The sequence below is a fragment of the Orbicella franksi genome, chromosome 2, assembly GCF_964199315.1.
Source record: "Orbicella franksi chromosome 2, jaOrbFran1.1, whole genome shotgun sequence".
Taxonomy (NCBI): domain Eukaryota; kingdom Metazoa; phylum Cnidaria; class Anthozoa; order Scleractinia; family Merulinidae; genus Orbicella; species Orbicella franksi.
Window position 1 is genome coordinate 31,602,227 of NC_138146.1, and position 60,357 is coordinate 31,662,583.

Consider the following 60,357-nt stretch of genomic DNA (forward strand, 5'->3'; position numbering starts at 1 on the left):
GTCTAAAACGAAGACCCACTGGTCTAAAACGAAGACCCACTGGTCTAAAACGAAGACCCACCGGTCTAAAACCTTTTTTTCCTCAGGAAAGACTATACACTAGGCTATATTGCTTTCGTTTTTGTAGCGCATAAATTAAAATGTCATCTGAGCGCGCGGCAAACTTGACAGTTGCTTTATCTCATTCGGTACAACGAGTCAAATTGTGTAACGCAATGAAATTCCAACAGTATAGAAATATACACTTTTGACATATATCAAAACCGCAACAGTTCTGTAACTGTTGTTCGTTTTTACACTTGGCCAATATATCATCAATTACAAATATTGGTGACGAAATAAAATCGTCACTAAAACGTATATTTTTATACTGTTGGAATTTAACTGCGTTACACAATTTGACACGTTGTACCGATTGAGATAAAGTACCTATCAAGTTTGTCGCGCGCTCAGATGACATTTTAATTTATGAGCTAAAAAAATGAGAGCAATTTAGCCTACAATCTTGGACAGAATAAAAAGGAACAATTAACCCCCTTCCCCCACAAAGCAATGATGAAGGCGCGAAGGAGCAAAAACGCGCCATTTTGGCATCATTGAAATGGGGGGTGGGGGGGGGGGGGAGGGGAGGGGTGGTCCAGGTGTTCCATTTATTTTGTCCAAGATTGTAGTGTATAGTATTTCCCTGAAGAATGTGAGGGTGCTAACGTAATTTTCCTGGGAAAATCAAATTCTTGTAGCACGTGGGGAATAAATTTGCGAGTCACGTACAGTGGACCTTTGCGCCTTTATATGATAAGTACAGTAAAGCAAAGTAATGAAGTCACCTCATCATAATTTGCTCATATGCATTCGAAAAACAGAATATTGGTGACGACAAATTATACTAAAATCGTCACTAAAACGTATATTTCTATACTGTTGGAATTTCATTGCGTTACACAATTTGACTCGTTGTACCGAATGAGATAAAGCAACTGTCAAGTTTGCCGCGCGCTCAGATGACATTTTAATTTATGCGCTACAAAAACGAAAGCAATATAGCCTAGTGTATAGTCTTTCCTGAAGAAAAAAAGGCTTTAGACCGGTGGGTCTTCGTTTTAGGCCAGTGGGCCTTCGTTTTAGACCGGTGGGTCTTCGTTTTAGACCGGTGGGTCTTCGTTTTAGACCGGTGGGTCTTCGTTTTAGACCAGTGGGTCTTCGTTTTAGACCGGTGGGTCTTCGTTTTAGACCACAGGGTCTTAGGTCTTCGGTCTTCGTTTTTGGGTCTTCGTTTTCGACACATCCCTGACGTCCTGCGTGAAAACGCCTTTAGGGACAATTCGAAAAGGCTCGTGGCTAGATACGTCTTGTCTTAAAAACACAAGCTCCGTCGACGGAGCGCAATAGACCTCTACGATTAAAAAATCGATAAAATTCAATTCCTTTCACTTTTGCGTTCAGCGCGGAAATGGCTGTATTGACCGTGCCCGATGCTCGAACAAGCGAAATTAATGTTTTCCATCTTTAAATCTACGACGATGGAGTCTTACTTCGACAAACGTTGATCTCAACCTTGGAACACACGGGCAGTCTGTCTTATTCTAGATTATAAGGCGTCAACGCACTGTCAACGTTAAATATGGAACGTCGCCAGTAGACAGAGAATACATGTACCATATTAAACACTTACCTTGAGGCAAAAGTGATATAAAAGCGAGCGTGAGTAACAATGCTGCCATTCGTTTGTCGTAGAGTAGTTGAAATTCAACCTGTTTGAATATTATCGATTAAAAAAACTCTAAGATTTGGACGCGAACTTATGACCGAGAGGTGCTCCGCTAAAAGCACTTTCGAAATATGAGAAGTAACACTGCTTTTGAAAAGGTCTTGACCTTGCTTGGGGAGTGATCGTCACACATAACAGTACAGGGTGGTGGGAGGGCACTGGGGCCTACTGGAAACCGGAAAACCGTTCACAATGTCTTTGTAAACCGAGTGACCGCCTCAAAAATCACTCGAAATCGAAAAACCCGTCCACCATAATGACGAAAACTCAAGACAAATCCACCAAGCTTGATACGGCAGCGACAGATGTGTATTTCTCCTATTACCTGATGGATAAAAGCAGTTTCAATTGAAATCTAACGATCGAGGGGAACGTAGTAAGCTAGATGCACTCTTTTTTTATAAGAATATTGTTTTTCCGGCCCAGGCTGAATATTCCTATTTTTCTGCCGATTTTAGGCTGAAAATATTCTTGTAGTACATGTAACTTACTACGTTCCCCTCGACTGTTAGATATTTCCCAAAAAAACGCCAATTTTCCTATAAATTCATATTTGCAAACAAAAACCTTATTTTAGCATGCAATCCAACACTCCTTCTACTTCGAGATGTAGAGACGATGATTACAATCTCAAATTTTCTGATAGAAGAGATTTAGGCCAAATTTGGCTGCAATGCAGACTCGCTCTATGTATCACTTATCAAGAAGTGGTCTCTCGTTGTTACTCTAATTTGCATCATCATGTCTGGCACACCACGTTAACTTACACGGATTGACCGAGCTGATCTAAAAAGACCTAGCAACTAGGCAAGCAAAAAACTAAAACTACAAACCGAATGCTGAAAAAGAACTGATAAACGAAAAACCGCGACAGCGATCAAACCCAAAACCGGATATTTTAAGTGCAAAAAACGAGAACCCGATCTAAACAATGACCGTCAAACTATAAGCTCCAACAACTCCCTACTTTAGAATATTGACAAAATAAACAATACTTTGTGTTTATTATGTGGTTTATTATCTCTAGATTCGTACACCTACGAAAAGTTTATCTGTCAGAACAACAGAGATAGAGTCACGTGTTACGGCGGAAGGAAGATCAAAATAACACGCGCTTACTATGGAAGGAAACAAATGTTTAAATGTGGTGTTGGGGTGAACACAAACTGTGAAGCTGACGGATCCGAAGCTAAGGTAACCTGATCAGTTTTCTACATTTCCCTCGTGTTCTCAAATGCCCGTCGTGTTTTATCACAGTGTAATACATGGCTTAGGCTTCTTTATTTGTTAAATAAATTATTTGTTATTTTGTTCAATTATAAGATAAAGAAAGCTTGTGATGGAAAAGGTAGCTGTGAGCTTCATGCGTCTAATGAGGTTTATGGAAACCCGTGCGCAGTTCTGTCGTCCAAGTACATCCACGTCAAATACAAGTGCTCATCATAAGGTAACATGTTTTCTATTGTAGGAAGTTTATCTAAAATAATACTCAGACTTCGGGTCCCCTTTCTGATTGAGTTTAGCGTCGGAAAAGGGCCTGGAGAGAGTGTGAACTCGTTATGTACCTCAGGACTTTGGAAATGCCCTACCTCCAGTTCCTCCACCCACCTCCCCGGGAATTATATAAGTAAGTAAGTAAGTGAAACGACCTGTAATCGATATTTTAGGAAACTTGTACAACAACTTGCGTAAACGACTCTTATCAAACTATCGTTAATGCAAAATCGGTTAAGCATCATCCACTAGCTGTCTTGACCATCAAGTATATTTCTACAAAAAGAACAGACAAATTAAATAAAATAGTAAAAAATCTCAAAATATCTGGACATACAAATGCATTAACTAAACCTCACTACAAATTTCGACTTAAAGCCTATGCCAGTTAATAAGCTGTCGACGGATTTACTTTAAATTGTTCAAGTTTCCCTGGGAGTTTAGTTTTTTTAGTCACACTTAATATTGGAAAATTGAGGCAGCTTGTTACCATGGGCTAGGGTAGAACCTTCCGTATTTTTCTTCACGTTGCAGCTAGGCCATTTTGCTGATGCAAATATTTCCTAGTTCCATTCCCTTGTGGGGGCAAGAAGTGATCACTCGGCCTAAAATGGCCTGATGAATTCATTAAATAGACCAGATTTTGCCCCCACAAGGGACTGGAGCTAGCATCAGCAAAATGGTGTATTGTTTCTGAACAACCATGTGGCAAACTGCATGCATATCGTCTGCATATTGGAAAATTTGGGAAGGTTTGTTACTCCGGGGAGTTTAGGGTACAACGTTTGTGTTTATCTTCACATTGCATACAACTGCAACAATATTTCCTTAACAATCATATATGAACCCTCCGTCAATCTTGCCTTACCCGGTCCATGAAATAGCAGATTCTACCCTAATCATAGTATTTTTCGCTACCTGAAATATCAACAAGATATAATCTAATACCCATGATAAGCTGAGTCAGATATGTATCTTGAATCACGACCTTACTTACCATTTACTGATATCTGTACGTTCCTCTGCTTCAGTAATAAAAATTGCCGGTGCTGTAAAATCAGATTGATTCGCGGACTTCCTCGTAAAAAACTTAAAGAAAAAAAATGCAGCAGGATAATTTGAATGGAAATTCTAGTCCTCCATTTTGTTACTTAATGTAATTCTTGTTAAATTTTAGACGCACAACTAGTAAAGTGCTTCTGTGCTTGCCAGTTAATGACGATTCTGAAACAAATTCCTTTTGTTGAACCAAACAAGACGGCACTTAAATTAGCTTTTCCTAGACCAATAGTGTAACCGCAACGGACGATTGCGTTTTGTTGCTGTGTTAAGTTCATCCCTGACTCGCTTCTGCCCATTTTATACTCAGTTATGAAGCAAGGCTAACCTTGTAGTTCTGGCTACAAAATTTGCGCCAAAATTGCCCGTGCAAATTAAAATTTGTTCCTCGAACGTCAAGGCGAATACTTTTTTTCGAAAGCCAAAGTCATGGAAGTTACTGCACCTGTTGTCTTTTTAAAAATATCTTTGTTAGCAGAATTATTGATTGCTTTGTGTCGATGGAACCAGAGATCATCCTTCACATACTGGAGTATATCAGAAGATATCTCCCAGTCCGAACATTTCGCGTAACGTATTGACCAATTGCAGAACCGTACAGTGCTCATAATAAAAGAAAATGAACACTTCACTTCCTGTATGTATTCCACATATTTTTGAAAAACAAAATGGTTTACAATATATACCTGTAGGTCAGTTGAAAACAGCAAGGATCCTACACTAGCTCTGTGGCGTGGGCAGTACTTTGCACATTGACACTGCTACAGTTCACTATTGTTAGGACTCATCAATATGTCACAGCAGTAGGCAGAGAATGGGGGAAAGAGCTGATTTTTACCTTCTTGAACTTGTTGCCAATGCTGTTGTCATTGTGGAAAAAAAGGCCCGATTTTTGTTTTTTTCGCGACTGAGACAATGTTCTGTCACTGTGCATCACTCTCTCCCAGTTGTAGTTAATTTCACTTTTCAGATGGGCCTGTGGAATATAGAACAGAAACATCAAGCCAGTATTCGAAGGAATTTGAGAGATCCTAGAAAATGTTTGAAAAATATTCAATAGTATCCGGCGATCTTTGTATATTCTGGAGTAAGTTATTTGGCAAGAGTTTTTTCAACATGGACAGTTCATAGGATAATACAGTGAAACAGTGCTTTTTCGTGGTGTTCCTGAAGCATGCCGCTGTATTGTCTCTTGGATTAACTCTAATGATATCACGACTCACTCTTTTTCTTGAAGTCGATCCGTCGATAATGTGTTGGCCATCATACGTTGATTTTCTAGCCTATAAATTAAAAATAGCTTCGTTTCAATAAAATAAAAGACCACATATGTATTGGAAGAAATATACAACTCAGCAGTTCGGTTGCTAGCCAAGTTTCGTAGAGAATATCCAGTGCAATAAGGAACAGATTTTCGTTGTTTTAAGAGATGGACTTGCCGACAGCCATGCATCATTATATTAGACTTGATTTTACACGATTGGAACATAATTAACTCACTTACTTCCCTTACCATTGTTTGCCACCGTTGTGGCCATTCAAAGGGCCTACGATGTCCACTGCTAGGCCAACCCTGATCATTGTAGTTGTTTAGAGGGCTTAAGTAACTCGGTCTCCTCTGGAAAAAGCAGAAAAACCAAGGTAAAACAATTAGCTCCTACTTAAGCAAGGTTTTAAATTTTGTGGGTGTGATTTAGGAATTTTAACAGAATTGAAGTGTTCAATAACTACATTTTCAACTAAAAGGCTCTAAACACCGCATTTTATGCCACAGTGGACCTAGAAAACAACCTGACTCGGTTGTTTCCAAGAAAAAAAAAGTGATATTGAAAAATTATTTTTGAGAAGCTGTTGCACTGTTTCTTACTTGAATTTTATATCGTATATATAAGTAGCTTGTGGCTGGACTGACTGGGCTCTCGATCGCAATAAAAGAAAACCATAACAGGCAAAGCTGTTTATGAACTTTATCAGGTCAGAGAAAACGGAAAATGGAGAAGTAAACTGTGGTGAAAAAACGAATCTCGATGGGTGGACTTTAATTAATTAAGCTTATAACATCAAGCAAAAATCATGTGTAACTTAAAAAGTACATAAGAAACAATAACATCACATACCGTGTGTATGACTTGACTCCGTTGCTGGTTTTCGCTTTCTCCTTTCCAGCGTGGTACCTCAGACATGTTTGCTAGTGCAATCTTATGCAACTGTTTTGAAAATTGTCAGCTACGTATACCTGGTCGAGCAATTTTGTTGCCACTTGAATTCTTTTTTTTTCAGTCCTTACGCAACAATCATGATCGCGTCACAGTAATTTTGCAGGAAATTGAGGATGATACTTTTAATCTTTTTTTGACGTAATAAAAAATATAGATAGATAGACCGTTAATCGAACATGAATTTGCTTTCAGTTGAAATCGTATAGTTAGTTACAGTACTATAGTAAGAGTTTTTTGTGGAGAATGTGTTATTGCTATATGAAAAAAATACAAATAAATAAATATAAATAAAATTAAAAAAATAAAGAAAATAAAGAAAATAAATAAAGAAATTAAAGAAAAGAAAAGAAAAGAAAAGAAATGAAAAGAAATGAAATGAAATGAAATGAAATAAAATAAAATAACCGGCATATCTAAATGTCCTTTTAGTAATTACTTAACCAAATTGTGCGTCACGGCATGACTACAGGAAATTACAGATTAATTTTCACGTATTAACAAAGACAACCAATAAACCAAAAATACATAAACCGTTTGTTTTCAGCATTATTTTGATTAATTGCTGTTAATTGCGATTGCGTCAGTAAGTAGTGATGAACTACGGCATGTTAGGAGAAATTGCCGAAGAGTTCACTATTATATTATGTAGCATAATGGATGCTGTTTATATGACGTAAACGTTTTTCTCCAAGGAGAGCTACAAAAGGACAACAATGAAAGGAGCATCAATTACGCTTAATTGGATAATTTCATGAAGAAATTGTCATTTACGTCATTTTATTAAGAGAATTCCTACTAAGCAAGATAATAAATTAAAATGTTTCCAGAAGAAGGAACCGTTGTAAAACAAAGGTCTAAAATATAAATAAGTTACGCATGAAACGCCAAGGAAGAGCAGTAAAAAGTATTTGTGCGTTTGTGTTGAGGAAAATCCCTCGTAGAAAGGACGAGAAACAACGTAACAAACTCAACCCACTAGTGACGTTAGTTCCAAGTTCGAACCAAACCAACCGTTACGGCAAATTTTTGTTACGCGTCGTAATTTATAAGTAAGGAGAAGTAATTAACTAAGTAATAATCGACCAATCAGATTGCTCAATTGCCGGTCCAATATTTACATAGTGTTGGACCGGGAATTGTCCCCAATACAGGTTTTCTGACGGTTTTTTACTTGCTTTCCTCAAAATTACAGTTGCAGTGAAAAGATCCTTTCTCTTTGATTTCCAAACATTTTTTTCCTTTTTTTGAAAATTTAACTGCTCATGTGACTAAAGGCTAATCGAATCAGAATTGTGCGCTTGAAGTTTACGGTGTCTGCAATTTTTGGTAGTGCGTTGTCTTTTTTACACATTTTCAGTTCTATAGTAAATCTCCTATTAACCAAGCATGCTCGGGACGGTTGGTGGGACAATATCGCCCTTTGACCTTTTTCTTTTGAACTGCCTTTGAGGGAGACACTGCGAGCTATAATAAATCAGCGCATTGGCCTGTGGTGTATGCAGTTTTAGTACACCATCATTTCTTTTCAGAAATGGGTCAGTAACTTCATCGAATAGAATTATTTGATAGCCTTTGAAATAAGTGCCTCGACCTTTTTGTGTGGCGCTGTTTACAGATTCTTTCACTTACTAGCCACCCGCCGGTTTTCAAAACCCCCACTTTTGGGTAAACATACTGAAACACTTTGTCTTCCTTTGGCGAGCAAGGAGCGAAAAACATCAGGATATGAAACATAAATAAATAAATAAATAAATAAATAAATAAATAAATAAATAAATAAATAAATAAATAAATAAATAAATAAATAAATAAAAAAAAAAAAAAAAAATAACCCCATGCCTTTTTCCCTAGTGCTCTCCCAGTCTCTTTCCATCCAGATGAGTAAATGTGTGGAAAACCTAACAGAACGCTGGGGGCGGGAGGGAGGCCTGTGATGTCTGTGATGAGTTAACATTCCGATCCAAAGCGGGGGGGGGGGGGGGAGAGGGTGTGTAAGGGGGGGTTGGAGTCGCAATACCCCGATTACTTCATGCTAAAGAAGCTTCAAAAGGCTTTACTTCTCTACTACTTTTGACACATTGACACGCCGGAAGAGTTAACGGTTATTACAAGGAAATAGGTAGCTCTTAGCTGACATTCTGTCGGGTACTTAGTACACACCAGAAGACGCCACCGTAGTTTGCTAATATGTGGTGACATCATGTCACTTGATACGTAGGGTACATTTCTTAGCTGTCTGGTACAAAACATAAATGAAATTTTCCCTTTTGGAGGTAGAACGTGAACCAAACCGTCGAATTACCGCATTTTCACTGTTAAATTAGTGCCGCCTCAGAACTCTAATGAAACCGGAACCGAATACAGAGACTATAACAATGTTATTTTGTTTCGCTTCACAGGTGTCCGGAGCTCAAAGTGAGTAACAAGCAATGTTCAAGACTTAATTAAGGCCACAATAAAATGGCGTCATTTCTGTTTCATTCATTTGGTCGACTGAGATTTTTGTGTCGACCCCTTCTTTCTAGCGTCTAGTCAGATCCGGACCTGCTTTAATTTACCCGTACGAAACTTCAACGGCGGTTATCTGACAAACGGCACTGGCATTCCTTGGTAACGGCGTTGTGTGCTACAAAGAACGAGTAGACCATCTAACTTTTGACGGGGGTGGGCGGGGGTCAGTGATTTGGTACAGGCACGTTTTTTCTTCAACCCTTTATGCACCAGGAAATTTTTTTTTCTCGGGGCGTATGCGCGCGTATTGTTTTCTCCGTGTAACGTGCTTTTTTCGGCTCGCTAAACGTGCGTGAATGGTTTTTTTTTTCGGCAGTAGTCGTGTGTACGATCTTTTTTTCGAAATAGACCCCGTCCCCTCAAAAGTCAAATGTCCACCTTTAAAAGGTCAATCAGATCACTTGGACAGCTGTTATCTGGATCATCACGCAACGCTGCTCAAGCGCCAAGCTCCATTCTACCACAGTTTTCCCCAACCTTCTAACCCACTGTTGTTCTTCTGTTTGGCAAATCTCTTAGATTTCCACCTACGATGTTTAAATGCAAGAAAAAAATAAAAAATTAATAGTAATAAAAAAATCTATTATCACTTTCACTTCGACATCCACTTGCAACTGACACTGTAAGTTAGACACGTGACACTGAAAACTTTCCACTTATAGTTTTATTCCTTCATACAGGATGCAAATCGACATTTCATTTATATATTAAACTAAAATTACCCTAATTGTTTAATTTCACCCTTTGTGTGCAAAATCGAAGAAACTAATAAAAGTAGTGCATTGCTGTGAATCACTCAAACTGAATAGGTTAAAGCAGTATCTAGAGGATTGCTCCGAGTCAACGCTGACAGTTACACTGATTTCGTTTCGCAAACGTTTCACACCATGCTCAGTTCTTCCATGATCCCCCCCGAGGATCAAGACAAGATAATCAGTCTTTAGTTAATGCATTTTGACACCACGTAAGTCAAACGCACCGTTCCAAAGCAACAACACAAACAGTAAGTGTTGCACGAATACTCTTTCTCGAAAAATACCGTGACTTTGTTTGGAAATTGTAAAGATGTTGGTGAACGTCCTTTCCGTGGCAATCGGAGAATAACAGAAAAAATGAACTACAATGTACTAGAAAAAAGAAAAAAATACACTGTAAAGATTAAAATAATTACACTGAGAAAAAATGTTATTACTAAAATGGAGATGCAAAACCGAGGCAATGTGACAAGTAAATCCACAGCTAGTATATAACTAAAGTAATACGGCGCTTATTTACCACGGACTGAACTAGCGCGCTAGAGTTTGATGCTAGATACTGGACATGTGTTATCATATATTACAGTAATCACTTGCTCGCAAGAGCTTTGCTCTGTGAACTTTTCATTCTTATTCCTGGTCACATATCTTGGCGACAAGATCCTCGAACACGTTTCCTTCCTCCACTGATGTCCCGTTCTCGAACTTGGCCGGGGTGTCACTTGATCCGTTCACGGGACACCCCTGGGTGTGGTCGGAGGATGTATCTGACTGGCACCTCAGAGTTCGCTTGTATGTGAATCCTCTGGTGCCATCCGGTCCTGTGGGTTTACGAATCACTTCAATTCTGCGGGAAAATGTAGCAGTACTGTCAACACTGAAATTCGCTTTCCATTCAACTTTTTGTAGTATGTAAATACAAAACTAGGAAAACCTACCCGATTAAAAGAATACCTTTATTCATAATCCATCAGATATTTTCGCTCGCGCGCGATTGGTCTAAACGCGTCACGTGACCAAATGTTCCCCAATTTTCAAAACTGCGCGCGTTGCGAAAAAGATTTGAAGAACAATAAACACAATAGCCTCCGGACATTATCTGTTCCTCGAAGCTCATAGTTTTCCTCGAGCTACGCTCTCGGAAAACTATTCGCTTCTCGGAACAGATAATGTCCGCGGACAAATATCCGAGCATATTTTCGCGCCAAATGGAGGCTATTGTTTATTTATGTCCCGTTAATATTACACCGAAGAGCAGTACTACTGTAAAAATTTTACAATAAAATTAGCTCGCTCACCTGGGTCCAGGGCTCTCAACATTCTCAGAAAACGTTCTACGAATGAGCCGCTCTGGTCGCTGAGAATCACTGCACAAACAACAACAGATTAGGTAATTTATTGTTCACTTCACTTTTAAAGTTTTTATTTAATTTCAATCACCACAGCTTCACAATAAATCAGTGTTTAATTGTTTGAATTCTTTGGTTAATAAAGTTCGTTCGTTCGTTTGTTCGCGTGTGCGTTCTTTCCTTCCTTCATACATTGCATAGAAGGATATGCACAAATTCATTTGCAAAAAGAAAATCTAAAAAAAAAAACCTAGCTTATAACAATTCGGATATTTGCACAAATTTGTCACGGCCTAATATTGCAAATCCGTAAATAACATGGTTCGGCCATTTGGTTCAGTGGGTGATTCTGATACAAAAGGATAATTGTAACACAATAAATGGCTTTTCTACTCGGCACCAGTAAAAGCAAGCGATGGGTTTCGTATCAAAAATAACGCCCTTCAACAGGACTGATACCTACCTCAACATGATATTTAGAAGGAGTTTTGTGGCAACTACCGATTAAGCAACAACCATTTAGAATTGCTGCTTGCTATGTTTTGACTAAACTGACGGGATAAAATGTCTTTGAAAAGAGTGCACCGTTCGGGAAAATACGACCACACAACAACAAAGACAAATCAGTGGGAAAATAAAGGCATCTGGGTAAAAGAACTTCAAGGCAAATCTTAAGGTTGTACTGACCAGATCCTTCGTAAGCTACAACCGCTCATTTTACGACTCTTCTGGTTCTGAACCACAACAAATTCCACTTCGTCCCCTGGCTGCACAGTAAGAAAACATTGAGCATTAGAAAAACGTCAACCTGTGTAAGATCTGCTACTAAGTTAATGCTTGCATAAAATACACACGCTTCTTGCTAAAGCAAAGTCCCCAGAGTCAAACACAAATGAATTGTAAACTTGCCTGAAGTTCCACTTCACCTTCCACTTCACTCATGTGGAAAAACAGGTTCTTGCCTTCCTCGTTTTCATAAGCAATGAAGCCAAACTTAGAAAGAGAAACAGGTAGACATTAAAAATCTAACAACATGTACTGCTATACTGAAAAGTCAAGCTAACCTTTTTTTTCTGTTCAAAACATTTTTCTTCGTTAAATTCTCGGTTCTTAGTGATCGAGAGGACAAAAGGTCAACTTTTCCCTTCAGACAGGGCCAACTAAATGAAGTGTATTTCTTTCTCTCCACCTCAGTTTTGTTCCTTTACACTGCCTTACATCAACACCTAACCTCCTAGCCACATTTTTGTAGCAAACAAGCAAGAGTCAACTGACTGATTGACAAAATTTAAAATTCTCAAGACTGACCCACTCTCTGCTGTGTGCCAGGAAGAACAGAGATAAACTCACTACTCACCTGGCCTTTAAGAGATTCAACTCGCGCCCGCACGCGTTGTCGTATGCTGACTACTTTCATGGCTATCTCCTTCCCAGTCTCTTTATTAACACCCACTTGAAAACGGACCTAACGGGCCAAAAAAAATTAGTTCAAAAGACAAATCTGCCGTGCTTTACTATTGTGCGATGGTAGAGGTTGAAAAAGTCACGCAATTTTTCTAGCGTGACGATACAAAGGGTAATCATAAAAATGATGATTTCCTCGATTGCGATTGGTTTAAAAAAAAATTCCTATTTTCCACTAATTCACTTGCCAAGTTGTTATCGTACAGTTGGTTATTGGACAGTTCAATAAGCCAATCACATTCAAAGTTGTAGTTTAAATCAACCAATCACATTCAGAGTTATAGTTACGTGCACGCGCGCGCTTGCTTTTGTGTTTTTGGCGCCTAATTGGCGGTAGGAGGCGCGGTGGCCTTAGAATGTTTACATCTTCTTTGAAGCTATTTTAATACAAATTTTTTCTTTCTTCCGTAACTTGGCTATTCTTCTTTTCTCGGAAATTGTAATTTTTATGATTAAGCTTGTTAAAATGGTTTCTTACAATCAAGAGAAAGTATGCGAAAAATCGTCTCTAATGAAAGCTAATAGGCAAACTATTTGGATGTCAGATACTGGTTGAAAGCTAGGTTTGTCTACGAAGAAGGGGTGCACTTTTGGTCTAGCGGGAAGAAGTTTTTTTTTGCATAGCGTTCGAAATCTGAGAGGGTGTTGAAGCGCGAACAAAGCAAAGTACCTTATCTCCATGCTGAAGGACAGTCTTTTTATCCACAAGACTTGTAATGCCGTACTCAACGGTAAATGACAGCTCTTTATCCGGTTCCTGCTCCACCTCGTTCTCTTCCTCACTGTCTTGGTCTTCACGGGTGATACGCTCAATCAAACCAGCATACTCCACTTGCTGAAAAGTTCAAGGAGGCAGACATGCTTGTTATTCAAAATTTATCCTTTTCCTTTCGATAGCCAACTCAAGTAATGCTGTCTTTTAACCGAAAATTCCCGGATGTACGCCCTGAGCTTATGCAGCTTTGTTTCATTGCTGTCTAATGTATAATTTCTAATTTCAAATTGAAGTTGTAAATATGTTCTTTGAAAAAGTTGGCGAGGAAATAAAGAAAGAGGAGAAAATTTACATCGGGAAGTTTGGAGGGCTTATCACGTGATTTTCCTTACATAACAGTAACAAATTTCCAAAGTAACAGTGTAATCTGTTAAAACACCCTTAAGTTCGCATTGCTCTGCACTCTAAAGTATAGTTTCTAATTTCAAATTGAAGTTACAGAGCTGTTCTATGCGAAAGTCGGCGACTGTTAAAGTCTGAGAGGGAATGTTCTGCTATCTCCTTGGAAGAGACCAAAAACAAGTTCTCACAATGTGAATACCAGCGACCTAATTATGACACTGTGTGAAGAATCTGTACCTGCGGATCAGCACGTCTCAGAGACCTCACTACTTTTCCCAAGTAGGCTTCTGGTAGAATTTGCTCCTGTGTAATGGTGCCCTGGGGTAGTTTGACCAGCATCTCTGCACTAACTTTACCATTCTTACATCTGAGATTGTACTCCATTTCATCTCCAAGAACAAGCTCATTAGGTTCACCATCATATTCACTGATGAACGTGTAAATGCGTCAATCAATCAATCAATCAATCAATCAATCAATCAATCAATCAATCAATCAATCAATCAATCAATCAATCAATCAGTCAGTCAGTCAATCAATCAATTGATCGATCAATCAACAGTAAATCAATTAATCCGTCAGTCAGGTCAGTAAGTCAGTCAGGTTCGTTTGTCCGTCTGTCAGTCAGTCAGTCAGTCAAATCAATCAACCAGTCAGTAAATCAATCAATCAACGGTCAGTTGGTCAGTTGGTCGGTCAGTCGGTCGGTCAGTCGGTCGGTCAATCAATCAATCAGAGAGCCATTAGAGCAATATACTAGGCAAGCAGTTTTGAAAGTTGCAGAATTTCTCGTTAAATGGTACATGTATTTAACTAAAATTTAACACTCTTTAATCACATTCACAAACCTGTAATGAAAGAACACTTCTTTGTCATGTTCTGATGTTTCCAAGAAACCGAAGTTCTCCTTGAGTGTAGCAACAAATCCCTTACAAATGAACAACACAAAACATGAGATTCTAGGGGGATACAGGATTTTAGTGAAGAGGGCTAGAGTTATGGATCGCCAAAGGTGGTCCCCTGTAGGAGGTCTGGGGCATCCTCCTCTGGAAAGTTTTTACAATTGAGGTCCTCGGAAGTGACCTTGGAAATAAATTTCTGGCATTCTGAGGCAAACTCATTTTTTTTTAATTTAGGGGGACTAATTCCCCCAACCCTCAAGATCCACCCAAGAGATTCACATCACTTTGAATCAATTTGCTAACAGCACTGCCCTTATGCAAGGCATCTGGATTACATGTACAGTACGGCCACCCTCAGGGAAATGGATAGTGGCTGCTTAAAGGGGGTTGGCTGTTTAATAAAGGTAAAAACAATAGAAAAGCCCTCATTGGGATATCGATTACTGGACGCCTAATAGGGGTGGCCGTTTAATAGGTGGCCGCTTAATAGGGGTTGGACAAACAATTAATTTAAATCTATGTTGTTTTCTAAACTTCACAGCATATCCATATGAACAAGGCATATCCATGTTTGCAGGTTGACTGAAACTAATTAAACAAATTAATTTTCTTTCTATCCCTTGGCCATCATCATCACCAACAACAAGAACAACAACAACAAAATTGCTCACTATTACAAGAAAAGGAAAGAGAAATAAAAACTGACTGGTAATAACAATGGGTTAATATGATACTAAAGTTCAACAATTACAAACATGAAATTGTATATTAATTGTTCACTCTGAGTTAATCAAGATACACAAAACAATTTCCTTACTTTGTGTCGTATTTCACTGTTTCTTCTCAACACAGCCACATTAACCGCCTTTCTAAAACCAGTTCTTTGACTTTCTGACAAGTTAAACTCCACCTGAACAGTAGGAAAGATGAAACACACATTCTCAATTTTTATAGACCCTGCAATCAAATTGGCCAGTGGAATGACAACTTAAATGAAAATGTGTCCCTCAGGTTCTGAAAGTGTCCTCCAGGTTCTGAAGGAAGGAACAAAATTGAATTAGTTACCAGGTCACCAAACTGTGCAGCGCCTCTCAGTTCAAAGCTGTTGGTATCAAATGGCAGTAACTCCCTCAGTCCATTGACACAGCAGTTGATCAGACCAGACTCACTCTCCCTACAAAACAATTTGAATTTCTTAAAACAAACCAACAGCAAAGCAAATCAAGCAAGTAGCACAACATGCAGTAAGGGTGATTTCCATTCAACAGCACTAGCCCCTGTTACCCTCCAAGGCCATGCTATTAAAGTAAGCCAGCTGGCAAAACACATTCCTCAATGGTTGCAAAGAATCATAGATGTGTGATACCTACAATATACATGTAATGTTGAGTTTCAAACAGGATGAAAACTGGTGAATAAGGGAAATGAAAGGTAACATGAAAGAGTCCGTTTTCGGTGGTGTTCAAGAAATTTTTTAACAGAAAATTACTGCCTAGTCAATCACAATCGTGCACTCAAGCTTATATATACAAACCAATCAAACCATAAAGGCTGGCTATGTGAGTTTCGCAATTACTGAAATGGACAACGAGTCTGTTTAATTCTCACCCACCTGTTACTATCTTTTCTAGGACTGCGACTGCTGTAGGAGGGCTCTCTTTCAATGTATCCTTCATATATCTGGGATGAAATGCTCTACAAATAAAGTGAAATATGCATATTATGAAATACTAAAAATCACTCAACAGACTAACAGGACTTATGGATTAGTTCATAATAACCTGGCAGGGTTGTGTATTAAGCAGAAACACATTGTAAAATTGTTCAGTTTAACTTTTAGTTATTTTCAAAACAGAAACTCTCCTAATTGATCCCCAAACGTCATTTCTGGTATACATAGCCTTCGTATACATAGTTCTCGGTTTCATTGAGGGCAAGGCACCAGACAAACTGACAGGTTGAGAGGATGATTTAGTCTGCCTGGTTTTAACATCTACAGGAAAGTTTTTCTAGCACAGTTCCCAGTTTGGCTGGCCTGTGAAAACCAGTTGCTCTCCTGCTGAAAAAGTTACTAACCTCCATCTGGATTGTTCCTTTTGGTACAACTCTCACTCGAATAGCATGCAGACGCTTAACAGCAGATGTGTCCTAAAATCATAAACAATGACACAGTTCTTGTATCAGTATATTTTGTGTGTTCAGTTTTCCTGACTCTTTAAGACATAAAACTGTCATCCCTTAAAAATTCTGATAAAGCAATCAATAAGACATTGATAACTTGCAGTTCAGGATAGAGATCATAAGTTAACGCCCAAGCCACGAGCCCCCTGTGCCAGGCACCCATCACACTCAAGCCAGATGGCTAGTGGAAAGGAAAAAAAAAGAAGAGGAGTGGGGGGGGGGGGGGGGGGGGGATAGGGAGGGAACGCCGAGAACTGCTAAACTACTATAATTCAACCCACAACGCCATGCTAACAGAGCAACGAACACACTGCAAGCACATGGGATGACAATGCACGTACTGACCAAGAATACCGCTGGACAATGTCAGCCCCAGGGCTCCCACAACCATATGACTGCTGGAAATGCTACAGAATGCACCAAACGCTTAACCAATGCTAACAGACAGCTAAGACACTAACAAACGCCTACAAAAAGCGCTACTGACCAGACTAGCTCCTGGTCATAAACTATGTAACATTTCATTGAACTATATCAGATGCTACAGAACGCACCAAACGCTAAACAAATGCTAACAGACAACCAAGACACTAACAACTGCCTACAAGAATGCTACTGACCAGACTAGCTGCTAGTCGTTAACTGTGTTAAATTCCATTTAACTATATTAAGAATAAAATTAATGTGCTGCACAACAATCAACTCCACCAACCTCAGACACTGCAAATTCCACTTCATCTCCAACTTGAATCTGGTGCGCCTAATTTAAAATGTAACATAGACACATGACTATGCAAATGTCACTATTAATCTTTGATAATCACTGTACAAGGTGGATCTGAAATATTCCATACTGAGGGTATAAAACTAGGATAAGCACTCTAAGGGAGATTTTTGTTTTCTATGCAAAGGCCAGTCACATGCATGTACATGCACCCTGCTGGCAGTATTGCTGGCATTACACATTATACTGTGCATCAACTCTTCAAAATTGCATATATAACAATGGCAAAAGTTAGTCTTGGTCCCTATGATGAATGAAGTGATGTAGTAAGGGTTGCTATTGTTAAGGTACATTTCTGTTCAACATTGATCACATACAGAGTCTAGCAGTTCACTAAAGTGGAAGAACATCCTGGCATCTCTGTCGCAGCATTTTATGAACCCAAAGCCTTCCTTCAGTGATGCAACAACACCCTGATACAAACAAAGGGCTTTTTTAGATTAGCTTGACAAAATTAATATTGGCCATACATCAACAGTATTAAGATAACATGTACATGTACAATTGTAGCAACATATGAATTAATGATCAATTTTAATAAATCTCAATTAAAATTTCATGTGGCTGAATATTATATGCCAAGTTAGTTTGAGCTAATGCACCTAGCAGTTCTCCACTTCTGAAGTACATGACCTTTTGGGGGGCCTATGACTGCTATAACTGCTATAACTAGGGCCCACACTTTGATGGTTGCTCTTTTTTGATATTCATTTATCCTTAGTAGTTTTATTACAAGTGGACAGCTGTATTGTTCACTTCCTAAATGGTGTTCCTCTTTTCAGGTGACAAGTAAGTTTGTTTCTCACTCTTGAAGGGCAAGTATGAAGACTACACGTAGATTTGAAATCTGTAGAGAGGCATTCACCTAAGCACTCAATGATGTCAACCCATTGAAGTTATTTCTGACTTGTACCCATGTACCCTGTAGTAACCTCATGTGTTATATATTATATGTTATAGGAGACTATTGGATTACCATTTCTCTTGGCTCCCCGTCATCTGGTTCTGCTACATCAACCAAGCTGATTTGTGTAGCTCTCTTTAGTGAGTCGCGGCGATCTAAATAACAATGTAACATGAATATTACTGCAACATCACAATACACAGTTCATGAAATGAATAAGCTCAGAGAAACTTTACATCCATACAAGTCATACAAATAGACAGACAGACAGACAGACAGACAGACAGACATACAGAGATATACTTGTTGGGCACTGGGCAAACTGACTGCTGTGAGGACAATTTTGCCCACCTAGTTTGACCATCAAGCGGAAAGGTTTCTTTATAAAGAAGTTCAGTTCAAATACTTTTGCCGGCCTGTGAAAACCAGTTGCCCTCCTACTGAAAACCTTAATGGAACCTAGCTGCATATTTTATTGCAACTCTCTAAAAAGGGTTTTCAGTTACAGGACTACATAATTAAATCACATGTATCATGTGTAATATAACTCAAAAAGGCACACATGTGATGTAGGCTGCATGGTGTATTCAGCTATGATGAACAGGAAATGACCATTTGTAGTGCACACAATTCTCTCCACATTTTATGACTTACAAACATTGGATGCAGCAATCACAACCTACCCACTGCAATGTTGAATTCCACTACATCTCCAGCTCTGAGAGAAAAGTCTCCCTGCAAGTCTCGTTCAGAAAAGACAATCTCTTCCTCAACATCTTCATTATCAGGTGAAGTGAAGACTATTTTTCCATGCAGTGGATCATTTTGCCGTTTTGCAGCTGATTTACTCAAGGGCCGATCCACAGTTCCCTGATATCTCACACTGCTCACGTCTTCAAACTTCACAGTACCCTCAGGAAGTTTTTCCACATGTACTGCAACTTCTTTACCCTGCTTGGAAAGTGTATCAAATTAGTTTGATAGCATCTGATGGTACAAAAAGAGTAGCTACATACTTTAAACCTGAAGCATAATCCATTGACCATACCTAGTGCCTTATTGGGGATACGGGTCAACAAGTCACAAGTATACAGTCACAAAAACATCAAAAAGAACGAACTACATGAAATTTTAATTACAATGTAAAATATGTTAGGACTACTGATAAAAGAAAAATTTAAACCAGATCACCTACATGTAAGCAAACTATAGTGCAGCAACATAAAACAACTAAATTTATATGTTAAAGTACTGAAACAGCTTGTGAGTGCTGGTACTACTCAGTCAAAAAAACTTTTATGTGAGGGATAGTCCTAATACTGTAGCTTTTCAACCTTGAACTGTAGGTAGTATTATTTATGGCAAGGGATAAATTGCATGTACATGTATATGTATATATACAATTACACAATTTCACACAACACAAAACACTGAGCCATACATTTCTTGCTTGTATCCCAAATTCCACATCATCTCCTAGCATGAGCTCATTAATATTCCCTCTGAATTCACTGTAGTGGAAGAAGATCTACCAAAACAGAAAAACAACCATACTGTAAGAGTTAAAGGGGACGCGAAGCTTGGGTTAGGAGCAGATTTCAAACCTTGCAAAAGACGGCAAGACAGTTATTACTGTCAGAGTTTAAATTAATTGAAAGAGAAAGGCTACATAAAAAGCTATGCACCAGTCACACACTTGTAAATTAATCTAAAAACTGACAAGAATGAGGAAAGCTGTGACCAAGGAAATATTGATCTATCAAAAACACGTCCAGGGCTTGAAAAAAAAACTTGAATTCCTGCTTGCCCTTTGTATGAGTAGCTCTCAAAGTTTGCTTGCCCTGGGTAAGTCTTAGTTTACTTTTCTTTCTATTTAGTTGGCAGACAACTTGGGCCCTGGGTCCTTGCCCTTTGGGCAAGTGAATATGAAAAGTTGCTTGCCCAAAGGTAACTCTACCTGTCCCGGACAACTAGATGACACTTTTTTGAGCCCTGATACACTATACTGCCAACTTTACAGAACAAATAACAAGAGAAATGCCTCCCTCCATTTCAAGATTGACACTAAAAGGAATAAAATAAAATGAATCTTACCTCGCTAACTTTGTCTGCTCTCTCAATGAATCCAAATGATTCTTTCATTGATGAAACAACACCCTGTAACAACAGATCAAAGATCACATATAGCTTATTATCTTTATTGATGCCCTGCCACTAAAGTTTAAGAGCACAAAATGTACATTGTAAACACTGCATAACAGTCCTTTGAACAACTGTCACTATCCTTTAAAGCTTGTTAGCCACAAAATCTGAAGTTGGGATGCAAATTGAAATGAGAAACAGTGAGGATAAATCAGTACTGTTAGGAAAAAAACAAACAAACAAATAATCCTACTTTGAAATGAGAAACAGTGAGGATAAATCAGCACTGTTAGGAAAAATACAAACAAACAAACAAATAACCCTACTTTGACACTGACACAACATACCTGGCATTTCTCAGTATCTGCTGCCTCTAAAAGGGTAACTTCACGAGCTCGGATAACTCCAGTTCTTTAAGAACAAAACTCAGATCAGCAACACAAAAAGATTATACATGTACATAATATTAGTCTGAGCAAGCAAACTGTATTTCGAACCCTGAGACAAATTAAAGCTATCATACACATCACCATAGTCCCAATTATTAGCAAATCTTAGGAAAATGATTTCCACGAAATAAATGGTTTTCAGTCATTTCACTTTTAAAGTAACTTTACACTGTAACCGTTAAAAAATAAATTTCCAGGTGGACAAAAAGGTAACCCCCAATAAGGTAACAGTACAAGTTTATGTTAAGTTCAGTTTATGTTAAGTTATTGGAGCATACCTCTTATCAGTGGCTACATAAAATTCAACTTTGTCTCCCTTGTGGAGAGGTGTGCCAGAATTATTGACATCACTTGCAGAGAATGAGAGATAAAAGTACTCCTGGAAAAAATAGAAAATATCACATTAGATCTGTTACAAAAAGAGACCAGGCTGTCTGGCAACCTGGATCAATTAAGTGAATTATTGCATTTATTTGTAACAGATATTTTAGAAAACTAAAGATCTTTTCTGTGTTGACTTACTCCATTTCTCTGATAGCTGACCCGTCCCATGTCAGGATCAACAAGTCCATTTGATGGCTGAATGCAAAACAGATACAAATATATTATTGCACACATGTTATAATGCCTTATTATGAATTATAGAATATAACTGTCTTAAAAATGTTTTTTTTCCATTAGTCAACCTACAGCATTGACATTTTATTTCTAGTCAATCAAGAGTATGATATGATGCAAAAATTCTAACACTCTAAGGAGATCTAAAGATCTCTTCTATATATTCAATAACTTTGCATATCCAGGAAAGAGATATTCAACCATTTTCCATTAAATTTTATTAAATAATAAAATAATACAGTTTAATGTAATCTAACCTCCTTTGAAATACCTTTGGAGCCATTGACAGCATACATTTACTAATTTCTCAAGACATACACATGGTTAAATATGCATGCACTAACTTAAAACTTAAATTTATTAGTAATGGCTACACGTAATGAATCAAGAATAAGCACTTACAGATTTTGCAGTGTTTTTCAAGAACAATTTGGGCTCAGCATCTATGACTCCATTCACTTTGTCTTCACTTCGAATCTGAAAACCAATAGTGAAGAAGACCCAAAGAAGCTCAGCCTACAGACATACATGTACACACATGCATGTACATACACAAAAAAAATATGTTAATGTGGTTATTCATGGGAAAAATATATTAAATTACCCAGAAAAAGGAATTTTCTGAGGTTGTCTCTTCATAAACAGTGAGGTCTAGCCAGTTTAATCAGAATCTTCCTGCTGTGTTACACTCTTGCTCTAGGTTTTTCCCTTCATGTTTAGGACTTTACAAAGATAACAATATAATAATTGCTTTCGACAATAAGGAGATCGCATACTGATCACATCCCACAAGTTTTCTGTCCTGTAGGTATTTTAAATGATGCCAGACGATTTCAGACGTTGGACGCCATCTTGGAATGACTGACTAGCTAACACATCACCTCAATCTCATGTGATAATTCTCAGTGCACATGGTACGGTACAGTACCAACTGCATGCAGGCATCTGAGCAGAGAAAAGACTGCAGGCTCGGAACTTGTATTCTATGTGCATGCAGTTCACGTTTTAGCGAGTGCTTTGAGATGTTTTTGCTGTTATACCTGGGGTATGCGAAGTTGTATTGGCAAGCCTTACCTCCTGGCAATCACATTGCTCTAATATGGTCATAAAGTTGTACATGTGACAAGTGTGGGGCGAAGACAAAATCTGAGTTCCAGACAGGAGTTGAATCCTCAACTTCCCAGATATGGGTCAGGCATTTTAACTAGCTATTGAGCTAAAGAGAGACTATGTTGAGCTGATCAATATGTTAGCTAGCTCAAATGTAAAAACCTCAATAGACAAACCTCAAAGGACACAGATCCTGCTTCAAGTCTAACCACACGGCAAGCAATTGGCTTTCCTGTCCGCTGATCTGATGTAACCTCAAATTCCATTTCATCTGAAAGACAAGAACACATGACGAAAATAAGGCAATGATTATGAATTAAGGAATTTCACAGACACAAGTTGCTGCTCTGAATGGCAAGAATATTTCCACAATCAAATTTTTTATAGGTAGGGGATTTGGTTGGAAACCTGCCTGAGCACAATAATTCCCTAAGTTTGTGTTAATCTACATTGCATAATTATGATACATGATGAACAGCTGTACATAGCATGTCACAGTTTTCATGTGTTGTTGAAAGAACAGAATAATAGGGCGTGGAAATCTATATAAACATGAAAAATCACTGCTGGCCAATCTTGTTAGGAGCTTCGTTTGCACAAAATGTTCTCAAACCTCTGGCACCTTCATGTTGTTTTCACAGGGGTATTCTTTTCCTCTTTGCTGCCTTGGGAATTTGTCCATGATAAAATTCGCAAATCATAATTTCAAATTGAGGCTTTGTGGAGAAATTAGCAAAAAGAAGTCGGATGTCGAGGTAGTTAAGGGTTAAATAAAGAACAGTTTCTCTCTTAAGAACAACGCAGGTGCAATCATATTCTTGCAATGAGTAGATTGTGAATAGAACAATTCAGATACATGGATTACCAATACAACTCTCCAATGTCTACTAACACACTCGTGTGTAGATTTCTATCTGGAGTGATATTGACAACAATGAATGTCTGGGATTTAACCAATTTAAACAACATCATTTGCTGTAAGCTACATCACACCAGCTGTAAGTATGTAATGTGCTTTAAAGAGCAGATGAGATATCAGCAGGATGATCATTTTTCCCTGTGTCTCATATCATTGTCAAAACTGGAGATATTGGAAATAAAAAGTAAACTTCACACCGAAAGATATCGAACCAGAAAACTCCTTGTGTATACCTCCAACATTCAGGTCCTCAGGGTCTTCATTGATTTGACTGTAATGGAAGAAGATCCGCAGTGCTCTCTCACAGCACTGGATAAAACCATATGAATGCTACAACAAAAAAGATACAGAATGAAAAAATATAGATATATCTCAGATTATCCTAAAGAACATTTAAATAATCAGGGCTATCAAAAAGTGCCATCTGGCCCTCCTCCATGGACAAGTATATTTTCCTGTAGCTAGGGCATGTAACTTTTCCTTGTCACTTGTCAGACAGGCAAACAGGCAAGCCTGGTGTAGGGTAAGTTGTTTGCCAATCAAGTCATAAAAAAGGAAAGCAAAAACAAGCATACCATTACCCTGGGAAAAAAAACATTTGGGAGCTAGTTGTCCATAACGAAAGCTGGAATTTAGATACTTTTTTCAGCCCTGATAATGAAGCAGACACATAACCAAAAAACATTGTTTTGTAAATGCTATTTTACTCTTTTTTTTTTTTGACCAGAAAACATTTAGACAGAATTCATGACTGCTGGTTATGAAAGAATAATGACCACTTACCAAGAGTTTCTCAACTACACCAGTTTCTCTTGCTCTGAAAGGAAAATCAGAACAGCGCCAATACAAGCCAAATATCACCACTCGTCTAGTATTCCAGTATTGCCATAATTCTCAATTTTTATTTACAACACGAGTTGGTTACAATTTATAGATTAACAAAAATATCTAATGACCTAATCAGTTCTTACCTCAATGACTAAAATGAAAGAACACTTCTTTAATGAACATGTTCATGGAAAGCACGTGACATTTTAAATATTTTTTATGCTTTATTGTTTGTCAACTTCTAGATAATGTCACTAAAATTGTCGCATCATTCAGAACAGATCTACATTACAGAGGATAAGCAGGACTGTGCATGAAGTGACATTTTGAACTGCATACAAAAACCAAGACAGTATGCCAAGATAAACCCAAATCATAAAGAAAGCCAAACATGATAGTATTTTTATTTACATGTAGCACTTCCTTATGAATCTGTTTGGAAGGGAATGGGTGAAAATGACAATAAATCACTGTACATATACTCTCTTATTTTTTACTGTTTGCATGATAGTGATGAAAAAAACTTACCCAGAATGTCCAGAGAAAGAACTACTATATGAGTAAGTCCTTCCCTTGTTGGTATTGCCAATATAAAAATCACGCTCATTAAAGTCGTATGATGGTGTTCTGGTCCGATCCCTGCGTTCAGAACCCTGCAACAAGAAATCCACCCTTCACTGAATTCGATCAACACTACTGCTATCATGACAATTACTGTACATACACTGGAATGACACTTTAAATCATATCGTGACCAGCATCATAAATATACCCAAGATGGCAAGTTATACTGTATTCCATCAAAGGTTACAGTATACTACATGTAGCTACACTTTGCCATCTAGCTCCAGACAAAGCACTCACCCACTTTGGTGCTTTTCTGTTAGAGGAGAAGGTCACTCCAAAAAGCTTACTTTTTTTGTCTTCACCTATAACAAGTAAACATTCAGCTTTTCCACGCACCTAAGGTTAGTTTCAGCCTCTGAAGTGCCTGTTATCCTGAAGAAATTCATCTTGAAAGAAGCGACTTAGGAGACTGCCACTTTGAAACTGTCTTGGTAGCCAGGCCGAGGTTATGTGACGTCATTCCGTCCGACTCAAAACTGGCAGGAAGGAGAAAATCCTGCCACTGACTTGGCATCCTTCACAAGGTCAGCAAAATCTTTTTTTTTTTTCCACGTGATTATCCACTTCACTATCTTCAATGCTATCATTTCAGAGTTTGGAGCATGTTTGGCTCAAAATAATATGGCTCAAGAGCAGCCATAACCCAGAGTGGTAGTTAAAAGGCTCTTTGGAAGCCATTTGGACAAAATCTCACGGGCAGAATGACGTCATGAAAACGTGGCCTCGCTGCTGAGTACTGTTCAAAATGGCCGAAACAATGTTCGAATTTTGGGCTTCTTTGGAGACGAATTTCATAAGGAAAACCTGCACTGTAGAGGCTGAAACTTCAGTGAGTGGCTAAACTTAGTGCAAGGTTTTTATCAGTGTTGACAAAAAATATACGGTTTTTGGAGTGACCTTCTCCTTTAAGGCACTGACCCAAATAATTCAAATTAAGTCTCTATTACAATACCTCTGCAGACGATAGGTCTGTGGTATGAAACCCAGAGCTCTGATTGGTTAATCATATGCATAATACCCACTGAGAAAACACGTAATTTTTATATTACTCTATATTGCAATAATATAAACAAAATTTATTTATTTATTTATTTGACTTTATTTATACACGGGTAAAACATCAGGACTTAAAGTAAACACTAAAATTGCATTAATTACATTGTTAAGATACTAATCTACTACTAATTAAATCCAATAACAACAAAAATAAAAACAATAACGAAGTGCCTGCTTTCCATGAATGCCGTGTGATTAATTAACTTATTTATTATGAAAAAGGAAACCTCTGCAGCTGGATTTAAAACTAGCAAGAGTTTGCGCTTGCCGCAGATTGGTAGGTAAGCTGTTCCACAGCACCGCAGCACTATATATAGCTGAAACTGTTTTTTAGAAAATCGGTGCGGGGAGTGGAACAGCTAGTTAAATCCTACAGATTTTAATTCACGACAATTTGGACTATAAATACACAAGCATGCCTAAACAGCAAGATTCTTACCTTCCAAGTTTCAGTTGCCATCTTCAGAATTTGATAATGCAAAGTTTGCCAATGAAAAAAATTTATATAAATCTTTTGAACTCCTTTTAAACCAGCTCCTCTAAATAACAAAATCTAACTATACAAAAATGTTTGGGGACATTAATTTGGCCTTGAAAACTCCAATCTCCAATGTTTGCCTGAAAAATTAAAAAACACCATGATTAAAATAGTACAATAATTGTGACTTGATCAAGAAGTTAAATGCTTAAAGATTTTTCAAACAGATTCAAAAAAGTGAATGACATTTCAGTGCCACATTACACCATTATCAAGTTAAAAAGTGAAAAATAGAAGGTGTAATAAGAATATATAAAATATGAATAACAATACTAAAAGTATCTAACTAAATAAACAAATAAAAAGTTGAATTTGTGTACATATTAAAAGAGAAATTTACGTAACATATAATTTTCAAATGTTCCTCAATGTTTGTATTCAAGTTGATGCATGTTCCTTTAATGGAACTACTAAATTTTGTCGATTTCTCTGCATCTCTGTAAGAGGTTTAAAACCACTACAGTGTATTTAAAATTTATTTAAATCACTTCTAGCGGTAATTAGTAGTAAAGGGATGACACGAGTACCCACCAGAAGACAATTAACAAAACACAGCCTTTGCTATATATCAATCTTGGGTATGAATATTGAGTTCCAATGAGTTTGAAGAAAGGAAGGCCCCTACAATTAGGTCTGTTGGCAAAGGTGAAGTGTACAAAGGCATCATCTCGTTTTCATTTGCTTCCGGAGTTTCCTGAGTAAAGAAAATCCAAGAGTTGAGTAAATGATCTCAATATCAGAGATGGGTTTTAAGCTTAATTATATTGACAAATTCGCAGTCAATAACGATTAACTCGAAGCACGTTGAGTGAATTTTACCTAATAACAGTAACAAGGCAAAAAAAAAAACCCAATCATTTAAAAGAAATGAAAGAAGCAAATAACCAAATAATTACAAGCTACAATTGTTAAGACTTTCATACTGCGACGTCTGAACCTTACTTTAAGAATATTTGATGCGAAGAGGTCTTCTACGACGTCAACACGCCACAAGCAAAGGACACACGTTTCTTCACACTACTGTTTATATAAATGTTCACGATAACTTTTGACTCATTCGTCAACAACATGACTTACCCTCATCTCAAATTGGTAGTTCTAAGACACTGGGCATGGCCAGAAAATACCAGGCACGCAGCAGATAACTTTTAAAGTAAGCCATTAATTAGTCGTGTCTGTCCCCCAGAACCGAAAACGCATTTTCAGCAAAATATTTCTAACAATGGTACATTTCTCTTCGCACAGTTGAAGCTAAATCATTTTCTCCATAACCTGTCAAGTATTAATCACGTCTGGAGACGATAAAGCGACGTTACACTTGTTGAAACAAATCTGTTCGGTAGAAATTTACGTCTACCCAAGAACGTTCATTTCCTTCAAGCAATGTAATTAGCATTCAAATCTTCTCTCTTCAACGCCCGCATGTCACCTTTTTGAATTTTTCAAGCAACTAAACACATAGACTGGGAAATTATTCATCGAATAGAGTAGTTTTACAAACCTTCGGAAGGAATATCGCGTAGAAGGCGAGTTATTCCTCCCAGTGTCATGGAACCAAAAAGCAGCCATCTTGGATCTTCTTTCACCATAACACTGATCATGTGACCACTTCAGCCACATGTGCCCCGTCTTATGGGCGGAACCTTCAAAGAGCGATGATTGACGCAGCTGATCTTTGACGAACCGACAAGGGGGGCCGGCTCTGGCACGGTCATTGAAAAAAAAAAAATAAAATAAAATAAATTAATAAATAAATAAATCAATAAATAAATAAATAAATAAATAAATAAATAAATAAATAAATAAATAAAATAAAAAAAAAAAGAAAGAGGAAAGCAAATATGCTCTAAAGGTTCAACTGGAAAAACTTTCCCATCTAGTCCAAAAAACGTTTTTTTGAGACAATCCAGTCGACCTGTCTTCTCCGAGCGCCTGATAAAATGTTTGTCGCTCTCATAGTAGCAATTCCTCCCCTTTCTAAACCTGTTCGTAAATTTGTCTGTTTATATTTTGTGCCAATCAAAATTAACTTGCAATGGAGGGCTTCTGAGCTGAGCTTTCTTCGCACTTTCTTCATAGCGGGTAATTTTCAATTCTCAATGGCACATGTCACTGGATAAAACAGGTTGGCACCAAATTCTGTTTAAAATTCGTAGGTCAGCATCACCGGTTTAACTGTCTAGGACGACATCTTCTCAGGGTTTAATCGAGGGTACAAACACAAGAAGAAAAATTAACACACTTGATTGTGAATAGGCGTAATTTATAGTAATAGTTTTTGTTGATTTTCAAGTAGTTTTTATTAACCCTTTCAATACCAAACTTTCGCCAAAAATACCGTTTTTAACCATTTAGTCAGGTTTTTTAGCTGCCATGACGCTAAATAAGCCTAGGTTTTGCTAAGAAAGCTTTTTTTTTTTACTAAAAGGAGAGATGTTTCGAGGATTAGGTACAATATTGAGCAAAATTTCAATTCCGGGCATGCGCATAAGCCAAAATTTGGACTTCTTTTTGCCATTAACAGTTCTCAATTTTGTTTGTTGCCCCTTTCCTTTCCGTTTTTCTCGGCCCTTTTACACTGGCTACCTTTTGCATTGTATGTTCTTTTTCGATTTGCGACGTCGGAATGTCGTCGATATCTAAACCTGACCATTGTGCGGAAAGGCCTAGCCTAGTACTACTATCTGCTTATCCAGAATATCTGATGACATTTAAATTGATGACGTCACAAGTGGTACAAAGAACACGACCATTAATTACGCATATGCGTAGATGGTATTCAAAGGGTTAATGGTTTTAATTGGTATTTTGATTAATAGTTTTATTAATTTTCAAAAACAAACTTCTGGGGCGGATGTAAGAATTTAGAGAAGGGGGTTCGAGACAGGGACCGCCAAAGGTGGTCCGAGGGCATCCTCCCGCGGAAAATTTCTCGGAAATAAGATTTCCCGTTTCCGGCATTCTGAGGCATAGTCAGCGCGTTATAATGGGTAGGTAGGTTAAGCCTGCATACGGGCCAAGTGGCCCACCAGGCCGGAGCTTATGCCGGTTTCTGTAGCATGAAGCGACTAGTAGTATTTCTACTCCCCCCTAGATGGGATGCTAGTCCATCGCAGGGTTACCCCCAGCAATCGTGTTTTAAGTGAAGGATTTTACTTACTTTACTTACCCATTTATACACCTGGGTAGAGAGGGTTAGGGGCACTGTGAGAGTAAAGTGTCTTGCCCAAGAACACAACGCAATGTCCCCGGCCAGGGCTCGAACCCGGACCGCTCGATCCGGAGACGAGCACTCCAACGACTCATTTTTTTTTTAAATTTAGGGGGTTCGACCAAGCCCCCTCCCTCCCTTGATCCGCTCCAGAATATTACAATAATTAGTTTTCGAGTTCCCTTACCTGTTTCAAAACGAGTCTTGGCACACAACTTTTCAAAGGGAAATGAGCTTTTCTTGCAAGTTCATTGTCATGCAAATCAAATTCTTTTCCATATGAAAGGTTGTGACAGAGATATAAGGCAACTCGGAAGTGACCTCTTTAATTGCAAGTGTAATAGGTTTTACTGTAGGAGAACTGGGCGTAGCAGGGAAGGTGAAGAGAAAAATCAGCATAATGTTTTCAGGAATCTAAACATGGATTCAGACAAATATCAGACATTCTTTATAAAAACTTCTATAACTTTAATTTTGGTACAGAAGAGAAGGTAACGAACATCTCCTTCAACAATGATCATTTAATCTTAGCTAATAATTAATGCTTAATTCCCTCAATACTTTACAGATTAATAGTCTCAATTACAGACATTTTAGGTCCAGACCCTCGCCCATCCCCAGGGGGGGAGCACAACTCTCCCTTAGAGGCCATCAGAAGACCATAATGTACTTACAAGCGTATATGATTGAAGAGGAGACAGTCTATTTGCCATGGCAAATCTAGATTATGGAAGCACTAGCACGCCCACATCATCCAATTAATAAATGTTTTGAGACTGAATTTAAAGGAGCTCAGTAATGGTATTTTGAATATTTTTGGACATGCACAAAATTACATTTAAACTGAAGCAAACCTGAAAATAGTAGTTTACAAAGTAAGAAAAACACCAAAGAGATAACAATAAACAATCAAAGAACAAGGACAGTTAAGGATGGAGAAGATTAACACAGATTGCAAAGTATGAACTTGATGTAGCTCCTTTAAAATTTTGTGTTAACTGTGGCAACACTTTGTTTTGTTACACTTGTTGACATTAATTTTCATAAACAAACTTAATTAAAGTTCAGAAAAATAAGGAATTGATATTTTCAATCTCTGCTACTTAGTCATGTCAAACTACCAAAAAACACCGCCATAATTTAGAACATTACTGCCCTAATTGGAATCAACTTGAGTGTGATGAAAAGCAGATAAGTTGAAAACCAAAAATGGTTGAAAACCGCAATGTGAGCACCATGGGGCATTCTTCTATAAGTAACCCCAAATATACAAACATTTAGATCTTTTAGTCTCCCAGTTGTATTGCTGTAACAAAAAATATAATTGGCTTTGAGGTACATGTGCAGGCATGTGGGGTGGAAGACAACAGCAAAATATGGAAGACTTAAAAATGGCTTCAGGAACAATTTTTGTTTTTTGTAGTCATAGCTTAGGCTAATATTGTTAAGAACCATTAGCCAAATGAACGAAGTAATGAGAGTAATAAGCAGAGAATGGCACCCTGATTCAGATGAATCTTGCTAGGCAGAGAATGTCATCTCCTTAAGGTACGTATTATTGTAGAATAGAATCTTTGTTAGGCAAAGAATACATCTTAGCCAGGTGAAGTAACACATCTTCGTAGGCAACAAATTGTTTATAGTTAGCCTAATAATTGTCTGGGTTACAAGCCTAACTGGGGAGAAAAAACCAGGGAAATAAATTGATGGTAATATCTATTTCATAAAGGAAGAGTCTAAACCAAACAATATAATATTTCTTAAGGCTGATTTTCACTAGTGATGGAGTCGTCGTGTGAGTCAGAAGCATAGTTTGCAATCAGAAACGTAGAGTGATACAATCTAGTGAAAATCAAAACTGACGGAGTTGGAAGTAGAACACTCATTCCGCTTATGGCTCTGTCGTTTACAATCTAGTGAAAACTAGATTGTTGGAGTCGGAAGCAGAAGTGGAAGATTTAACCAATCACAATGCTTGATTCCAGGCCTTGTGATTGGTTAGTCATTCTGCTTCCGCTTCCGACTGTGACAATCTAGTTTTCACTAGATCATTAGTGACAGAGTCGTAAGAAATGGAAACGTTCTGATTCTTCCGACTCCGATTCTGTCGAGTTTTTGACTCCACTTACAAACCCAATTTTCGATTTTCACTAGGTCATAAGCTCTCTTATGACTCAGACTACGGCTCCGACTCCGTTGCTAGTGAAAACCAGCCTTTAGTAGCTTTGTAATCAAAGGCCAGTTCGTTTTATAACTCATTATACATAACATTTTTATGAAAACTAATTCAAGCGAAGACATTTAACACTCAGATAAAAAAAATCTATTCACCTTAGCTTTCAGTAGCTTTATGTAAATGGTATGAGGCAAAACATGCATAACACAGAGTCTCTTCTTTACCTCTCCCAAGGGGTAATGAACCTTTTTACTGAACTGCTTGATTCTTGCAAGTAAAGGTAGAAGGTTACTATGCATAATTAGTACAAATCTACTGGCATTTCATCAGGAAAGCCGTTCTCTGATTAGCTATGCTACTCACTATCTATTCTGTTGTAGAGAGTGAGTAGGCTAGCAGTGTGCAGTTAACAAAATGATGGCTGATTCTTTGTGTTTTCAAAGTGACTGCAAAGAGGATTTAGATAAAGTTTTGAATGACTAGTAGATTATACTAAAACAAATAGATTATGCTCTCGATCTCTATGTGTGATAGTTGACTTGGGCAGCCCCCCTTGTCAACTATCACATGATAGAAATCTCAAGGTCATAATCTAATTGTTAAAGGTACATATAATTATCTAAGCCACTGTAATGGCTTGTAGATTTAATTTTGTTGAACTATGATTGTCGCAGGGTTTCAAAACAAACTGGAAATGACAATGGAAAACAAATGGTAGTTTTGATTTGCATGACACATATGACAGTCCAACATTCAGGATGCACAAAATGAAATGTACTAGGTACAATTACACAAGACACCTACACTGTCCAATTACAAGCATGCACAGTGTCCTACTGGGGCTACAATCGTGCCTGCTGATAGCCAATCAGATGTAGGAAGTTTGCAAACGTTTTGACCAAAGAGAAAATCAAACAGTGCAGTAAAAAGATTGAACTCTCATTTTGGTAAACGTCCAAGACAAAGAATCTCTGTTCATGGGAAGAGGCATTAATGAAATTTTAGAGCTTTACGAAATCAATACATACATGTCAAGTACAGCTGTACTTTCCCATAATTATTTTCAAATTTGTATAGGTATGCAAGTGCAATTGAGAATTTACACTACAAGAGATATTTGAAAATTACCTCAAAATTACGCAAACCTTTAGGCAAGTGCAATTTGAAATTTTCAAATATCATGAGTAGTGTAAATCCTTATTGCTCGAGCCTTCATACTTTTACTCATATGTTGTATGACTGGGAAAATCATGAAAGTGTGAGAGTTAATTTGCACTGCAGTGCAAATCAAAAATTAATGATAAATTGGCCTGCTCTCAGCCAATCACAATGAAGTCATTTTCTCAGTTATAGATAATAAGTTGGATTATCCCTGCCCTTTCTACTTCTACTACATACAATATTCAATGTTAATTTGCAAGTTGTAAGTTACAGTGGGCTTTCAATCCCACAAATATTAATAATATAAAACTTCCAATCCACAACTCATGAGATTTCACGTTTCTGGACGGTAAACTGTAGTTCTTATCCATTTGAAAAATGTCGAAAACATGTATTTCCGGTCATTAGCAGTTTCTTTGCTTCTCAGACACATATATGTAAGCTAATGGGTCAAGAGGAACTGTGCCATTATCCTGCTTTGTTTCTCTCTTTTAGGCTGGGATTAGCATGTCGCCCCTAACCACCTTTTAAATGAACATTTCGTATTATTCTCCATTACCTCTACAGAATTTAGCTCTCTGATCATGCCTTGCATTCATGTCTTGCCTACATGCACTTTTACTTTGTTATAAAAATATGACTGTCTCATAATTTATAATGAGAGGGTTTTCAATAGAGTGTCAAAAAGAAACAGGAAATTACTTTGGTTTTGGACTAATTTACTACGAATAGAGATTGGCTGAGTAGTCTAATTGGTAGGTAATTGATTTGGATTTGGTGTTGGTTTTGGTTTTACAACACTCCATTGAAAACCGTTCTAGTAGGAATTAAATGCTTATACATTTTGCTGATTTTTCTTAGCAAACAGCAAGATGAATCATCAGTCTGTTATAATCACATTCAACTCTGGAACTTGATGTTCAACATGTTAAATCTGATCTAAAAGGCCTCATGCACTGTACATCAAACTGTTTGTTACCATCTCTAGCAACATACAAAACTAATATATGACCTTCCAATCACAGGCCACCTCAAAACAATAGTTCACTGAGGCTTAAGGACAATTTTAAGTCCTAAAAGAGACTGGAAAGTCAAGACTGGGCAAGATTAAGATGGACTGCAAATAGTGCTTCATGTTACAAGCCTGTGTTACAACCACCCTCCCTGTTGCATGCACATGTCTGCGTTACTGATCAAGCAACTTCCCAGATAGATGGCCTTCTTTTGCGTAAAGTTCACATTTCCACCACCTTGACCCATCAGTTTAAATACAGCTTGTCTTGTTGATGTAAGCAAGGAGAACACTACTGTCAAGTACATTTTGACGTAGTGATACTTGCACAAAGAATTCTAAAAATTAATATTCTACAATAATGTGCAGCGAAAAAACCCTCTGGATTGTTTAGGTTGTTGTGTGACATGGATTGTTGATGTTGCTTGGGGACTTGATTGTTCCTGAAAAATTAAAAAATAAATAAATAGTGTATATAAATGTAACCACAGACATCTTAATTGATAATACAGTTGAACCTCTTGTAAGCGACCACCCAAAATGTCAAGCCTAGGCGGTCGCTTACGAGAGGTGGTGGCTTACAAGAACTTAGACCATATTGAGTCAAACTTTTGCCTTATTTAAGACTGATCAATAGAGTACAGTATATGTGCATTTTTTTTCTTTAATTTTTTAACTGTGTTTCCTTGTGAAAAGCCAATTTCAAGAAAAAACTCCAGTTATTCCCATTTGAGAATTTCCATCTCTTAAACAACCCAGGAGTGCAACTCCTTATTATCCAATTTCTGCTCTATTATCTGTCAAATGGTTGTTTACCGGAGGTTAAAAACAAAAGAAAATTTCAAACTTTTAGCTCTAAAAGTGGCCACAGTCGCTTACAAGAGCAGGGCTCGACACTAACGGTAGCCAACTAGCCACAGACTAGTAGAAATTTACAATGTAGTTTTGGCTAGTAGGTTTTTGCTTTCCGCTAGCCACTTTGGCTAATCAGCAATATAAAATTGGCTGAACTAGTTTGTCTTCCTCAAGGAAGACAAACACAAAATTTACACTTTTCTCGGAAACAATGTCAGAATTTCATTGTGGACACATCATGGTACAGTACCAGGCATGTGCTGTTCAGCATGTATGTCTACTCTTCGCTGTGTGGTATGTAAACAGGGAACTGTACATGTTAATCTTGTTGAAAGAAATATTTGACTAACAAGACAGCATTTTCTGAAAGCACACATCAATGCTCTTTTTTGTTACAAAATTTTTTTCACGTGCAAAATAGTGCGGAACTGTAAAGGGATAACATTTCACTTAGCGTAACAATAAATGGGTGATTTGTCGTTGTATGCATACTTACGAACTTACCACTACAGAAATAATTAGATGTGAAAGATTTATTTCCTTCAACATTTAAACCAGCTGTTTTTAGCAGTCGAATTTTGCCAACGACAGTTTATAGTATTGTTCAGATTGTTGTTTTGCTTTTGAAACAATTCTACGGCACCTGTCTGCGAAGAAGTCTTGACAGTTTTTACAGTGATGTCTTGGGGGTCTCGATATTTTTCCACGGAAGTGTCAGAGAAAAACAGTCCTGAAAGTCTTTTCGGGAACTAGAACTGTTTTGAAACCAGTTTAAGTACAGTATAATTATCAACATTATGTATTAAAGAGAGTCGCTTGCATTGTGCTCTCAAGTCTTGCTAGTAATCCTGTTGTTACTGGACCTACCTGAAATTTTCGCGACACATTAATTGGGTGGATTTCGCGATTTAAAACACATAATGTTACTGTTGACATATAGTACCGCCATTGCGTTTTACATTTTTACTTTTGACATTATTGTACCTTTGATAAAGTCAGTTTACTAAATTCAAAGACATGTTTAAGTAACATTGCCAAGGAAATAAATTTTGTGTTACTCAAAAACGCGAAGTTAAAGTGATTCAAAATACAAAATTTTAGCAAAACCGCTGAATTTAAGTGTCATGAAATATGCGTACCCCCAAATCGCAAAATAAACATGTTGCAAAAATTTAATGTAATAAGGTAGCCAACCACAATGTTTGGCTAGTGAAAGAAGGTTTTGGCTAGTAACATCTAAGTTAGCACTAGCCACTAGGCTAGTAAGTTGAAAAGTTAGTGTCGAGCCCTAGAGAGGTACTATAACGATACACTTGATTTTGGAAGAGAAACTTACCAGTTTCTTGTCCATTTTTAGTTTTATATCTCTTGCAAGGGTGAAAAATGCCTGCAGATACAAAACAATTATCAGGTTATAAAATGGAAGTTCTTCATTGTACTTTCTGCAAAGGTTACTTTATTTAAAGCAACCTAATAACATAAACACTATGGCCTGTGACACTCACTTACCTCTTCTACATTGATACTAGCTTTTGCGCTTGTCTCCATGAATTTAATTCCATATTCTGTTGCCAACTGCAGCAAAGGAGACAAGACATGAAATACAGCCAAACAGTTATAATGTAGATGGACTAATGTAGATGTAGACTATAATGACATTTAGATGTAACTTAACATTTGTATCCAGCTCTTAATGGATACAGTAGTGCAGGAACTACATGTATGTTCAATACCAGATCACTGTTAAGCTGACCCTGTACAGGAAATGGACAGACAAGGAAAACATGGCAGTGTTTTCTAGTCTACAGGTCAAATGTCAGTACAAGCAAATTGCAAGAGAACATTAAGATTTTAGAAATTACTGAAGAACATTCCTTTACAAGTAACAGCATGGATTAGACTGTCTTAAATTAGAGTGTGCATTCCTGCAAGATATACGAGACCATTATTGCTGTTTCCCAAATGTTTACTTATAAAATAGGACACTAAAATCAAACAAACAACATAAGCTACATGTACTTACATGTCAAAATGGACAAGTTTACCTTGCTTCTCTCATTTGACAGGAAAAGGGAAAATCCGCTCACAAGATGTTTTTCACGGCAATTAATGCTGGACAACCATGTGCCTAACATGTGATGCTCTATTAATTGTTTATCATTTAACTTTGGATCAACAAGCATGCAAGAGTTGTTTTTGTACATCTCATAGGTACAAGAAAGTTCACAAAATAAAACCTGGCTGTTTAGTTAAGCATACATGTAACTTCTTCTTAGGGTTTCAACAATGCCACACAAACCATCCAAAATTATAAACTTCAGTGTACGCCACATGTAAGTCTACCTGTGTTCCTCTTTCTTTAGACACTGATCTTCTGTCCTCCATGTCACACTTGTTTCCCAGCACCATTTTCTCCACATCAGATGATGCATGCTGAACAGACCAATCAAGAGGCAAATTATCAAAAGTAAAGAAGTACACGGATGTTCGCATTGTTTCTAAGTAAGTTCCTAAAACAAAAACATCAACATTGCCTCAAACTTCCTTGTACCCCCGGGGGGAGGGGGGGGCACTGCCATATATGGGCTATATAGGTATGTGCCGCTGTGAAGGGTATGGTTTTCAAGCAGTTTACTCTAGGATAGGGTATATAAATCAGAGCGTTTGGGTCGACACCGCGGATATACGTTTTTTGGGGCGCGATACAGTATTTTGCTGGTCAGCGGTACACCCCAACAAAACTACAAAATGCCTGCAACTTTTACATTGTTTTCGCAGTGAGTCTTATCGACAGTCAAAAAGATACAAAACTTAGAGCGCACACTGTAAACTTAGCTTTTAAACTCCGCTCATTTGTTGGATAGTTCTCAGTTAATATTATATATTGTGCCAAAGCCAAACTGAACTTGCACATGGTGTGAAATTGTTGTTGTTTCGTGAGAGTTCATGCTCGCAAGCGGCGAGCCAGTGGCAATTTACGTTACGATGTGCGCTAAGGCTAAAACTAGGCAGCTTTTGTGCTGCTGTAACGGTGTTCTGAGGACATCAACTTCTCAAGTTTGTTGAATTGATGGGCTTGAACCGTATGAATCGGTATGTCAACGGCATTTCGATCAAATTCGTCGGGAAGACATGCTCGTGTTCGTCCTCTTGTTCGAACTAAATGCAATAAATATTAATTTGTAAGAAATGTATCTGTTCTTTAATACATGCTTTTGTGTCTAGTATCTGAGTTAGATGTAGCCAAGATATATTACCAATGGTTTGTAGACAACAGTAAGCCAATTCAGAGACACAGTGGCATAAACAAACCCACTTGTTAGCCAATTTATCACAGGAAAAAAAAAATACATATAATAATATTACACATATATAATTCATTGCCATCAGGTTCTATTATGTCTTGTAATAAAGTGGTTACAAGTTAAGTCAGAATCTTACAGAAGGGAGGATGATACAATACTATTACTAAGGTGATCATAATTAATTTCATATTGATTCAAAGCACGTGATATGTACATGTATGATTACAATGTAAAAATTATTTTGTAGTGATTGTGCAAAGCTCATCTGAATTAAATTAAATGAAAGGAAAAACAACAACAGTCAATTATTTATTAAAGTTGATACAATGCACATGTAAGATAGAGAAATAGAAATCGAAAAGCTTCAAATGACTGACAAAATGACAAAATGACAAAATAAACTAGTGGGTTTCATTGAGGAGTTGATTACTGCCTCTCTGAAATGTTGAATGTCTTTTCAGCATCAAAAGTAGTGAAACTTGACCACATCCCATAAGTGGAAGCGGTTTCGTGTAAACAAATACAGGTGTTTGGGCATTTTAAAATATTTAGTTACATGTGCATACATGTACAGGGAAACGGTCTTGAAAATTTCCATGTGCTATCAACATTTAATTGATGGAAACAAAAAAGACCTCAAAAAAGGAAAAATTGTCAATGAACCGAAGATATTGAGCGGTCTTAAATGTTTTCAGTATTTCCAGCATTCGCTGCGGCCAACAAATTATAATATTTTCAATTTCTACTCCCTTCGCAAACGCCACCATTATATAAATGTAGGCTTAAACAATCTTTACTGAATGATAGAGAAATATCTTGTGAATGAAATGAACAAATGTTTTATTCTTACAGCAAACGGCAGGTACAAAAAAAATATTTCACCCGTTCCAAAAGGCGCAGAAAGTCAGAAAGGTGATAGAAAGGCCAAAACGCCAGTCTTTAAAGACAAATTCTTATCAAAGTTTCTTTGAAGCGTTGCGAAATATAATCTCAATGAAAGAGCACCATACGTCGGCGCAAAGTGAGTGTGAACAAAACGGTCCCGACTTACATGTACCTTAACCATTTCGTGCAAATTACACTTTAAATCCAACCAGTCTTCAAAATCCTTGCAAAAGCTGCACACAGGACAAATTTTCTGCTTTGCTGGATACCCATCGTTGATTTTCACAATTCTGAGGCGAGGGCGGCTGAAGCAACACGATCCACGCTTCGTCCGCTCGAGCTGGCTCGATTCAGCAAACTACACATTACTCCACACAAAATGACTCCCCTGTACCGCTATTTTTTACGAACATTGCTTGAGTATTAAAAACCCATTTAAGGACGTCAAACTCACCAATAACGAGAACTATCAAGGATATTTTCGACCTTAAACCGAAGCAAAATACCGATCTCAGAGACTGCTCGATCGAAGAACAGCACAGCCCGATGGTGATGACCACTGACCAGTTACTGTGACGTCAGAAAACGTATTTCCGCGGTGTCGTTTGGGTCTAGAATAGGGTATCATTTTTCACAAAACTGACTGGTTGGTTGAAAATTTTATCTAGAGTAGGGAAACCAGAAATTGCCACTCAAAAATAGAACAAAATCAAATCAGCAAGTTTAAATTTATGCAAATCAGCCTCAGCAGTGTCAATAGATGGGGGGATTCGAGGATTTTACTCTAGTATAGGCTGGAAAAATTCAGCTGAACTAGCTCTGGTATAGGCTAAGGGTTCCAGGGATGACAGCGGCATCCCCACCCAGAAATTCCCAAAGTACATCCCTGGGCTTGTACCCTGTAGGCTGTCCACAGCAAATACATTTTACAAAAGTCTATACCCACATAGGTGTTATTTGACAGTTCTTAAACTTTTAGCTATAATCTAAATGCACGTTAAAACCTAAATTAACAGTGCTCACCTCTTCAATATTTCTGATCCAGTTCTTGATATTCTCAAAGGATTTATCATTTGTGATGTCATACACAAGCATGATTCCCTAGTTATCAAAGCACAAAGTGTATGTAAATCAACATTCTTTGGCAATATTTTTTTAACTGACATAAAAATCATCGCCAACTGATGAACTTAGGAAAGGTGCCCTACGGATGGTGGAGCCAAGATATGCGCCTCAAGCAGAGTATGCAAGTATCTATGGCAACCCTGAGAGTGGCAACCACCAGGCACTGCTACACTAACAGAGTCAGTGGAGATACTTACCACCACTTACCGTCGCCAGCGAAAGGGAGGGAGGTGAGGGAGCAAAAGCACTCAACAGGCATGAATGGCACTCAAAAGCAAACTACATGTTCTCACACAGCTGGCAAGTAAAACACGTAAGCCCTGCTTAACGCCCAAGTCGCTAGTGGAGGGAAGGTGCCTACAAAGCCTGGGGGCTGCAACTGCAGTCACATCCCCAAGGCGCTAGAACACCTGACTGGCCTGCCCAACCCGCAACTAAGCCACGAGCCCCCCGCGCCAAGCCCCCTACAGGCACCCATCACACTCAAGCCAGATGGCATTGGTGGAAAAAAAAAAATGCTGAAAAGAGGGGGGGAATAGGGAGGGAACGCCGAGAACTGCTAAACTATAATTCAATCCACAACGCCTCACTAACAGAGCGATGAACACACTGCGAGCACGTGGGACGACAACACACGTACTAACCAAAAATACCACTGGACAATGTCAGCCCCAGGGCTCTCACGACCATATGACTGCTGCAAATGCTACAGAACGTACCAAATGCTAAAAAAAAGCTAACAGATGGCTAAGGCACTATCACACGCCTACAAAAAACGCTACTGACCAGACTAGCTCCTGGTCATAAACTATGTAAAATTTCACTGAACTATATCAAACGCTACAGAATGCACCAAACGCTAACCAAACGCTCACAGATGGCCAAGACACTAACAACCGCCTATAAAAACGCTACTTACCAGACTAGCTTCTAGTCGTTAACTATGTTAAATTTCATTTAACCATATAAAACCCTGTATGAGACCCCACCGAGCATGATTGCCCTGATCGCTGGCCAGCATTGCCTCGACTCAAACTTCTCTTAAATTACATTTAGCCCCATAAAAATTTTTAAAGTTTACATTTGCCTTACCATTGCACCACGGTAGTAAGCGGTGGTGATGGTTCGGAACCTCTCCTGGCCAGCTGTGTCCCTAAAAGCCAAGAACATACATAATAACCCATCAGCTTCTACAGAAGTAAACTCTAATATCATGTGGTACAAGTTTTTGTGGCTACCAATGTAGATCAGAGTGTTTACTAGGGACAAACTCTCACGACCAAAATTACTTTCTCTGTTTTCTCTAAATACCAAATGAATAAAGGTTGTTGAGAAAAATGTATAAACCATTAAGTAACAATATAGCCCAGAGATATTCTGGAAAAAGTGTGAACTAAATGTAAACTCCTGCTCATATTCAGAGTAATTGTACACAAAATTGTGTACATAAACTATATGTTTTAGTGCCATGTTTATTCTTTAAGTCTAAAGCACTAGAATTTAACAAGATCAGCACTGAGCTGTGACCAATCAATGTAACAAAGAGAAGGTCTTGAATAACACACATTAATTCAGTCTCCTTTATTCCTTATGGTGGTACCATTTGTGGTTTATGCTAGTAACCTTTTTCTGTCAGGGACATTTAATATAACTACAACTTACTGCACACAGTTTATGACAAAAAAAAATCCAATGATAATGGTGTCACGAATAGGGACTTTAACCAAGCTGGAGCCTCTTTGAACGTCCAAATCTATACTATGAAGTCCCAAAATGTTGTTTGCCCACCAGATAAGAGATGGATAAGGTTCAATTATCTGATGGACAAATCCACCAGCCTAAGATTATTTGTTAATCAAAGTATCTCTTTGTCTAAGAGGCCTGAGCAAAAGTGGTAATGCAGGTTTGTCACAAAGTTATCAATTACTGGTAAGTAGCTTTATCTTTTGGAGAAGGTGGCTGACATTGTAATTTTTTCTAATGATATGAGGAGGGGAGCAGGGGAGCAGGGATGGCGAAGTAGTGAGAACGCTCGCCTCCCACCAATGAGGCCTGGGTTCGATTCCAGCCCGGTGCCATGTGGGTCAATTTTGTTGTTGGTTCTTGCCTTGCTCCAAGGGTTTTTCTCCAGATTCTGCAGTTTTTCTACCTCCAAAAAAACTGATATCTCCAAATTCCAATTCAACCAGCATAAAGGACCCGCATGAAAACCAGCTGAGGCTGATGCAGCTTCCTCTCTAAATATTGTAATTTTTTGTATTCATTCACTTATTTATTCATTCATTCATTTATTCTATTTAGGGCAACCTAGAAGAATAGCTGGCTAAGATCATAAAGCAGTAGATGGTGATTTTCACTGGCAGCCACCTACTTTTGACAAACCTGGGTCATATGATAAAGTAATTAATTAGTGACAATCACATGCTTACTTCCCATCATTTCCAAAAATTATCTTTAGTTAATGTGATAAGGAAGATGCTGGCACAGCACTGGCTTGACAGAGGCCATAAAGCTATGTAAGTACTTTAAGAGGTCTTTAAAGATAAATTCATCATACATCTCATAATAATGTCCACCTTATTTATAATAATCAAGAAAAGTAAATTCAGGTCAGAAATAATACCTTGAAAGTGAAGATACAAGTCTCAACCCTACTAATTTTAACAAGCTGTGTGGCAATTTCTACATAAAGTTCCTGTACACGCTCTTACTGATTTTCTTAGCTACAGAAAAATAGATCTGGAATGCACGACATTTACAGCAGGTCTGACAATGGAGTTAAGTTACTTAGCGAATTGAAAACAACCACAAAATCGACAAAATGCTTGTTTAGGCAAATTACTAATGCCTACATTGTATGTCTCATCCGTCAGACGTCTGCGGATTTTGAATTAAACCAAAGAATTCAACAAAAAGTTAGAGTCAATTCTAAGCGCTACAGGTAACATAGATTCGGGATGAGCGGCTTTATAAGGAAAAGAGCAGTGCATTGGGTCATACAATGACAACAAAAATCTGCTTCGTTCTGGAGTGTGGAGTTGACAATCTAATAACGCTTCATAGATGGGCAAGGAGAAATTTTACTCACCATATCTGAAGCTTTATCTTCTTTCCATCTAATTCTATTGTCCTTATTTTAAAATCAATGCCTGAAAGCCACAAAAAGAAGTGTTAAATGCCTTGACCTGACGAGACAGCTTGATCACACGAAGCCAGTTAAATTCTCCAGCAATTCACATAAAGCAACAGGCAAACTTTGCACGGCTTCTGAAGTTCACCGACCTATGGTGGAAATGAATGTGGAATTAAAGGCATCCTCGGAAAATCGGAACAACACACAAGTCTTGCCAACGCCTGAATCTCCTATCAGTAATAATTTAAAGAGGAAATCATATGTCTTTGCCATTCCAGAACAGTGCTAAAGTGAAAATCGTTGTTCCGTCTTTCCGACTTTACGACTGTTGAACTGGGCAGGCGTGGCAAACAGACCCAAACTGCGCTTGCGCATTTCCAAACTCAGAGTAACCAGGCGTGAGGAACGTGCCAGTCTGGGACGAGTCTCCACTTCCGTACTCGGCTTTTTATATCCTGTGGATTGTTTGCAGCTTCGTTACGTTATGGGAGAGAAAGAGTACGAAGCAACATACAAAATTCTTATTCTTGGGGATAGCGGTGTTGGAAAAACCTGTCTGATCTTTAGATTCATAGAGGATGTATTTTCTGACTCGTATATTTCAACGATTGGTAAGCTGTTTTGCAAGTCTAGCTAGTAGATTTTTCCGCTTTGAGCTAAAGCTGAGCTGAAATCACTTAAGACTAGAGCTTAACTTCTCCCAAAAATTTTGGGCGGCCATTCCCACCAATCGGTCAAAGAGACTTAAAGTTTGAACTTGGCCACGTGTAAACATCCAAAGTGAGAACAGAGATTGATCATAACAAAACTTGTATTGTAAATTTCTACGTCATTGTATCGGCTCGCGAGTTGAAGTGGACTCTAAAATAGCAAGCTAGAGAGGCTAATATTGTTTAGAGTAAGAGTGTAGTGTTTTCCCTATAAGCTTGTTGGTTGTTCTGGAGGTGTCCTCGCTTTGTCTATTTTCTTTTTCCGCTCAGAAACATTTTCACAGAAAAATTTGGCGTTTTCCATTCACAAAAATATTTAGGCTCTTCTCTCGACCTGCACCTTTCAGCTTCAATACAACAACAACAATACTAGAAAGAACAATCTCCTACACAATATAAGCTCATTGTTTGTTAATTTTCTGTTTTCGTTTTCCAACTAGGAATATCGATCAGCTTGCAGCTTGATTTTCTTGATGTTTGTTTCAGAATTAGTTTGAATTCTTCTTGCAGAAATAGTCTCGCTAGAGCTCTAGACCGGAACAGATTTAAAATTAGATCCTCAAGTTTAAAGGTTAAGCTTACATGTTATGTTATTTATACTACAACAATTAGAATTCTCGCTCTTATTTTCTATGAGGATAGTACCTCAACTCGGCTTAGAGTGCCACGTTGACTATCAGCTCAAAGAAAGGTCTAATTGTTGAATAGTGCATGACAGTTGACAGCCATACCTGTAAACAGAATGATAGACAACTTAAGGTTTGTAATACTAGTTTATTACCAGTGACAGAAGCATATCACCTTAAAGCGTTTAACCCTGGTGATAAGCCTCTGCCAGTGAGTATTAATGAAAAGACAAACAAATAATAAAATGATAGCATAGTGTACCATCAATTTCTTGTTGTTCAAGGTATTGACTGTAGAAGTCGAGTTGTAAATCTAGATGGAACAAAAGTGCGCCTCCAAATCTGGTAAGCTATTAAACACACAAGTTCTACTCATTAGTTCTAGTTATTAATTAATAATAGTCATGAAAGACTTCAAGACCGACATATTCACTATAGTACTCTTTCATGATCGATCAGCTTAGATCTATATGTTTTGACATGTACTCCAAACTATCAGGTACAGCTTAGTGTGTCACATGTACAGGAATCAAAATGCTTCTCCCCTGAATAAATCCATGGATGCATTCTTTAACCCAAAGAAAGAAATCTCTAAAAACATTTTCATTAAATATTAAACAAGACGTGTTTCTTTGTTTTTGTTATTTACAGAATAAGACCTACAAGTAATTAATATTATATGCATTTGCTTTTGATTGAAGGCTGCTGGGCACCTTATAAATTGTTGTAGGATACTGTTCTTAAACTTGCCTTTATTTCTGGCCAAGGCTCTTTTGATAGCTCTTATCACAGACTGAATTGATTAACCCAAAATCTTATGCTATACATGTACATGTATACAGTATGTACTCAGGGTTACAAATGTAACAAACTCTGGTGTTAAATGTCATGCTACAGTTATAACAATGTTAATTTTCTGTCATAATTACAGTGTTCCAGACTGTAAGTGAGGGGTCTCGGGTCAAAAACCTGCCAAGATCAGCTACATGAACCGAAAATATTACTACGAAATGTATAATGATTTGTTGGGTGCAGCTTGGGAACTGATCCACTGGAATTTCCTTTTTGACACCCTACCTTGAAAACTAATCTGGAACCCTGAATTGATGTCATGGGAAGGGCTCTGACGGTCTGAACTACCCACTTTCCTGTTCTCTTGCAACATATTTAATAATATATGCAAAACTGTGAATTTTTTTGTTTCCCCCAGACTTCTCACTCACTTTACCCCTGGCTCTCTATCCCCTTTTCCTCTCCTTTGCCCCCCACCCTTTTCCCCCTTGTGTTGTTATTTATGGGAGGTAGTACTGATCTGAGTCTATCTGTTTTTGGCCCCATCATTTAACATGCCTTCTGACTTGGATCTTTTTATGTGATGCTTACAGTAAGACCTGGCAACTGCAGAAGCCCTGGCGAGTATTCGGAAATTTGTTTATTACAAGTGATATTAAAAAAAAAAAGTGTTAACAGTTTTAAAAATTAGTCTTTAAGAGGAGGTTGTTATGGACTCCTCTTATTGTTCTCGGACAGGTACTGGGCACACCAGGGCAGCTGTACCTGTACTTTCTTCAAATCTCATTGAAAGCACTGTACATGTTATCTTTTTGTCATAACCAGGGACACAGCTGGTCAGGAAAGGTTCAGAACTCTCACCAGTGCATATTACAGAGGAGCAATGGTATCTATACCTTGTGTTGTTCCACAAAATGCCCAGACACCCAGTGGAAGGTTTTTTGGGTTAAGCCCTCCTGCTACACTGGAAATTTCTCCCCACTATCCTGAAAAAATTTCCAATGACCTTCCCTGGTATGCTGAGATATTTTCTGGCACTGCATCTTTACGTAGAACTTATAATTAGTGAGTGAATACACAGATATTGTGGAGATCTATAAATTGATAAAATGGCCATCCCAGCTGTAACTTGTTTATAAAACAACTTCACAGTGGCCAATTTGGACACTACAATGAAAAATATTGGTCATTATAGAGAGGCCTGATGTGTTGCATGGTCCAATTAAGGACTGATGATTATTACTGGAAAATAGTTACATGTACTTTAATGGGAAGGTGATTCAGGCCCATTGTTAAATTCAAAGTTTGCAACACACGTGTACTTTCCGTTCAAGTGATAATTAACTCTATATACGTGTATGCTTTTTGTCAATTTCAGGGTATTATTTTAGTGTATGACGTCACCACTGAGGATTCGTTTAAACACATAGCACAGTGGCTACAGAATATTCAGGATGTAAGTACATGTATAGCCAACAATTAACAGTTGTAAGTCCTATGGCAAATAAGCACAAGCATATTGAGCCAGTCAGAGGACACCTGAACTTATGCACACGTATGAGAACAACTGAGCAGATTAAACCTGTCTTTCTTCTTATGCCTGCATGAACATACATGTATGCTGTACTTTCATGTCACAGTGAGGATGCGGGTGGCATAAATCAAGCATACACTGTAAGTACAAGAAAGCCAACCAGTCTTAACTCCCTATGACCCAAACTTCTATTAAAATATTGCAAACACAATGTGACAGCTAGACTCCACCATATTGTTCAAGAACAACAATTGATGAGGGTTGGTGTCAGTTCTCATCCTGAGAGCCACACATCTATTTGACTGGTAAGAATGAGCTGAGTCTAGTATGTCTCAGTCATGTATCTATTTTTCGACAACTCAGATGGTTACATCTGACATTAAAATCATCAACAATAGATGAGGTTGGGGGTTGGTGCCTGGAAGGATGGTGGGACTGAGAGCATAGGGGCAAGCGCCAGGGTATCCCTGGCAGCCCTGTGAGCGGCAACCACCATCTGGCACCGTCACAATGACAATTCAGTGGAGATGAATTAATACTTACTAAGAGGAGAGGGGAAGGGAGGGACAGAACAGCACGAAAGCTAGCAAATGCAAGAACACAAGTGATTGCACAATGTCTCACAGAAACCAGAACTGTACAAAAGTCAAGCCCTGTCACTTACCGGGCAACCCCACGGCAGAGGTGAGCTGCCATGATGAGGACCACTACCTGCATTGTCTTGATTTTAACTATGCCTAAATTACATTTAGCCACATTAAACTGAGAGCCTCACCTCACATCTCATGATGCTTTCTTTGCAGAATGCTTCACCGGATGTTTGTAAAGTTCTAGTGGGTAACAAGGTGGATGCTGAAGATGAGAGAGTCATAGAGAGTTCAAGAGGAAAATTAGTAAGATCAAATTTGTTTAGTACTTCAGAGTTCTCAGTGCATTAAATTTACAAATTGCCTGACTACCTAATGTACTATCTAATTTTCTAACTGGAATGTGTGAATAGCAAGAGTGTTAATTTTTCTCTCTTTCTTTCAGATAACTGAAAATTCTGATTCAGAACTAGAATTTTTTGAAACCAGTGCGCGGTCAGGAGAAAATGTGACAGAGGTGAGAAGAATATTAAGCGTTCCAAAATCTTTGCCACTTGGAACAAATACATCCCATTCAGTGAAGATCTGCACTTTTATACTTCAGTAGATGTCAAAACTTCCTACCCTATTCCAGGGTCACTATGTCTCTGAAACTATTCCACTAACCACAGTCAGTTGCTTGTAAAGTTGTCATAAAATGGTATGCATTGTCAATGCATCAATTAGTAAGGTTCTTTCAATTTCAAACTCAATTCCTAGTCTGGACTGAACTGATCATACCGACCTGACTGATCAGTTTCCTGGCATTAAATGACTCCCTGTTTCACAGAACCCCTTACTTTTAGCATCAGCACACTATTCCAGACTGATCTACCAGAAAACCCTACCCAGTGACACATACTTGCACCCATATAGATGATAAATATCAATGCATGGAACTGCTCCCACGCTCCCACTTGGTTGCTAATATGTACTGTGGGTTTCCAGCTGCAGCTGAACATGGTATGGTATAGGGCAAAGGGCACAAACTCACCTGATTCTACACAGAGTACCATATCCTTTGTGGGTAGAGCAATCCCTGTGTTGTAAGCAAATTGATTTTGGCCTGATTAATTTGTAGTCAAATTATATCATGGCATCATTATGTCTCATTCTTATGTATTCCTCCCCGCACATCAAATTATGCAGCAATTTGTTTTTAATGCATTTAATCTGTAGTTTTAGGTGAAATATAAAATGTGTTACTTTCAGGCTTTTATGGCAGTTGCCAGGAAGATCAAAGAATTCAGGGAAAGAAAGGTCAGTTTATCAGTTACACTGCAAGGCTAAAACAAATCTTACTTAAGGTTACAGTATACCTTCAGGGGTGTCTCGCGCGCAGGCTATGTAGCGCGTGCAGTTTAAGCTGTAGATACCTAAACCCCTATATCAAATTAAAGCTTATGGAGCTTGCTATCAAACTATACCAAGAATTTTGAAAGAAAATGAATTGTCGAATTTTTCACGGCCACTAAATGCGAGCGCCCGAATCACCTTTCGAAAGCTACAAGTCAAAGCGAATTTCGTTTTTCGCCAATTTAATTTTTTCCTCGGTTTCAGGGCCCAAAGCGCTTAAAAAGCGTGTCTGCCTTTTGGCATATTCAATTGCAGTAAAAAGTTACAGAACATTTTCGAAATAGAATTTAAAAAATGTGGAGTGATCGTACAAAAATCGCTCTCGAAGAAAAAGTATTTCGAAATTAACAATTCCCAGACACGCTTTTGTAGTTTATATGTTAAACTAGCCACTGTCCAAATTTAAGAGCAATTGAACAAATTCCCTTTGAGTTATAACTCTTTAAAGTGTCTGCTTCAAGTGAAAAAATTTATTCGAGAAAACAGCGCTAAGAAAAATTTTCTGCTTCGCAAACAAACTCCGCCCACAAACGCCTTCAACTGGGTTCTCAGATAACTAAGCCAATCAGTGCAGGGAAAGTTTACTACCGTTGACCTCCTGGTGAAATTTACGCGTGAATCTCTAAAAAAACTCTTGTGTTTCGCAATGCGCTCAAGGAACCGAAGTCAGAGAGAGAATTTTTCTGTAGCTCGGTTTTTCTTGAAGCTGGTCTGGCAAAATGGGGAAGACTAAAAAGGATACGAACGCTAGAGTGGCTGAGCGAAGGAAACAAACAAAAGAAAGCGCGGAGAGCAACTGTGTGTGGGCAACTGTGCATGAATAATATTTCAAATGGTCTCAATGAGTCCGACGATTCGTCGATATCGGACTCATCAGAAGAGTCTCTGTCAGCATCCCTGTTATTGCTGTCAAGTTCCGATACTTTTACAGAACCTTTCTTTTCTCTTACCACAAATATTTGCCCGCCTTATACGATAACTATAACTTCATCCGCGTGGCGAACTTTCGCTTCTTCACTCATTGATGTATTTTCATTCGTTCTTCGCTGTTTTCGCTTTTTCGAACTGGTCCATGGTTTAAACGTGGCCTATGTTTACTTATAACTTAATAGAGACACGCCTAATATCAAAAATGCTGGGTAGTCAGAACAACAATGCTGATCAACTGAGTAGTCACTTCGTGAGATCCATACGGGTAATTCCCGCGAAAATCGTCTCGGTTGATTGCATGCGCGCCATAGGGCTGTCAATCAAGAGGTAAACTTTTACTTCCGGTGAAAACGTAAAACCGCCATTTCTCCGCCAATATTTAGCCTTTTTCAAAAATTTTTTTCAGAAGTTAGAGATTATTCTTCGACCACTATTTTGACCCAAAAATCCAAATTTGAAGAAAATTGCCGACCCGAAGGTATACTGTAACCTTAATGTAACATGTAAAAAATTTCTCCACGAGCTCCAAGCGCAGGACCATCTGACTTTTGAGGGGGTGTGTGGGTGATTTTGAAAAAAAATATCCTGCAAGAATGCTTGTACCCAGAAAAATTCATGAACATGAACACTGCCAAAAAAAAAACCAAATCCTTCAGTGAGCCGGAAAAAGGGCTCCATGTTACAGAGAAAAAAGATGCCATGCGTACACACATCTTGAGCAAAAAAATTTCTAGTACACGAAAAGTCAAATGTCCCACCCCTTATTACTCAGTTAACTTAATAATTGTTGTGCTTTGTTTGCCTGTCACGTAGAATTTAGATGAAAATTGTTAAGTAACACAAATTTATCGTAAGTAAATTATACAGCAAAAAGTAATTTTAATGATAATAAAACATAAAATTATGCAATTATATTTTTCACCTGCTATGGTAGTAAAAAATAAAAATGTTTAAGGTTCTGTTGTCTGCTGTGTAATTATACGCCGAGTTGAATTAAATACATTTGTCACTTTGGTAACTCCAGGGTTGCAAAACAACTTTTTAATAAATTATTTAAGTGGTTTGAACCCAGGAGTTACACTGTAAATAATGAGTAGTTCGTCATGTGTGATCGTCCAGTGAGGGTAGTTCTGAAAAGAACTGTTTTTGGTGACTGACGTTTCTGAGCTGAGCAGAAGTTATTTTCAAAGTCAAATGAAAATGCTTTGTCCGGCGATGGTGTCATAAGACTGATTGGTCAGTTTAGCCGTGATGGCATTGGCTGTAAGACTCGTGTGTAAAGTTTTTTAACAGTCACTGGTCATAATATCAGTCCAATTGAGTTTCAACCACTCTCGTGGTACAACTCTCTGAAAGTTGTGGCCCGTCTTATTCTCAAAATTCTTGAAACAGGATCTTCTGTTTTTTAATCGTTAAGGTAAAATGATCCAAGTTGTGTTCTCACTTGATTTCCAGGGTGCAAGGTTTGCTTATCAAGATGGCCTTAATCCCGTACTTGAATCAGAACAGCAACAAGAAAATTCTCACTCCGCTGCTTGTTGCAGTTCGTGAAAGGCTCAGTTTCCATCAATTTTATAATGCCTGATCACAGGAATTGAATGGCCGTATCCGTAGGAAGACGGACATTACGTCTCAAATACATTATGCGTCCAACTGACATAATCACAAGACTGTTAAGTTCGTCCTACGCTTGTTCTACCATAAATACGTCTTATTTTCCGTATTTAACTAACCGCATAATACAATTGAGACCTATGATAAGTCTTCCTAGGTAGCTACGGCCATTGACGCACGAGTTAATTAAAGGTTATTACTATAATTAAGGACAAAAATCAGCGATAATAATTTCGAATGACGTTTCGATGACACGTTCGTCATTTTCAATTCATTGTAGAGTTTTTAATCACATGCAAAGAGACTTTCACACGTATTCTCAATATATAAAGAATCCGTACGAACCTGACATTTAGAATTTGAAAACGATGAACGAGTCAGTCGAAATTTTTATGGCTGATTTTTATTCTTAATTGTTTGTCGAAAGCCTCCGTTATCACTATAATAACACTAGTTATGCAATGCTTTTCAGTGGTTTACCGTGAAATATCCCACGATCAAGTCACTTGTATTTTCTCGTTATACACACGAGGCTTTAGGCGAGTATACCAAAAAAATACAAATGAAAAGTTCGCTGTCTCATGGTACACCATTCGAAAGCATTGCATAACTATATTATACCATGCCATGGAAAATACAGTGGCCAACACAACCTATGGCATGGTATAAATAAATGTAAAATACAACAAAATCATGCTATTATAAGGTATTATCAACGGTTTGTAAATTTTGGAAGCTTTGTACCCGTTTGCGTTTTACACCTTGCATATATATATTTAAAGATGCGTTAAAGCGTGACGTGAAAAGTTTCTCGATTTTTCCATGGGACTCTCACTTCTCGGGGGGAAAAAATAATCAAATTGAGTTCGAGGAATGAATAAATAATATTTTTTTGTTATATTCCAAAGCATATTCGTATTCTCGGTATTGGACTGGAACTAGCTTGCGATCGAGGCTCATGCGGGGGAATATCATTAAAAAGAGATTTATGTCATTTGCATTTGAAAAGATTCCCCGCATTAGCCTCGGTTGCAAGCTAGTTCCAGTCTATTACCGAGAATACGAATATGGCCTATTGGCAGCACCTCACAGCTCTAGTGTGGGTCAAAACTACTTATCTTATGCGCAACGAAAACTTTGGTGAATATTCAAATTGGGATAAATATTTTATTAGAAATCGCACATAGCTTTTAAATATACTTTTTATTTTGTAGCATAAGAGGTAGTTTTTATATTAGTTGTTTTAATAATAGTCAGAACGTTACAACTAGATTTATATTTTGTTAAACATTTTTAAGTAGAAGTAATTGAATATTTACAGTATTACAGCTGATGAAGACATTGTCCTCTGTTGGGGCTTCCTAGGGTAGTGGAGGTGGGAAGGAAGAGGGCGTGGAGACGATGGGTAGAGGGAAAAGGGGGGCTCTTTTTCCTTGCCAGTGTTCCCTGTGCGCTTTCTTTCTTCTCTCCCCAACCTCTAAACTGCTCTGAGCCTACACGTAACGGTCAAGACAGCACTGAAGAAGGTTCTACAGAGGAGAGATCTTCATGCGTGAAGACTGGAGGCCACGCGCGTTCGTACTTTGTTTTGAGCATAATAATCAACAATCTTGTTCTTTATATTTCGTTGAACCCAATCAAGGACGAAAGATTTTTTCTCTTCTGTCACATAAGAATTCCTCTGTGCAGCTTATAAAAAACAAAAACAAAAAAAGGTGGGATTTAAATAATAATTTTGGTCAAAATTTTGTCCAAAAACAAAAAAAAAAACATTTCAGTCCAGGCCTAGGATTACTCTTCACTCATAAAAAACATCCATACGTTTGTCTGTATTTTTTTTCCCGCGAACCGCGTCTGGACGTCCGTCTACCCAGCCAAATTTTACAGACAAATGTATGGAAAATTAGAAAAATTAACTGAGCGTCTTCTAGCCAAGCTACATCCTCCAAACTTTTCTACCTAGTATTTCAACGGTTTGATTCACAAATTGTGTAAAATTCAATTTTCGAAAAAGTTATTTGCAATCGGGTTCCCATACAAACACTAATTTCTGACCGCTTTGCCTACCCTTCAAGATGGCGGCGAAAACCGCGATAAGGTCTATTTAAAGTGAAATAGTTAGTGGCAACTCAAAATACCGGGAAACAAAATATATTAATATATACCGATGTTTAGTCTAAGAATTTTATCGCAATCCGAGAGTTTTAAGAACTTTCTTTGAGGTCATGGCGAGTGATTAAGGATCGTTAAGGTAATATAGTTAAACTAGCGGGAATCCCGCCGGATATCCCGGACTCTTGCAGTACGAAACCCTTGCCATTTTACTAGCGTTTAAAAATTTTACATGTTTCTGAATGTTTGTAGTTGTTTTTTCAATGATGTATGTTTTTATAGTTGTCAGATTGCACTTTATACGGATAGTGCGTTGGTGACGCAATAAGCGATTCTAGAAATTCTGACCAAGTTGGCGGGCTCGTAGAACAACACAAAATAGATATAATAGATATCCTTGTGAATGAATTAAAATGAATGAATTAGTCATGCCTGTTTGATTTCTTTTACTTTATTACCTTCTCCTGCCAACGTTTGTAGCATTGTCAATTTCAAGAGTTCATTGGACCCTTTTTTCGCGAACAATTGACATGGTAAGGAGTTAGCGCTGCTGGATGGCGAGCATAGAAACGTTAAGTTAACCATGTTGATGCAAACACCCCATACACGAATAGACCATTACTTTCCTTTTGCCTCTGTGTCAAAACGAATCTTCATGCCAAACCATTCATATGAAAATATGTTCGCCCTACAGGTTAATTTTCATGTAAATCAAAAGGTAACTCGGAATTGTCGGAAATGGCCTATTTCCAGGCGTTAACGGCCTAAATACATTACAAACCGATTGCAATACCTCTTATCGTTTCTTTCTTTCTTTTTTTCGTTACCCTCTATCTTGGGCAAAACTTATAACATAGCGCGCTCAATTCCTATTGAGCCACTAACAACTGGATCATTGGAAAATGCAATTCGAGAGTTTTCATTGGCTTAGCCATCATGGGTTATGAGTCATTATACCATGCTCCAAGAATATGGTAAGCGTACGCGTGATTTCTTGGAACTTTTTTTCAGTTTAGTTTTCTATATTTGGGGGGCGTTTTTAATAAAACAATTATTCCACTCGCGCTTGTTGGATATGAGATAATTATAGCCAACTCGGCGCACGCCTCGTTGGCTATCTACCATCGCCAACGCGCGCTCGTGGAACAATAATATACGCACGGCCGTGCGTATATAACATGACATGAGCAGTTTCATTTTGGTTGCTAAGTTTCTGTCGAGTTTAGCTTCGAATTCCCTTAGTGAAAGTGTCGGCAATGTGAACATCATTCTGAACAATCCAAACTCTACTTTTACCAAGCTAAGATGTTTACTAAAGCCTGAGTACTTTGACTGTGTTTGCCTACATTTTGATTGAGTATTGTGACTTTGTTTGCCTACATTTTCATTATTCAAAGCGAATTTTTTAACAATTTTAGAAACCAGCTTAAGCGTTCTCGCTCAACAGCCGTCGCTCAACTGATTGTGGCGTTTTTTTAACCAGCAAAAAGGATCAAAAAGGCCTCGAGCAACTCTAACGCTTCTCTCGTGCTCTCCAAACTTCCAAAGTGCATCCATAACTACTGATAAACGCACAGCTAAAGCATGAACCAATTCTTTTACTCAAGAAGCCAGAGTTGCTCTCGGCTTCTCTTGCACTCTCCAAACTTCCCGCGTGCATCCATAACTCGATACGTACGCTAAGCATGAAACAACAATTCTTTAGTAGCTTTTAGTAGCTTTGGAAAATTGGCCGGTGAAATGTAATTAATCCGAGGGCCGGAAGAGAACCTACGCGGATCGTAAACACGAAAAAATGAGTGACCTGTTCACTAAACATGTGAAAGCACGAGTCTACTACCATGCAAAACACGATCAACATTAGTAGCAGTGAAATCCCACGCATCGGTCAGTACTCCTCCTTGCGTTTCATACCCATATATCAAACCGTCTTCCTAGTAACAGCGCTTTTTTGCTTCCGTTAACAGTGCATGAACAGCAAGAACCGGGACACTCTCCTCACTAAGCAAGTCAGCTCATACACATCATGCTCAAATTCCTCATCCAAAGTCTGCGGGACAGAAAGCAAACTCAAAGTTTCCCCTGCTGCCAAATGAAGTGTTCACGTTACTGACCCCGCCTTTGGAGCGACACCATGCGGATTCTTCAGCTTATGCTTCCCTTAACTTTCTTTAACATTACTGCATGCCAATTTTTTTTTTAATATTCTAGTTTATGTCGTACATTTCCCCTCGTTTCGCACCTCCACTTGCCAGCCGAATAGTCTTTCTGGAAGGGTGTCTGGAAAACCCGAATAACGAATAGCGGATAGTCGCGAATAGTGACGAATAGTCGTTAATAGTCACCGTTTTGTTCAGCACTGATCTGGATTCATTGAAATTGATCACGTGGAGCAATAGCGTTTAGCAGCGAACGCTGATAAATTCGACGAAGCACGTTCTGTGAAAAAAATGATAATAAAATACAAATGTGAGGCATGTGGTCTGTGATGAATTTATCAACTGAAAAGACACAAACGAGCTGCTCTGATAACTGGTTATAAAAACAAAAACATCTAGGCTATATCTTGCGTTAATTCATTATCCAAGTAAGTAACAGAATTTCAGTGAATTTAGGGACTGTGCAATAATTACCTGGAGGGTGGGGGTTGGAAAATTAGGGGGGCGCATAGGAGAAAATGGCAACAAGAGAGAGCGGGGCTTGGATGTAAAATTTAATACATACATGGGGGGGGGGGGGGGGCTTAACAACAAGCAGCTGAAAATGTATCTAAAGCAAAAAGGTCTTAAGATAAAGCAAGCAAGAAGCAAGGCCGAGTTGATTGATCGAGTTCTCACCCACGCACGCGGGAACCTTAGTGCCAGAGATGCTGTAGGAGATGAGGAATCTCCCAAGCCATGCGAAGACGACACAAGCTCAGAGTCCAGTGATTCTGATGACTCTTCAAATGACTCTTCGACATACGTTGAAGAGTCATTTGAAGTGATGTTTGTACCGGAGGAAGAACTCCAACAAGTAAACTGGATATGAGGGAATCAATGGGAAGGGACTTCAAGGGGGGGGGGGTAGCCTTAATATTATCATTATGTGAGGGGAGGAGAACTTAATTTTTGTTTAATGAGAGGGGGGTATGACTTAGTTTTGGGGCATATTTTACCCATTTTCCAGCCCCCCCTCCAGGTAATTATTGCACAGTCCCTTCTTACCTTTTCTTCTCAGGACTCAGGCTAGGACTGTGCATCGCCGATATTAAGAAAACGGAAAACACAAGGATAACCTAACAAAGAGGTATTTACGCTTTTGCAGCGATGAAAACTGAAAAAAAATTACGTTTAGAAACACCTTTTGTCCTGATAGGCGTCTATACTTTTTTAGCTGGACAATCCCACCCCGGTACCAAATTTATGTCATTCGTCGCTATTTCCCTTCCCTTCCCGCCCCTATTTGCGACTGTTCGCCACTATTCGCGACCATTCGCTATTCGGGTTTTCCAGACACCCTTTCTGGAATCTGATTCCAAAATGTTCGTAAACAGCGAAGAGACAGTGCAATATACACTCCAGACGAGAATATTGCGTACCGTCTCCAGCATTCTCTCTTGTATTAACGCGATTAAATATTGGATATTGTATCGCTAAAATGCGGACAAAATTCTAAGCTGGGCTTTTGTTAACTGCTTTTTACAAGGATCTTTGAATTTCTCATTGGCGTCGACAAGTGCCCTTTTGGCTGGTTGATGTGGGTTAGTTCTCTAAAGCGTATATTTATCTTCGATCTTATCGCGGTCTACTTCACTAACTCGCTACGGCGGTTACCTTACTTTCATCGACTTCACGTTGAGAAAGAACCAAGTTATCCACATCCTCGGAGACCCAGAGGCAGATAATCGGGACGAGGCGATATTTTAGGGCGATCTCTTCCACTCTTGTTTTCACCGTCACGCAATAAAAAAAATATATCCAAAACCATTTAGTGGATAACGTCAAGAAATTGTGATCTTATAGGAAATAGATAGAGAAGGCACTTCTCCGAGTTTTAGGTTTGTGCGTTTTCCTAGGCTGTAGATATTTGTCGAAATGATTCGCAGAAATTTACAAAGCCCAGTATGGAAACGCCATGTTGGTACACCTCTGTGGTGCACCCCTGTGTTGCACCAATATGGCGGCCGGAAAATAGTGTGAACATCTGGAACTGACTGTGGCTATCTAGACGACTGATTATCTGTACTGAACAAACAAACTTTCGCCCGAAAATATCGCTTCGTCCCAACTATCTGCCCCTGGGTCTCCGAGGATGAGTTATCCAGGTAGCTTGCAAGAAAGCGCTTTGCAAGCAAGCTGTCTTGACAGCACTCGGAGCAGGATGAGAACCCCAACTCCAAAGCGAAAATCAAAGAATCCTCGCAAAATGAACTTTCAAAGGGCCTGAAAAAACTGGAAATCAGCAACAGCTATCACAGAAGTCATGTGTACTACTTAACTGCTGCACAAGCATTAAGCACAAGCCATTAATAAAGATGGGTCTGCAGATATTTGAGTCGCCTTAGATACGTTGTTAGTTGATGTTTCTTACTTTTCCAGTCGAGGCCCGTGGTTATCAGTGAATTGTTAAGAGTGTGATCCCAAATAATGCAACGTGTCCCAATGAAGGTCGCCTGATTAATTCAACCTTTTGCCAAAAAAAATCAATTTCTCTTAGGTCTTTAATTACGTTGCTTTGTATTAGTTCCCACTGGGATAATCGGGCCTTTATATACCACTCCTTGTGAATATCACACCGCTTGGCGCCGACCAGTTTACTCGAGGCTGTTTTTTCCTTATTGTTTATATCGCTGTTTAAAATAGCGTGTGACATTTTCTTATATTCCTTGGATTGTAACCTGTATTCAGCGTGTCTCAGAGTCTTGTAAATAAACTCGATCATTGCTGCGGCTCCCTCCACTATTTGTTGTATTATTTGTCTCCCGGCTACTTGTAACAGAAATGTTTTCTATTCGGCTGAGCGAAGCGAAATAGAATAGAATGCACCATTCTGGCATCGTTTGAGAATATTTATTGAAGACCCAACCTTTTCCCCGCCAAATTTGTTCAACCGGAGTCGACAAAACCTGGATCGGACCGCACCGGATCACGGATCGGATCAAGGAAAAAAAATTCAAAATTCAAAATTCAAAATTTTGTTGAGCAAATTACACAAGAGTGACTACTGTGAGCGGAACGTTTTATTTAATTCAGCTGTGATATTCCTTTATTCTTTTATAATATCAAGCCAACTGGGAGCTGGTCACAGATAAATATTTTTCAGGCTGTTGGGTTTTGATTGCGATGATCAATCATGTCTTCATATCTTTCTCCGCAGTTCAGATAAATGATATTTCGTATATTCGCTTACATCAAAGGTAAGCTGTCATGAAACGAGTCAGCATGGTAATAATAGGACGAACGTATGAATCGAAACACAAAAACTAAAAACACTAAAAAAATTACAACATTTTAGGAGTTACGTCACGAGTTTTAGAGTCATTTTTAGGGTCGTGAAGAGTTGCCTTTATGTGGAATAAAACCTAAAACGATCGTGTTCTAGGATAGAAAGCACTTAAAAGGCAAGAACAAATCAAAACGGAATGAGGATCGTTAAGGATGGCAAAGATTAACGAGGACTGCAAATAACGAACTTGAAAAACTAGGCTAGTTTTTTCAAGATGCGCAAATCGTGACGTAACTCCTCTAAAGCAAGTCATGTCCCTAAGCTTTCGTACGTAAGCTTTCTCATTAACTGTAACGCTAACTGTAACACTCACATCTGACACGAAAAAGTAGCCGAGAATTAGCTACTGATACTAACAGCAATTTCAAAAACGAGAATGGGAGGTTCACCCAAGCTTCGAGCCAACTAACGTTCAAATATAACTACATCTGCCTGTTCATTACAATTTAAATTTGTCCTAAATTAGGCGCTTATGTGGCTTTTTAAATGACCTCTTGTCATTCTCTGTAATTAACATGTCATTGCGTCAAATTCGGGATTTTATTTTTATTTAACATATTTTAGTTTTCTACTTTTATTTTTTATTTATTATGATCCTATAAATGATTTGATTGTTTTTTTTTTTAAACTTTTTTTTTTTTCCTGTGATCCGATCCGTGATCCGATCCGCGATCCGGTCCGTGATCCAATCCGTGATCCGGTCCGGTCCGATCCTTGTTTTGTCGACGCCGAAATTCAACCAACATTTCAAAAACCGTGTCCAACATTCTGACATCGTTTGAGCATATTTTACAAGGCCCAACGATGTTTACACGAGGCCATTGATTAAAATACTTTGACAGATCAACCACGGCTTTACTTGGTTTCCGTCAAAAAAAAAAAAACAGTCGGCCGTTATCAACGAAAGATAAAG

General features: G+C 38.3%; 5 protein-coding genes across 8 annotated transcripts in view; 2 read left to right on the plus strand and 3 right to left on the minus strand.

The window, feature by feature from the left end:
* Positions 1-2,800, minus strand: part of LOC145479297 (uncharacterized) — a 5,096-nt gene extending 2,296 nt beyond the window's left edge. The window contains exon 1 of the mRNA XM_081457622.1: positions 1,673-2,800. Within this exon, the coding sequence (XP_081313748.1) occupies positions 1,673-1,721 (49 nt within the window). The 5' untranslated portion in view covers positions 1,722-2,800. The remainder of the gene's footprint in view (positions 1-1,672) is intronic.
* LOC145473178 (L-rhamnose-binding lectin ELEL-1-like) lies at positions 2,025-3,635 on the plus strand. The gene is made up of 3 exons (XM_081455017.1): positions 2,025-2,075; positions 2,741-2,962; positions 3,092-3,635. The coding sequence occupies exons 1-3, from the start codon at positions 2,025-2,027 to the stop codon at positions 3,212-3,214; spliced, it is 396 nt and encodes a 131-aa protein (XP_081311143.1). The 3' UTR covers positions 3,215-3,635.
* Positions 3,636-9,697: 6,062 nt separating this feature from the next.
* On the minus strand, positions 9,698-28,417 carry LOC145479288 (cold shock domain-containing protein E1-like). Of its 4 annotated transcripts, none has more exons than XM_081457612.1 (29): positions 28,296-28,417; positions 27,326-27,488; positions 26,696-26,874; positions 25,102-25,226; positions 24,529-24,562; positions 23,979-24,075; positions 23,003-23,097; positions 22,119-22,193; positions 21,621-21,677; positions 21,377-21,477; positions 20,997-21,060; positions 20,602-20,664; positions 19,949-20,035; positions 19,191-19,458; positions 18,580-18,662; positions 17,921-18,016; positions 17,532-17,579; positions 16,715-16,786; positions 16,251-16,333; positions 15,704-15,812; positions 15,456-15,548; positions 14,585-14,664; positions 13,974-14,163; positions 13,290-13,454; positions 12,513-12,620; positions 12,065-12,148; positions 11,843-11,922; positions 11,105-11,173; positions 9,698-10,653 (listed from the first exon to the last, which is right to left on the minus strand). In XM_081457612.1, the coding sequence occupies exons 3-29, from the start codon at positions 26,714-26,716 to the stop codon at positions 10,437-10,439; spliced, it is 2,664 nt and encodes an 887-aa protein (XP_081313738.1). In that variant the 5' UTR covers positions 26,717-26,874; positions 27,326-27,488; positions 28,296-28,417; the 3' UTR covers positions 9,698-10,436. The 4 variants fall into 4 exon arrangements, with proteins under 4 accessions (XP_081313738.1, XP_081313739.1, XP_081313736.1 ...); XM_081457613.1 differs by having other exon boundaries at positions 11,843-11,918; positions 12,061-12,148; XM_081457610.1 differs by having other exon boundaries at positions 19,191-19,461.
* A 2,055-nt stretch (positions 28,418-30,472) lies between these two features.
* LOC145479295 (ras-related protein Rab-8A-like) lies at positions 30,473-44,005 on the minus strand. Its single transcript, XM_081457619.1, has 8 exons — positions 43,807-44,005; positions 43,613-43,673; positions 41,617-41,677; positions 40,423-40,500; positions 37,553-37,642; positions 36,719-36,784; positions 36,546-36,596; positions 30,473-34,797 (listed from the first exon to the last, which is right to left on the minus strand). The coding sequence occupies exons 1-8, from the start codon at positions 43,928-43,930 to the stop codon at positions 34,708-34,710; spliced, it is 621 nt and encodes a 206-aa protein (XP_081313745.1). The 5' UTR covers positions 43,931-44,005; the 3' UTR covers positions 30,473-34,707.
* Positions 44,006-44,032: 27 nt separating this feature from the next.
* LOC145479299 (ras-related protein Rab-8B-like) lies at positions 44,033-57,016 on the plus strand. The gene is made up of 8 exons (XM_081457624.1): positions 44,033-44,268; positions 45,278-45,338; positions 46,611-46,671; positions 47,164-47,241; positions 48,123-48,212; positions 48,352-48,423; positions 49,158-49,205; positions 51,687-57,016. The coding sequence occupies exons 1-8, from the start codon at positions 44,142-44,144 to the stop codon at positions 51,780-51,782; spliced, it is 633 nt and encodes a 210-aa protein (XP_081313750.1). The 5' UTR covers positions 44,033-44,141; the 3' UTR covers positions 51,783-57,016.
* Positions 57,017-60,357: the final 3,341 nt, after the last annotated feature.

Excerpts from the sequence above, each read along its gene's own strand:
- LOC145479299 (XM_081457624.1), top strand. The coding sequence starts at position 44,142 with ATGGGAGAGAAAGAGTACGAAGCAACATACAAAATTCTTATTCTTGGG. Across the intron at positions 48,213-48,351 it reads AGAGTTCAAGAGGAAAATTA|ATAACTGAAAATTCTGATTC; the intron begins GTAAGATCAAAT and ends TCTTTCTTTCAG. Across the intron at positions 49,206-51,686 it reads AAGAATTCAGGGAAAGAAAG|GGTGCAAGGTTTGCTTATCA; the intron begins GTCAGTTTATCA and ends CTTGATTTCCAG.
- LOC145479288 (XM_081457610.1), bottom strand. The coding sequence starts at position 26,716 with ATGGCAACTGAAACTTGGAAG. Across the intron at positions 20,665-20,996 it reads CAGATACTGAGAAATGCCAG|GGTGTTGTTTCATCAATGAA; the intron begins GTATGTTGTGTC and ends CTGTTGTTACAG. Across the intron at positions 19,462-19,948 it reads TTGGGATACAAGCAAGAAAT|CAGGGTAAAGAAGTTGCAGT; the intron begins GTATGGCTCAGT and ends ACACTTTCCAAG.
- LOC145473178 (XM_081455017.1), top strand. The coding sequence starts at position 2,025 with ATGACGAAAACTCAAGACAAATCCACCAAGCTTGATACGGCAGCGACA. Across the intron at positions 2,076-2,740 it reads TTGATACGGCAGCGACAGAT|AATATTGACAAAATAAACAA; the intron begins GTGTATTTCTCC and ends TCCCTACTTTAG. Across the intron at positions 2,963-3,091 it reads CTGACGGATCCGAAGCTAAG|ATAAAGAAAGCTTGTGATGG; the intron begins GTAACCTGATCA and ends TTCAATTATAAG.
- LOC145479295 (XM_081457619.1), bottom strand. The coding sequence starts at position 43,930 with ATGGCAAAGACATATGATTTCCTCTTTAAATTATTACTGATAGGAGAT. Across the intron at positions 36,785-37,552 it reads CTAAAGAAAGAGGAACACAG|TTGGCAACAGAATATGGAAT; the intron begins GTAGACTTACAT and ends CCTTTGCTGCAG. Across the intron at positions 36,597-36,718 it reads CTAGTATCAATGTAGAAGAG|GCATTTTTCACCCTTGCAAG; the intron begins GTAAGTGAGTGT and ends TTGTATCTGCAG.